The 72089-nt window shown below is 40.6% G+C and overlaps 3 protein-coding genes across 5 annotated transcripts in view; 1 reads left to right on the forward strand and 2 right to left on the reverse strand.

The window, feature by feature from the left end:
* Window positions 1-12884: 12884 nt before the first annotated feature.
* On the reverse strand, window positions 12885-43142 carry LOC121301388 (mediator of RNA polymerase II transcription subunit 26-like). Of its 3 annotated transcripts, none has more exons than XM_041230740.1 (3): window positions 42864-43142; window positions 16002-16076; window positions 12885-14884 (listed from the first exon to the last, which is right to left on the reverse strand). In XM_041230740.1, exons 1-3 carry the CDS (start codon window positions 42933-42935, stop codon window positions 13223-13225), a joined length of 1809 nt encoding a protein of 602 aa, XP_041086674.1. In that variant the 5' UTR covers window positions 42936-43142; the 3' UTR covers window positions 12885-13222. The 3 variants fall into 3 exon arrangements, with proteins under 3 accessions (XP_041086674.1, XP_041086673.1, XP_041086675.1); XM_041230739.1 differs by having other exon boundaries at window positions 16002-16079; XM_041230741.1 differs by lacking the exon at window positions 16002-16076 and having other exon boundaries at window positions 42864-43141.
* A 2599-nt stretch (window positions 43143-45741) lies between these two features.
* smim7 (small integral membrane protein 7) lies at window positions 45742-54387 on the reverse strand. Its single transcript, XM_041231177.1, has 5 exons — window positions 54285-54387; window positions 51265-51306; window positions 49332-49384; window positions 48182-48272; window positions 45742-46042 (listed from the first exon to the last, which is right to left on the reverse strand). Exons 1-5 carry the CDS (start codon window positions 54308-54310, stop codon window positions 46027-46029), a joined length of 228 nt encoding a protein of 75 aa, XP_041087111.1. The 5' UTR covers window positions 54311-54387; the 3' UTR covers window positions 45742-46026.
* A 6187-nt stretch (window positions 54388-60574) lies between these two features.
* Window positions 60575-72089, forward strand: part of tmem38a (transmembrane protein 38A) — a 23022-nt gene continuing 11507 nt past the window's right edge. The window contains exon 1 of the mRNA XM_041231186.1: window positions 60575-60830. Within this exon, the coding sequence (XP_041087120.1) occupies window positions 60707-60830 (124 nt within the window). The 5' untranslated portion in view covers window positions 60575-60706. The remainder of the gene's footprint in view (window positions 60831-72089) is intronic.

Genomic DNA, 72089 nt, shown 5'->3' on the forward strand with positions numbered 1-72089 from the left:
TGTGTTGGAAACGCTGCTCTTCAGTTCTAGTCGAATACCTGCCATAGACCTACAGTATGTAGTGTAGCCAAGACCACCCTAAGTGGCTGAATACAGTCATTGCAACACCAGCGCCATCTAGGCCACTGCAGTGTATTGCAAGAAGAAAACATGAAACTCCTTCCAAAGTGGCAGATAACTGTCTCTTATTCTAAAATCTTGGAGGTACTTCTAGGCTTTTGATGCCATGATATATATATATGGCTGGTAACTAGATAATGAAAAGCAGCTCCTGGATTCAGGTGAAAGCACCTTAACACCAACTTCAATAAAGCACAGTATTTAAATAATGTCAATAACAATGGCAAGCATCATAAAAAGGCAAGGCCTTGGAAATAGTCACTGCTGTAAGTAAAGAGCAGCCGTTCAGGCCATCAGTGTTCCTTGGGCTGCTAGTAGCTAACTGATCTCAAAACTTTGCCAAGTCGAGTCTGTAAGAATGCGAATGATTCGGCCTCAACAACGTGGCCAGGTGTGAACAGGATGGCTTTGCAGGGTGTGATGTCAGACCACAAACAAAGACTCCAAAACAAGGAATAGCGAGTGAAACTGAGGCACAGGGACGCTCAGTGTTTTAGTAAATACTAACAGAAAATAAAAGATTTAAACAAACAAAACACAAACAAAAAGGCGCGTAGGCCAAACAAATAAACAAGTTTCGTGCTGGTTTTTCGCCAGCACGTATAGCAATTGTTTACACTTTTAATACTTCTGCACAGACTTCCGTCTCTGCTCTAAAACCCTCCCCTAATGAGCCTGCAGTGCGTCTTTTTATAGTCTGTGGCTGGAGCCTTAATTACCTAATTTCATATAATAATTACCTTAAGGCTCCAGCCACATTCCCACAAGGGTATTAGGGAAGGGGTTTGAACCCGATCCTCATCGACTACACAATATGAAGACCGTTTATATTTTCGCCGGTCTCAAACAGTAAGTAAGAAGGATGGTGCTCGACCACCCGCACATAAACACAATATAATAACAACAACAAAATAATCAAAGGGGCGGGACACTCCGCCACACCAGGTCACCACGTTTTAAAATAATAATGCAAGTTTACTAGAACGTGTATCTTTCCAAACTGTGATCTCGAGACCTATTTAACAATTGAGCCAGCGTGCAAACCTAGTGGGTGGCCACTGCAAATATTAAAAAGAATATGACTATATGTTGAACATATTAACATATTGTGCCAGAATTATGTGCAAATGCTTTGAAGAACATGAGACTTCAGGCATCTTCCATAGCCACCACAACAAACCTGATTGTCATCACAATCCTCTGCCTGCTGCACCAACTGAAATACAAATAACAGAATGGATCCTTCAAGGCACCTTCCAGCACCTTGTGGAGCCATGTCAGGAAAAAAATAATGGGAGTAGATATGGAGTGTCAATATAGAGCCCTCTATATTTTCTCTCATAAACAATCCACTCTGAAATGTACCGTAGTGAGAAGGCAGATGAGCAGATTCAATCTTAGATAGTAAGTGGTCTGTACAAGACTGTAACAGGGACCCTTTGTTACTGTGTGGGTAACTGCTGAGAAACGAGAGGCACAGAGGGTTTGACCTTGAAACGCTGCTCAGGCATCAAGGTGCAGTTGCAGTGTTGGTTGCCGTCACTAGGGTACTAGCAATGGTAGCTCTAGTACGCAGGATATGTATAAATCTGTACATGAATATCTACTGACATGGAGAGGTGTGCTCACAATACAAAAAGGCAAAAACAAACACTGAACAAAAACAACTTAGAAAACAAAAGTTGGCCAAGCTGGGCCGTACGTTATTCCCACTGAAAGGGACGTCCCGCACCAGGAACATTCTCCCTGCGCATAATAAATAAAACTGGAGTGGGATTTAAATTCTCCTAAATTAATCCCTATCGTACAGTACACCAAGGATCCCAGTCCAACACGCGGTGGTCCTCGGTCTTGGTTCACTCACCCTGGTTCAACACACAGTCGTAAGTCTTTCAGCTTGTAAATACACAGCTTGGTACAGCACAGAACAAAGGAATGGCTTTACAGCTCCTTTTTAAAAGCAGGTTACCAGGTTTAATTGTCAATTCTTCAATGTAGCTACCTAACCAGGCTAGTATGGGAAATGAAACCTCTGGAATCGATGCCTAGACTGACCACCCTTTCTCCAGACAGCTTGCTAAAGGTCTTATTGTGGTCACAGAGAGGGTTATACAGTATTATTCATGACAGCATCCAGTCTAGTCTTGAAGTCTCTGCTTCAACAACTCTGTCCGGGAGCCTGTTCCAGTTGTTCAGCACCCTTTCTGTGAAAAAGCTCCTTCTCCCCTCGGTTCGGAATATGCCCTTCTTCAGCTTCCCCCCGTGGCCCTTGGTTCTGTTCTTTGTGACCTGTGAAATTATTTTCAGCAGTTATCCCATGATCATTTTAAACACCTCTATTAAAAGCACACATTATGTTAAACATGTATTTTATTTTTAATAGCATATTGTGACAGGATGGTCATAGTGGGCAGGTGCGTGCGTCACGGACCAGGAAGAAGCAAGACAACACACAGACGTGGAGTTTTGGTGAAGCTGAACTTGCACTCAGCATTTAATAAATTAACAAACAGAAAATAAAAGGTTGAACAAAACAGCACATGGCACATGACGCCAAAATAACCAGACAAACAACACGAACAGACACACAGGGACGAACATTAAAAAAAACAAGTACCGTGCTGGTCCTCCACCCTCTGCTGGTGGATGGGGACCCAGCAGGCATTCACCCTCTGCTGGTGGAGGTGGCGAAGGCAGAGGCAGCTCCTGCTGCTCTCCTCCTGCTGTTGGAGGTGATGGTGGCAAAGGCAGCTCCTGCTGCTCTGCTCCTGACTGGGCAGGTTCCTCCTCTCCCTCTTGGTAGGAACAGTGCACCACCTTGTGCCCGAATTCCCCACAGGCAAGGCACCAGCCTTGGTCCTCCAGACTACTGAGGAGGTCCTCCGGTTCCTGGCAGCTATCTCTTCAGCCTTCTATTTCTTTATTTATTTATTTTTTTTCTCCAAAAACCAAAACAAAAAAAAAAAACACTTTTCGAAAAACACAAACAAAAAATGCACTTTCCCTGGTCTAACTTGGAGGCTGTGGTTTATCCCACGCAGAACACCATCTATGACAGAATGGTCACAGTGCGCAGGTGCGTGGTGATGTCACGGACCAGGAAGAAGCGAGACAACACACAGAGACGTGTAGTTTTGGTGAAGCTGAACGCTTGCTTGCGCTTAGCATTTAATAAATGAACAAACAGAAAATAAAAGTCGTAACAAAACCGCACACGGCACTTGATGCCAAAATAAACAGACAAACACCATGAACAGATACTAACACTAAACAAATAAGCACCGTGCTGGTCCTCCAGCACAACGTAGCAACTGCTTACTTTTTCTCTCCGTCTCTCTCTTGTTCTTTCGCTCTGAACACACAACCCCAAAGTGAGTGAAAGCATGCAGCTTTTATGCAGCTGTACCAAGACTCGATTGCTAATCAATCATTCAATTGGAGTCTCGGTACAACTGCACGTGAATTAATCTAGTGCAATTTCCCGTGGTCACATATTATTACGTTTTACCTGCACGTGAAGTGCTGTGCAATCCTGGTGCCTCAATACAAATATACATTTTCACTCATGCTCATAACCCATATTATATCCCGTGTACCAACTGCAATACACCAATATTAACACACCACATGCAGCATATACCACAGAAATACACACAGGGGCAGGGCAATATTGCCACACATATATGTTATACCTTTTGGTACACAGCAGTTCCCTTTCAATTCGAAGATGGCCAGTTTTGATTGGAGCTACGCGTCTCCATGCTCACGCAGAGGACTAGCCGCACCGTGGCTGCTTCAGCCGGGCCAGCCATATACTCCTCACTGAGGCTTCCCTCGTTGTTGGGTTGAGATGTACGCGGGTTGCGCGGGCCTTTAGAACATAAGAACATTTACAAACGAGAGGAGGCCATTCGGCCCATCTTGCTCGTTTGGTTGTTAGTAGCTTATTGATCCCAGAATCTCATCAAGCAGCTTCTTGAAGGATCCCAGGGTGTCGGCTTCAACAACATTACTGGGGAGTTGGTTCCAGACCCTCACGACTCTTTGTGTAAAAAGTGCCTCCTTCTGTTCTGAATGCCCCTTTGTCTAATCTCCATTTGTGACCCCTGGTCCTTCTTCCTCTGGTGTAAGTCGCTCAATCTACAGACAGTGTGCTCTCCCCCATCTGTCCTGTAATATTTAACTGTTTTTTGTATTTAAAAACTGTTTTGTATTACTGTGTGTGTAAGTCAATCGCCCGCCAAGGCTTTGGCCCTGTCCCCCGTTGTACACTCCGTGCTGCTCAGGGATGGGACCACGCGGTCAGGGTAGGCACTCGGTGCTACTTAGACCCAGTGCTACACGACACTCGGTGCCCACAGTGCTCAGTGCATACGGTGGTTTTTCTATCCCTTGCTATGACGGGTAGGACTGGTTTCCATGCCTGTGAGGCCTGTGGGACCAATATCCCACAGGAGGACTGGCACAGCATGTGCGTTCGATGCCTAGGTCCTGATCACGCCGCCTCAGCCCTGAAAGGCTCCTGCAACACCTGCGCGGCTTTTCAGCCCCGCGTGCTCGCAAATCGCCTGGAGAGAGTCGCACGGGGACGTTTTTCGTCCCCTGCAGCAGGGTCCTCCCAGCCACTCCTCCCGACGCCATCACAGAGCCCCTCAGGGGAGATGCCCTCTGCGCAGGTGTCCATATCCACCCGCAGCTGCTCCCCGTCGCCTTCAGCTAGACGCTGAAGAATTCCCGACAGGCGCGGGACATCATGGACAAGAAAACCCAGATTGGTCGGATCATGGAGCTTTTGGAGAGGCAGGCCCCACCGGCCCCCCGTGTGGCTTCCCCCCTACCCCCTGTTCTGGTCACAGTCTCTGTACCGCCCCCCGACCCCTCCAAGGGAGAGCAGGGCAAGGGGATTGACCAAGCTCTCTGTTCGGACGAGGACGCGCTCTCTATTGCCACCTTATGGGGAGAGTCTGCTTTCCCACCGGATATTGAGGTTGAGACGGAGCCCGAATTCCCGGCTGATACGGCCCCTAGTTCTGAGGCTGCCTCGGGCATTTGGGAATGGTTTGAAAAGGCGCAGGTTGATCTCTTCATGTCGGCAGAGACGATACTGCCCCCTATGGTACTCCCTCCACCACTGTGGCGTTCCACTCGGCGTCGACGTCCTAGCCCACATATGGCCCAGAGCGCTCCTTCACGCGTTCCCACCGCTGCCATTGCTCCTGGCCTCTCTCGAAAAGGTCTGGTCAGAGAAGGCGTCAGTTCTCATAGTGGCCCCAGGTGACCCAGGAGAATCTGGTTTTTATCTTTGTGCCAGCTAGAGATCTTCTCAGTCAGGCATCTGGAGCCGGGCAGGCTCCAGTTGTGGGTCTGGCCCCTGAAAGGGACCGCTGGTCAGCCTTAGGGCTCTCGGATGTGGTCATGGGTACGCTGCAGAATACTAGGACACATTCCACTAGGTCACTGTATGTCTATAAGTGGAAATATTTTCAAGATTGGTGCCGTGCTAACGGTCATGATCCAATCTCCTGTCCCATGCCTGTCATCTTGTAGTTTCTGCAAGATCTGCTTGAGGCTGGTAGATCACCTTCCACACCGAAGGTTTACCTAGTGGCTATTTCTGCTTGCCATGCCCCCATTGATTCAGTGTCCCCGGGCACGCATTTTCTGACTACCCGGTTTCTCCAAGGCACTTGGCAATTGCACCCTCCTAGGAGGGTACTCTCCCCGAATGAGATTGTACTGCATAACTCCTGCATGTGTATTTGGAATGATGGTAGCAGAGTGTCACTGCATGCAAACCCTGTTTTTCTCCCCAAGGTGGTTTCAGCCTTCCACTTGAATCAGTCTGTGGAACTGGAGTCCTTTCATCCTTCATCGTTTGCTACGGAGGAGGAGGATAAGAAGTTGAACCTTCTCTGCCTGGTACTGGCATTGAGATGTTATGTGGATAGAACGAGAGCTCTGCGTCAATCTGACCAGCTCTTCATCTGCCAAGGATCATGGACCCTGGGACAAACCCTTTCGAAGCAGCGACTGTCGCATTGGATTGCGGACACAGTCTTGACTGCATATAATGGTGCTGGCTTACTCCCACATTACATGAACATAGTAAACGTAAAATAAGATTAAATATACCGTACAGTCACAGGCAGAAGTGTCTGGGCAGTTAACATTTTTTTTCATTTTATGCATTTTATGTTTTAATTTGCTGTTTTATTATAGAGCTGAATCTCTACCAAATTTGGGGATCTGCTATCTATATTGACAAACAAATGTGATACGATTATTTTTGACACTGATTCTGATTCTAACTCCTTGGAATTTTTGAGGCTACTGGATTCCTTAGATTATATCTTGCATGTCAGAGGTCCTACTTTAGATCTGGTAATTGCCCGTGATTTAGCTGTTAAGAACGTCATAACCCTAGATCTTACTATTTCTGATCATCTTGCCATTCTTTTTGAGGTGAATCTGCCAGTATCTACAAAGACTGTGGACTGTACATTTAAAACACTGGTATTGAGCTCATTACCACTCTGTGAATCCTCCTCAGTAGATGAGTTGGTTAATACCTACAACACCACCTTGACTGGTATCTTAGATACTGTAGCGCCAATCAAAACTCAGAGAGTGTCTTTTAAAAAAAGCTCCCCGTGGTTTAATGATACAACTCGTAAGACAAAATATGAGGGTCGTAAAATAGAATGGAGAAGGCGGGAATCTAAACTACACGTTCATCACATCACATGGAAGGGCCACCTGGTTAAATATTGTATAGGAAGGCTTTGGCATTGGTTAGATCATCATATTATTCTAATTTAATTGAAACAAATAAAAAGAATACCACCGCTAGAATTCTGACTAAAACCAGGAAAAGTGATACCCCTGTTTTGGCCTCTTTGCACTGGCTCCCTGTGCAGTATATAATTGATTTTAACTAAAATTGATTTTAATGTTAACTTACAAGGGCCTGAATGGATTAGCGCCTAGTTATTTGTAGGAGTTACAGACCCCATATCTTTCAAACCGCACTGTGAGATCACAGGATGCGGGGCTGCTGGTTATTCCGAGGGTCAACAAAAGCAACACAGGAGGTAGGGCTTTTCTTGTAGAGCTCCGAAATTATGGAATGCTTTGCCTTCATTTGTCAGGGAAGCTGGGACCGTTACAGTTTTCAAGTCAAGACTAAAAAAGCACTTTTATAAAATGGCTTTCTTATCTTAGTGGGTTTTAATGTGACTTTAAAATTGCTGTTTTTGCATTAATATGTTTATTCCAGTGGCCTCCAAACTTTTTATTATGAAGAGCTACGTCTGAGTTGCAAAAACATCTGTGAGCCACTCCTCTGAGAACTCCAAGCTAAAAATAAAGAAAAATGTTATTCTTACCTGGATTTCACTGTGAGACTTGACACTGTCTACCAACCAAGCAAAATCTGGCTTGTAATTAGAAAGTGCAGCCCTGAAGGAGTCATTCAGATGCTTGTCACTCAGGCGGGTTTGACATTTTGATTTGATAAAATTCATATCTGAAAAGGCAGATTCACATAGATAAGTGGAACCAAACAAGGACAGCACTTTCATTGCTGCTGTGCAGATTGCTGTACTTGTCCACTAAATTCCAAAAGTCAGACACTAAGTATCTTGCTTTCAACTGATGTAACTTATGTAACTGCTGTATAGTGTTTTGTCATATTATTTTATAAAAAGAGCTTTATAAATGCAATAAATAAATGAACTCTGCTAGATACAGAGCTGGATTGCAGTAACCAGACCGTACATGACGTGGTACCCATGATTTTAACACCTGAAAAGTCAGCGAGAAATTGACTTTTTGCAGAAATTAAGGGATCACAAAGTACAGATGCAGTCCTTTTTAAAGAGCCAGTGTTCCATCAGATCTTGTTTCTTTTTGTACTGTGCATGCTCGCCACGGTTTTATTTTACTACTTCCGCTTACTGTGGTAGAAAAATCTCCCTACTCGAATCTTTTAATGCATTGATATTATGTATAAATGGATACAATTATTACTGTTAGCTGTTTTCCAACATGGGTAACACTACATTCCTAAGATTATTTAACTTAAATGACAGTATATAGTATGAACAGTGTTGGTTGACTATTCAATGAAGATGTGGAGTATGAATGGTGTTGGTTGGCTATTCAATGAAGATGTGGAGTATGAATGGTGTTGGTTGACTATTCAATGAAGATGTGGAGTATGAACGGTGTTGGTTGGCTATTCAATGAAGATGTGGAGTATGAATGGTGTTGGTGTGGCAGAGCAAAGCTCTGCCCTATTCAGGGAACTTCCCCTGCCTGAAGATGTGGAGTATGATTAACGATCAATCAGCGCCCAGCCACCTGATATAAAAGGAGGCCTGTTGGGAGAGGGAGCTGAGGAAGGTTGTTTGTTTTGCTATTCAATGAAGATGTGGAGTATGAACGGTGTTGGTTAGAGGCCCAGAGACAGACTGCTAAACAAAAATAAAGTTCAATAAAGCAAAAACAAAACTCACAAAAATAAAGGTTTCCAGGCTGGGCAATGCCTTCACTGGGAAAATTCAAAAACCACAAAACAAACACCAAGCTCCCTCTCCCAAATGAGGCCTCCTTTTATATCAGGTGGCTGGGCGCTGATTGTGCCACCTGAACATAATAAACCCAGGCAGGCAGGGGGTTAACCCCATCCCTGCCAATTTAAAAAGGGCAGAGCTTTGCTCTGAAGATGTGGAGTATGAACGGTGTTGGTTGGCTATTCAATGAAGATGTGGAGTATGAATGGTGTTGGTTGACTATTCAATGAAGATGTGGAGTATGAACGGTGTTGGTTGACTATTCAATGAAGATGTGGAGTATGAATGGTGTTGGTTGACTATTCAATGAAGATGTGGAGTATGAATGGTGTTGGTTGACTATTCAATGAAGATATCTAGTATGAACGGTGTTTGTTGACTATTCAATAACAGTATGTATACAGAGCATCAAAAGAAAAATCACTTATATTTGGATAATATTCACTAGATGTGATCAAAAAATGACAAACTCTGTTTTGGAGCAGGTGCAGTGACTTTTTATTGTGCTGATTAACAACTGACATCACGAAGATGCTGCAAATGATCTGCCGATCTTGGGCAGGTGTTGTGACTCTTGGTCTCCCAGTTCCTGGCCTGTCATTGACAGAGTGTGTCTGGTTATACCATCTCGCCAGGTTTGAAATTGCTGGCTGTGAGCACCCAAGACTGCGAGCCACAGTACGCTGCCCTAGTCCAGCTTCCAACATGCTCATTGTACGAAGGCACTGCTCTCGATAGACGTGGCATATTGTTTTTTTTCTGTGATTTGCTTTACTGCTTTTATTCAAGCTTACAATTCAACAGCGAAATCACTCCATATCCATTGTTCAATAAACTGTCTCACTAATTAGGCGATTAAGTACATATGCTTCAGTCACAGTCACTCAAGCACGGCATGGTCAAGAATGAATGATCGAGTGATTAAAAAGAAACCAAAAACATTTAATTTCCATTATTTACATACCTTATTCCTTGTTGAAAATAAATGTGTTAATAGTAATACGTTTGTTTTGATGCTCAGTATAGTAGAAAACAGTGTTAGTTGACTATTCAATGAAGATGTGGAGTATGAACGGTGTTGGTTGACTATTCAATGAAGATGTGGAGTATGAACGGTGTTGGTTGACTATTCAATGAAGATGTGGAGTATGAACGGTGTTGGTTGACTATTCAATGAAGATGTGGAGTATGAACGGTGTTGGTTGACTATTCAATGAAGATGTGGAGTATGAACGGTGTTTGTTGACTATTTGACAAACACAGGTAAGTCAACTCTAAAACAATGGCAATGTGTATAATGACTGATCATTTTCTGATTGTTAACTGATATGGTAATTAAATGATCAATAATTCAATTAGCTGATTGAGTTAAAAAACCAAGGGGAGTTGGAAGTAACAGAGAGGCGGTACTGAGAGGTGTGTGGAGGACGCAGCATATGCCAGTGCGCAGCTTGAGATGAGATCAAGCAACAGAGTGGAGCGAGAGGGTTCAGAGAAACAAGGCTGTGAGACTGCAACACTGATTTAGCCGGTAGCTGACACTCGAAGTGGGACAGAGAGCGTCCCAGCCCGCGGAACTGGGCAAACCTGTAAAGTATAACTTTCCTCATTTTTCCCCTATTAGACAGTATTCCCCTTTCCTGCTGCCTTAGCGATAGACAGGGATTGTGCCAGGCAGGGTTTACCTCGTGTTTCTGCTTTACCATATGCGTGGTGTGGTTTGTTTATTTATATGATTTTGCACAGTTTATTTTTGTACTTTGATTATGGGTGGTATTTAGTGTCAATAGATTTCCAGTTGTGTGATTTGTATTGCAGTAGATTGTAAATGTGAAACCTGTTGTTACAATCCTTGTGCTGACAATTATTAAGTTGCCTGCTGCAATTAACTTCTATGACATTAGAACTTGTGGTTGTTTTAATATATATAAAAATTCTCTGTTTTTGTACGAGAACCTGGTTCTGTTAGTTCAACTGCCAACCTCTCCATTTCTTGCCTAGCCAGACCTGCCTGGTACAAGGTGGTGGCAGTGGCTCATGCTCCTTGCTTGGTTGCATTGCAGGAAGGGCAGAGCGCCCAGGTACGAGCCCCTTGTAGAAGAAGCATGGTTGTTACACATGTACTCCTAAATCCTAAAATAATGTGGTGATGGCCTTTCTTCTACTTTTACATTTTTGTAAAATAGCTATTTAAAATGACTAGTAACTGATACTGTATTCTGTCATTGCATAAACAAGGGTAGCAGTTTGTGGCATCACAATATGACCTGTCAGAATGTATTACCACACCCATTGTAAAAAAAAAAAAAAAAGGTAGCAATTTCTGACAGGGAGGCATATTGTAACAGTCATATTTTGCTACTGGTAGCAAATTCTGATGGGGAGGCATATTGTGATGGCACACTGGCATAATTAATAAAACTCATTACACTTGTGTTTTTTTTGTTTTTTTTTAATAATCAATTGTTTTCAAATCGTATCAAAAGAAATTGGCATCAACTGAACCCTGTGTGACAGCCATGTGAATAGATAGTAGACCCTGATATTGATATGAGATAGAAGCTGATTTTCACTCACATCACCAGTCAGCCCATGCATGAGTAGCCGCTCTGACTCAAAGCACCCTAGATGATGTATGGGAAGGTGGGGCTTGCGAATCTCCTAACAGTGATAGGATGATTTCTGTAAACTTAAATATGACACCAAACTATATTTCTATTACATAAAGAATAAAAAATATTGAAACAGCATGATGGAATATGTGTTATATTAAATGCAGTGTAAAGGCTGTACTAGCTTGTACAGGGCCCTAGAGGGCAGCACAGACTAGGTTTGGAAGGTGCAGTTTAGCACAGCATTCCATTCACAATACAAGCTACCAGCTGAAATAGACACTGAAGAGGCTACAGGGTTTAAACACGCCAATTTACTTTCCCTAGCTTACTGCGTTGTTGTATGTATTCCTACAGTATCCTTTTCAACATAATCGCGATTGTTTTTACATTTGTATTAACATTACTGCTCAGTTTTCACAATGCCGATGTAGTGAATTCAGAAGACCTGATGATTAACTGAAGTGAAACGAAGAGATAACTGCAACGAGCACGGACAACAAGTTAATACAAATACCAAAACAATCACAATTATGTAGAAAAAGATATTGCAGGAATATGAACAGCAACGTAGTTAAAAACGTTGTGTTTGAACCCTCCAGTTAAGCACAAGGAGAGCATTAAGAATTTACAGCAGATGTATTGTGGGAAATGACATGGAACTACACAGACTGCATTACTGTGATCACATTCCATTTTCCAGCAGTCTGTAATTGTAAGATATTTTTTCAGACAGAACACAGTGTGGTTACATATTAAAAAAAAAAAACTGCAGAATGAATGGATGGACATGGTGAACTGTTTTGTTATCTTCAATTACTTTAGTGTGATTCTGAAATACAGAATCTTGAGATCAATGAGATACCAGCCCTTTAGAAAACATGCTTTACTCAGTAAAAGCAGACAGCCATTTTGTGCAACTTTTTTTTTTTATTATTAATTTCCACATTTATATCACAACGCGTCCACTTAAAAGGACCAAATAGCAAAGTCGCTTGCTTCTGTATCATGATTCTCAGAAGTCGAAATGTCTGTACATTCACTAAGGCTCTTTGTCTTTGTAAATTGTGTAATGATGGGTTCCTTTTTCATAAGGCAAACAATATCTAAAGGAATGGTAACAAGTATATTCCAGCATACAAACAGATTTATTTTTTTCATTTTACATTTTTTTTTTTTTTCTGTCATGTTTCAACGTTAAATCATCACCCTCTGACAAAACGGCTTTTTGGGCTTTTGGGGGGGGGGGGGGGGGGGGGGGGGAGTTATTATGGTTTGTCTTTTTTGCACTGTGACAAGAATAGATATATATATATATAATATATATATATATATATATATATATATATTGACGGAAAAAAACATGTGTTGTTAACCCGTGAAGTGTTTGTGTGTGTATGGAGCTGTATGGAATGTTGGGGCCCTTCATATTGCAGACTGTCAAACAGAGGATTTGTGATGCAAACAGCTCTACAGTTTTTTTGCACATTTCTTGTATAAACTCTGCCAAATAATAATAATAATAATAATAATAATAATAATAATAATAATAATAATAAATCAATAAATAGATGCATTCTTGTTAAGGTAACTTCTTTATTCATTTTGACATAAAGCTTTACCTGCCACACTACTGATTTCACAATTCTAGTTTTCACCCCCACCTAGCTTGCAGGCTAGATTATTCCTTTTTTTCAGAACTGGCTGGACCAACTTCTATTTCCAAAGCTATTGTAACCCTGCTTGTAGTTTAGTAAGTTGGTAGCAGCAGAGGGGTTTGTATCGGAGTTGTACAGAGCAGCCCCTCCATTCCCTTTGCTGTCGGCCTTGGCGTGCCAGGCTCACCTCCTCTTGGGCATGCAGCCTGTAAGGGCTTTATTTCTGAAGTGTTACAAAAAAACATAAACGAGATTGTGTTCAGTCTAAGCAGACGTACGGCAATACATTTAGTTTACTCTCGTCACCGTGTGGATCTAAAGATATGCACTGTGTCCAATCATACCAGTTACCTTTCGTATCAGAACAGCCATTGACGCCAGGCCAGTTCTGCTGGTGTATTCTATGGAGGTCCTCCTGCGTGACCTCCCGACTAGCCCCAGGGAAGTCATGGGAGCTGTTTGGTACTAAAACGTGAGTCTTTCGAGATTCTTTAATGTTATTTTCCTCCTGTTTCAAATATTCTGTCATGAAAAAATGAGCGCCTGGAGTCTGCGTCCCGGACGAAGAGAGCAGACTGCTTTGTCTGTTCAGGTATGACTGAATGATTTCGTTTCTGGACAGCTCTTTCCAGTTTGTCTGTTGAAAGGGACTGGGCAGGGGGGCGTTGGGTTCCTGCTTAGTCGGTTCTGTCCTGGGCGGCTCCGGCTGTGGGGCTGGTGGTGGCGGTGGGAGTGATTCTTCCACCTGGAAAGAATCTTTTTGCGTCGAATGCTTGATCTGGCCTGTAACCGGGTCAAAGGTAAGCTTTCGTTCTTTTAACCTGACTGGTTTTGTGCTCTCTTCTACGACCTGCTGTCCGTCCAAGTTTACAGTGTAGTCTCTGGATCTGTATTTCTTCTTCCTTTTCCCGTCGGAGCCTGAAGCTGCGTTATCGCTGTCTATTCTTTCAGAGGAGAGACTTTGAGGAATTGTACATTCCAGGATATGGGATATTCGGGAGCCGTGTGGGGATTCGTGTGGGGTGTTGTACAGAGGATGGGCATCCAGATCCATCTTCCCAGGCCAATGCTCCGGTGCAGGAGTCTTGTTTATCTCATTCACTGGAATAGGGGGAGTTGAAGTCTGAGAAGGTAAAGGCTGTGGGGATGGCACATGTGAGGTGTCCAGGAATTTAGATCCTCGAGATGGGCTTGAAACAGTACCTTTAGGTGCATACGTGGTCGGCCGCTTAGCCAGAGTCTCTTGCTTAATACTTCTAGGACTGAAAGAGGGGCATCGTGGGCTTTTAGGCTGGTATTGCCCTCCTCCTTCATCCTTTTTTGCATGCTGCTGCAATACTGCAGTCTTGAGCAAAGAGGAAGTGCTTGGCAGTTTCACAAGTCCTGGGGAGCTGGTGTGAGGTTTCACAGCATTGACTGGGATTTTATTGTGTTTGTCGTTCTCCTGATGTTCCAACCTGGTCCTCTCAGAAAGCGTGTTGGCATCCAGAGGACTGGGGAAAGGTTCCGGACTGCCGCTGATACCGTTGGTAGGGGGAGGGGTAGAATTCTGGATCTGTTCATAGTTTGACTTGGACATTTTCAGCGGAAGGGGACTGTCTCTTTGCTCTCCCTTTCGTTTGCGGTTCCCCAATTTCTCCACTTTGGAAGAGCATGTGTTTTGAATGTCATTTCTGTTTCTCAGTTCCTGCACTGGTTTAGACACAGTCGTGGCACTGGGAGGTGGGATATCCTGCCTGCATGGGTGAGCTCCCCCGTTAGCAGAGCCCGGCGTGCCAGACGCCCCTTTTGGCACGGTTTCGCTCTGACCGGGCTCAATAAGTTTCTGCCAGTTCCGCAGCAGCTTCTTGGCACGCTTGGCAAGATCATCATTGCTGGTCTTTTTCCTTACATCGTTGATGAGCTTCCCTAGTCGAGTTTCCTATAGTAAACCAAAAATAGTTAGTACCTTGAAACAGAATCATGAAAATGCTTTCAATTTCCACTTACTTTAAAGACCTGGTCATATCTAATAAAACAGCATCAAATATTTTACCACCAGTACCTTGATTAAACACAGCAAAAAAAACGAAATCTCTTAACCTTAAATATAACAAGCACACAAGTCCCACCTATGAACAAGTGTAAATGAAAAGGAAAAATAAAAAACTGCATAAAACTAGCAAAATACTACTTGGGACAATAATTTGTTTAATTCCTTTCAGAAATTGCATGTGCACTTGGTTTTTATGAGTGCTCACAGGACCATCACTGCTCCACCTCTTTTCAAAGAGCTCAATAGCTCTTGGTTCCTTCTTGGTTTATGTGATTTTAAATAGTGCTGGGAGAAATCTTTCAATATTCAAACACTGCTTGAAATGGATTCGGTGGAAAAATGACCACATAAGATAATTGATAAATGACTAACAAAGATATCATGCAAAAGAAAACCAAAGCACACTGTCATGTGAATTAAACATTATGCTGCAGGGTATCTTCTTTTCACTAAAGTCAAAACTTAAGATGAACATTATTTTTGTTTGAAGATTATTAAAAAAAAAAAAAAAAAAAAAAACAACAACAACCCACACACTTAACACCCAGCACTAATTAACATACACACTTTAGTTTTCAATAAAACAAGAGATTCCAAGCTACTGTTGCATCCAGGAGAATTCCGTGCTCTGCAGGCCCAACTCACGCAGCTGCAGCAACTGTAACCAGACCATGTAATCCACAGCACCAATCAATGGTTCTCATTCCAATTGAATGGACATTCCAGCTTTGTGCGCCTTTAAAATGCACTTTGTCTGAAGATTAATCCTTGTATCAATGCACTAGCGAATTCCTTTTTACTTTCTAGTTTTGACAGTCTTTTATATTTGGAGAATCGTATGAACAGATTGACTGATGGATGCTCACCAAAAGAAAATACTGAAATTGAAAAATGTTGAGATATTTATCTTACAAAAATAAAAATGCACAAAATAAATTACTTTGTTTCTCCAACCCCATGTTCTGGCCTGGTTTTTGTTTGGTATCTTCACACAGTATCTTACCTCAAGTGCTTCTTTGGTGATGGGATATTTCTCCAAACTGGAGATTACTTCCATTACTGCCACCATGTTACAGATCTGCTGGAATAATAAAACAGTGTGTGTGTGTGTATAATAAACATAAAAAGTTGCAATGTTAATATATTCATACATCTCACGCTGGGATACAGCCACTCAAGAACACAACCTATTGAATATCTGGGACAAGTCAGAAATTGAATAAAATCAATGATCTTATGTGTGAAACCAACTCCCAAAACTTAGATGTGGTTAAAATACGATCTATTTCACCAATCCGTCTACTGCCAAAGCCCTCAACTCCTCTGGGTCTTCGGGCTTCAGCTGTCCAACGGGAGTTACTTTCAGTATTTTGTTGCCAGACAGCCTGCACCTAGTGTTGGATTAGAGTATCAGAGTAGATCCATCACAGAATTCAAGCAGCCTGAAAGAGAGCACCAGCTGAGCAACCTGGGGCTTCAAAATCTTAGACCAACAGAACCATTTAGAATGACTGCAAAAAGAAAAACGCAAGGGAAAGATTGGAAAATAAACAAACAAGTCAGCTGTGCAGTATGTGTGTTTAAAAAAAAAAAAAAAAAAAAAAAGCGTGAAGCAGACCAGTGTGAGTCATGAAGCTTCTCTGGAGAGCTTGCCAGCGGTAGTGTGCGACTCAGGCTTCATGAAGCTTCAACCTGCTGACTGGAGATGCTTGATGATGCTGCAATTACTGTAATGTGTTGTTTTCAAACATTCATGCTTGTGAATTGCTGTTGCTAAATGTGCCACACATACTGGAAAATTATCTGAAGCAATTTTAAGATTGTGCCTGTTTGCAGGAAACATGTTTCAGAATCTGCTATAATTGGAATAGCACATGTCATACATACATACATACATAGTACCAGTCAAAAGTTTGAGTACACTTTCTGGAAACTAGGCTTTTTTCATAATTGACATTGATGTTTTACGTAGTATACGTTTCTGTAAATACTTGAAAATGAAAACACATGTTACAATATACAAAACATAAGGATTATCAAAGCAATGTTCAAGAAAATTGAAAATTGTCTCCAAATCTTGGATTCCTCAAAATAGCCACCCTTTGCCTCACAAAACAAGGCATTCGGTTAGTAAGTTTCAGCAGGAAATCACCCGACATGTCTTCCCAGCTCTTCTGCAGCAATTCCCAGAGAGGTAGGGCACTTGTGGGTAGCTTTGCTTTGACTCTTCTGTCCAGTTCGTCCCATACAAGTTCTATGGGATTGGGCAGGCCAGTTCATTAGACCGAGTTGTCCTTCACTTTCCTTCTTCGCAAGATAGTTCTTGCACAACTTTGAGGTGTGTTTCAGGTCATTATCTTGCATTATAGGACTGCCCAACTAGCCGTAATCCTGATGGAATGGCATGCCTCTGAAGTATGCTATGATAGCCATGCTGGTTGAGCTTGCCATGGACTTGGTAAAGATCACCAACTCTGTCATCAGCAAAGCAACCTCAGACCATGACACTGCCTCCTCCATGCTTGACAGTGGGAACCAGACATGCAGAACTCATGCGCTCTCCCTCTCTGCGTCTTACAAATACTCGGCGGTTGGACCCAAATATTTCAAATTTTGACTCATCTGTCCATAAGACCGACTTCCACCTCAAACATCCGGTTTCTGTGTTTTCTGGCCCAGGCAAGACTCTTCCTCTTATCCTGCACTCTTAACAATGGTTTCTTTGCAGCAATTCTTCCAGTTAGGCCAGCTTCATGCAATCTCCTCTGAACAGTTGATATTGAAACATCTGTACTTCTAGTAGCATTCAGCTGAGCTTGTATTTCAGGGGCAGTTAATCACCGGTTTTGCAGACTTGTGACTCGAATGAACTTGTTCTCTGATTCTGAGGTCACCCTTGGCCTGCCTGACTTTGTTCAGTCCTCATGAGTGCCAGTTTCTTCAAATCATTTGATGGTCTTGGCCACAGCAGTTACAGACACTTGCAAAGTTCTTGCGATTTGTCTTAAAGATTGACCTTCATTTCTAAAGTAATTACAGACTGTCTTTTTTCTTTGCTTAACTGAGCGTATTTTGCCATTTTCTGCTCCCTTATATTCAGGAATGACAAACATTTTTGAATGCAATTCACTTATGATTATCCGCTTATTTAAGTACATGTAAATCATATAACGAAATATTAAGTGTTTATAGACAAGTTTATACAGTTACGCATAGATAATCATGAAAAAACTGGTTTCAAGCAGGTGTACTCAAACTTCTGGCTGGTACTCAATCTCTCTATCTATGCATGCACGCACATAACACTTTAGATGTAGCCATACCTCCTATTTAGGAGATTAGAAAATGCAATATCATTGGCTTAACACACACAGGCACATAGAAAAATGGTCAACTAATTTGTTGAAAAGAGCGCAGTGGTCTATTCTAGGAACTTGATTGCCAAACAAATTGTCAATTAGTAACACAGTCGATTTATTGTCAATTTGAGTTGCCAAGAAAAATTTGCTCATGTATCTCTGGCCTAACAAACAAACACACAGTGTAGCACAGAATGGGGTTTTTTCCTGTACCTGCACACTAAAGTAGAGCTGTGATTACAGGATGCGGGGCTGCTAGTTATTCCTAGGGTCAACAAAAGCAACATGGGAGGTAGGGCTTTTTCATGTAGAGCTCCTAAATTATGGAATGCTCTGCCTTCCTCTGTCAGGGAAACTGGGACCATTGCAGTTTAAGTCAAGACACTTTTACACAATGGCTTTATCTTAGGCCCCATTCACACCTGGCTGATATTCATTCACTCTTCTCTCATGCACTGGTTTCATTTGAATGGTAGTTTTACTTCAATTTGTAAATTCTGTCACGGGATTACATTTTAATTAAGATGCGTATTTGTCCCAGTGCTATAAAGAAAACAATTACGTTGTGTTCAGTTTTGCCAAGATGGTAATATTGCTACTGCATCATATAGATCAGCTGCATGAGGACCTTTCAACCACAGAAAAGAATGTTAAAAAAAATGCTTAAGTGGCTTATGAACAGTCAGTGCAAAACGTTATTATATTAAATTATATTAAATTAAGGATGCTAAATGTTAAATTCATATGTTTTTACGTATTATGTATCAAACTGTATAGAGTTTTGTTTTATTTGCTGTTTATTAGCTATTAGCTGTTTTTTTTTGTGTTCTCAGTACAATTGCAGATGTGTAATGTGAAAGGGAAGTGTTCTCGGTACCCTTGAAAAGATGGAAGTGTACTCGGCACACATCCAGTGTGAAAGAGAAATGATCCGAGGAGGTTTCCACTGAAAAGTGCAGAGCACACTTGGTAAGTGTACCATACTCAGTACACTTACAAGTGTTCCCGGTGTGAAAAGGGGGTTTTAGTGTGTTTCTATGTAACTTGAAAATTGCTGCTTTTGTATTGTGTATACTGTTATTTAAATGGTCTGACTGTGGCAGTTGTATGTGTGACATGCTATAAAAATGCATTGTGGTTTGTTTTTTTCCTGCTATGTACTGTACAGTGCTTTGCGATACTTGTGTATAAAGAAAGCACTATATAAATGCAATAAATAAATAAAGACGCATTGATCTCTGAATGTTTACAGAACATTTCCAAACTGATGAAATGAAAACAGGATTTCTCTACACATGCTAATTTTCTTTAAACCGATTCTACTTCACTTTCCTTGGCACCTGAGCGACCTGATCTGTGCTTTTACCTCCATGAGGGGCACAGCACGCTTCAAATGCAGCAAAGGAATCATTATTTCAGTGCAAATAAATGTGTGATTTAAAACGACTTTGATATGCTTGCAAAGGAGATTTGTGAATTTGAATCAAATTCAAACCATTAAATATTTGAATGTAGCCCTAATATTCGTGTAAAGCAATTGGCAGGGGAAATCAGATCCCGCCCACTGACCTTCAGTTCTGCTGTCGTGGGGAATGGGTAAGAATCTAGGAAAAAAATAACATGACACTCTAAACTTAAATAAAAAAATACAGCTGGACAAGTTTAGATATGAAGTTTATATTCTTGAAAATCCAAGTAAACAAGTCAAGAGTTGTGGCTAAAGTTTAACATGACCATGCCACAGAGCTCTAGCACAACATAGGACATACAGCATGAAGGAGAGTGGTGGTTTTGTAGTCCAGCTTTTTGTCAGGAGTGAATAATTTGGTCCTCATGGAACTAAAAATAACAGCACGTGTCTGCCCAGGGAGCAAGCCTGTCTGACTTCATGGCTATGCATCCGTCAGCTGGAGAAATCAAAGAGGAGGACTAGCACCATACTGAAGGCGTGGACCAGCAGGGGCCACCCACAGTGCATTGTGTTTATTTAGGGGGGGTTGAATTCCTGTTGCTTTGATAAGTCATGTGGAGGGCAAGGTAGCAGAATGTCAAAAATAAACCTGGGAATGTGTATCCTTGGTATGACTAGCAAGCTCATCCTGTGTATTCTACAGTTAAGTTCACTGTGTTTGTAAGCACACACACCAATCTCACATCTCTCTGGCTCTGGAGAGAAACACTGATCTAGTTTTATCAAGCAAAGGTCCCGGTGCTTTATGTTCTTATTTACTCAAATACTCCCCAAACACTCCTGCGAGTCTTTCATCTCCTTGGCAGAACAGAGAAGGTAAAGTCTGGCTTAAATCAAAAGGTAAACATCAGCAACCGCTTTGTTAATGAAAGCTGTATATATTTCGTTAAGTTCATAGGATCAAATAGTCATTAAATTGACTATTTTGTGAAGACTAATTAAAATGAGATGAGGAAGAGTATATATTCATACTAACTACTAAATACTCATTCTTCATGCAAGAACTATTTGGTGAACTGGAATGAGGTAGGTTGTGTCTTTGGTCTTCTATCACAATACAAACAATACATACTATACCTCTATTACAAGACAATGCATCATGTAAAGAAATGCACACCAAATAATTGTGTATCTTATTTCAGCAATTTATTTTTTTTAAAACTCCTAAATAGTTTCATAAAGTCTGTTTCATTATTATCATTATGTACTGCCATTTTTCCCCAGGGCAGTAAGCCGAAACAGAGCACACTTAAAGGTTTAACTTGTGCTTTATCTTTGCAGCAAACCAACCATTAGAAGGGTGGCCCTCCTGTATTGAGTTTCCTCATCTTCAGTTTTGATTTTAATCCCAAAAATTTTCCACTTGTTTAATACTCCCTGTTTAAAGCTCATTTTGGATCATTTAACCATAACCAATACTTTAAGTGCAGCACAGAAACCAGGACAGTTGGAAAACAAATGGAAGACGACTTGGGACAGAAAGTGTTGAGCGTATGGAGTGGATTACCTAGTCATGCTTTTAATGCCAAATTATTTGGATCTTTAAGTCTTGAGATCAATCACGTACTAGGAGCGGGACGAGCATAGATGGGCTAAATGGCCTCCTCTTGTTGGTAAATCACCTTCTTACCCAAGGTAATATTAGGTACTGTAGACAATCAGTGCTAATTGGGGGTTATCGCAGGAAAATCAATAGTGTTTGTACAAAAACCACATAAATAATGCTCCTGTTTCAATTAATGGTAAATCAAAACTGTCATTTAACAGTACAGTAGTAAATACAATGATTAATTGATGAATTATAGTACAGAACATAAAACGTCACCACAGTTTAGAATTACTAAAATAAATGTAACTGAGTGAGAAACATTTCAAATAGAAGTCTTTTCCAATGTCTTCAAAGAAATAACACTAGTAGAGACGTGTGTCATTGAATTAGTTTTTTTTTTATTATTATTTCTAAATCCAGCACTGTTGAGGGTCACTAGAGTACAAAGAAACACGTTCGCTTACAGAGAGTAAAAAATGCCAGTAACTGTGCTGGCCAGGAAAGAATAAACCGAGAAGTGCAAAGTACCACTATTTCAGGCTCCAGTTGTTAGTTACCAAAACGTGACACGGTATGCAAAGTGAGTGCAAAATTGAGACTGAAACCTGACTGCAAAGTTGCAGGTGTGAAGGAGATGCCTGGTTACCCAACAAAACCACCTGCCACAGTTCTAAAGATTTAGAAAATCATCTAGTACTGCATAAAAGTCTCTAGTGAAGAGCAGTGTTACATAATGTTTTCATTCCATCAATCAGGTATATTAGTACATATGCATTTGAAAGTGTTGAACAAGGAGGCAGCTATTTGTCTCATTGATGCTTGTCTGGTTGCTAGTAGTGGATTGATCTCAAAACTTAAGATCTCAGTGTTACTGAACAGGCTGTAGGGTTGAAGACACAGCCCATTACTTTCCTTAGCTTTCTGCCTTGTTGTACATATTCCGGCAATATCTTTTTCAACATAACTGATATTTTATTAACATGTCCGTTATCTTCACATGACATCGGTTATGTATCCGCTCTTCCCATCAAAACGTCTTCTGCATTCACTGCATTGGCAGCTTCAATCCAACCGGTTCAATCAGAAACATTTCATTGGTTTCTGACGTGCCTGCCAAATTTCAGTATTTTGATTGGTTCATCTGTCCTACCTGCTTGTGTGAACAGGTTTATGAATATGCATGACAAGCCCCATATGGCAATAAACAAATACATTGATGAATAAATACATTATTTTGGTGAGTTATGGTGGAATAATAACCAGCAATAAAACCTAAAAGAAGAACTCTACACATTAGACAACACAGCAGCATTTAGACGGACAGAGGAATTCACTGCTTAGGTTATAGAGTTGTGCGACATTGTCTTGTGCACATCAAGTACAAACAGAAATATTCATATCTTGAACATGTTGCATCTTGGCTCTACCCAGGCGGGGGTCTGGAGAGCAGATGTTGAGTACACAGGCTTGTGTACCCGGGCGGGGGTCTGGAGAGCGGATGTTGATTATACAGGCTTGTCTACCCGGGCGGGGGTCTGGAGAGGGGATGTTGATTATACAGGCTTGTCTACCCGGGCGGGGGTCTGGAGAGGGGATGTTGATTATACAGGCTTGTGTACCCGGGCGGGGGTCTGGAGAGGGGATGTTGATTATACAGGCTTGTGTACCCGGGCGGGGGTCTGGAGAGCGGATGTTGATTATACAGGCTTGTGTACCCGGGCGGGGGTCTGGAGAGCGGATGTTGATTATACAGGCTTGTGTACCCGGGCGGGGGTCTGGAGAGCGGATGTTGATTATACAGGCTTGTGTACCCGGGCGGGGGTCTGGAGAGCGGATGTTGATTATACAGGCTTGTGTACCCGGGCGGGGGTCTGGAGAGCGGATGTTGATTATACAGGCTTGTGTACCCGGGCGGGGGTCTGGAGAGCGGATGTTGATTATACAGGCTTGTCTACCCGGGCGGGGGTCTGGGGAGCACATGTTGATTAGTGCTGATTATAGAGGCTTGTCTACCTGGGCGGGGGTCTAGAGAGCGGATGTTGATTCAGGCTTGTCTTGCACATTCGTAACCCTGTTCCTGCCCCTGGGAACCCGTTTCAGAGGAGCCAGCGACATGCTTTGACCCCGGTGCACCCTGCTAAGGTGAAATGACCTAGGAAGTGCACAAGTCATGAATGGATTTATTGAATTTGCTAGAATCCCTTTAGAAAGTTAAAAAAGTTAATAAACCAAATCACACAAAAATGGAATGGCTTAAAAGGAGAACCATAGTTGTCACTTTACAAACTCAAGCCAAACAAAAAGCTTCTGAATTACAGGGCTCCCACAATATAGGACAGTGAGAACCGATTCTCACTAATGGTTGTATTAACCCATTTACAGACCAGAACTCTCAAAGAGGTCACCCCACAGCCAAGCACTTTCACCATTTTTACCACACTGTCTTTAGACCTATACAAAACTTTGAGTGAAACTTGAAACATGCTATTGTTTCCAGATCATACTACTACATTTCCATCCAAAAACTTGTTTTTATAATATCACAAAAAATACTCAAAATGAACACGTTTATTTCTATTAATTTCTACATTTAGGAGGCATGGTCTCAACAGAACAATTTAAATATATTACCTTTGGTACCCTGGGATTTCCATTTCATATTTTAACATGAATTATTGAACTTGGTTATTATACTCAACAACCAACTCCACCACATGGTACCTCAGTAAAGAACTGCAATTTTTATTTTATATATATATATATATATATATATATATATATATATATATATATATATATATATATATATATATATATATATATATATATATATATATATATATATATATATATATATATACACACACACACACATATATACATATACACACACAAAGCTCATGTGTATATATAAAAAAATAACTTAACCTACCGGTACTTCCTAATCATTCAGCAAATGCACTGACTTTGAGAACACAGATCTAGATGTATCACATATGCATATGTCCCAATAACAATGAAAATAATTATTAACTTTCACAAATTATGCAAAAAAAACTTGAATACAGGAAGACAGACATTACTGTACCCAGTATGTTACAGCTTATACATGCACTGTAAAAATGCGACTTTGTCTTACAACACCTGCCATAAATCTCTGGTTAACTTAGAATTCGTTGGCCACTAGTATAGGGCCACAAACAAGTTTATTTTGCAGAGAACGTCCGAGAAACAGCAGAGACTTCTAAAAATAGCCGAGACCAAACAACATGAGACACCTGTTTCTGGATCTGAACTGATACTGACAGCACGCACACTGCCACCCCCCAGTTCAACAACATCCTCACACAGTCACTTCTAGTTGCTTTCTAATATGCCACATGCAAGATTACCATTTGTAATTTTTCTCAGTCAATTTCAAAACATTGAACTTTGATCTGAACTACATCAAAAACCTTCATATACTTTCTTGCATTTGTAGGACCCAATTCATTCAATATTAAAACAGAAAGAGCTATAGATTTACAGCAATTTAACAGAAATATAAATACATAAACTAGTACAGTAAAATGCATCCCTCGGGCTGTAAATTCAAAATTAGTGTGATCAGTATGGTTGTCAGCTTTCATCATGACACACAGAACAGTATGTACAGTATAGAAAAAGTAGCAATGCAATGACATCCCTCATTGAAAGCATCCCTCACACTGGTTTCTCTGTTTACTGCGTATTCCTTCAGATGAGACGTAAAACCAAGGTCCTATTGTAAGTGACTCTGCAGCAGCAATTGTGATGCATAGTTCACCCCCTGGTCTCAAAATTGATTTGGATAAAAGTGTCTGCTAAATGACCAATTCATCATCATAATAATAATAATATTCCAGTTTCACAAAAGTTTGAGACCTCTACTAACATCTTATTTCATTAGTTTTGCATTTGTTTGTTTTATTCAGTTTGCGTCATTATTATTTTTATTACTTTTTCCAGGCAGCTTTTCACTTTGTCAGATGCATTTTTTATTTTTATTTATTAATTTTAACAGGTTTCGGTTCGGGTACACAGGCGGAGTGCTTGTGAATGCCTGCCAGTACTGGCATAGCACCTTTCAGCAACAAGCCTAAAGAAAACTGCCCTCCCCACTGAACACCCACACGAAGTATGAAGCCACAGTTATCCCTACTGAGGGCAATCAGGTAAGTTATCATAACTTTTGATTTGTTACCCGATTGATTATTGCTGTGACTGCCAATAATTTTTCATTGTACAAACATTGGTTTCAGTTCAGTTTGGAATTTTATGCAAATGCCAGTTTCTGAAAATCCTAACACATTAGTGTGGAATCACGACCTTCCAGCAATCTAGTGAGAGTCTACATGCAAGCCATTTGGTGTTAAAGCCAACAGTGTTAAAGCATATTCTAATATTCATTTAATTAATATTCACATTAATACTCAGAGTAGGGGTGGGCACGTTATCAACACACTTGTTTTAAATACCAGAAGCAAGTTGATTTGCATTAAACTCTACACCTGATTAACTGTTTCAGGTAAAACTGTTGCATTACTGAACACAGCATAAACTAGTCCAGAACTGGACAATATTACTGCAACGTTGACCTTCAGACTGGCCTCAAATTCATTCTACTACCTTACAATAAACTCATCCAGAAATCTTATTTAAAAGAAAGCAAATGAAAACAAAAACACATTTTTACAGCCAAAACATCCGAGTTTAATCATTGTACCAGTCGAATATTGCAAATCCTGGGGTCCTCTCACTCTTCTTATACTGCTGGATCCCCCATGAATACGAAAAGCCACAGTAAGTCAGTCCCACACAGCGTTAATTCTTTGGTTTGAAACAACGTACTTATATTTACAGTCTGCAGAAGACAAGGAACACAGTCCATCAAACCTCAGACAGGAACTAAATAAAAACTGCATACAGAAACAGTAGTTCTGTAAAATTACAAAAGGGTTTCTCTTATACCTACAGTCAACCCTGACTAGCAGAATCACATTTGTATATGAAATCATTCCAGATCCCGAAACAAAGTTACACAAATATGAAAACTATTTTAAGTCATAGGTCAAAGCGTAGGACAGTCACATTTGATTTTCTAAAATACTGAAAATATGATCCTGACATTTCAAATTGTTCATGGCAAGTTGAGGGTTTACAAAAATATAAGCTCTCCACAAAGGATTGTTAACGAATAAAGACAACATTCATGAAGCCATGCTGCCAAGCACATCCGCCTCCAGGGAAACCCTGCCCCCTGTCCACTGACACTCAACCCTGCCCCCTGTGTAATTATTTCCATTGTAATACCCAGTAGTATTTCTTTAGAACTGTACTAACGTAACACTGTACACAATACACAAATAAAGGGCAAGGCCAAAATGGCCTTCAGTTCAGTACATTCGTACAGGGCTCCAAGGCCACTAAACTAAAGTCAAGACCAAAGGGTAGGCTGATGTGTTATTTTGCTTAGGGTCCATATATATGAGCTACAGAAAGAAACACTAACTTTTTTTGCAAAAGCTAAACCATAAAATTGTATGAACTATCCTCTGTGGCTACTGCCATGAGGGTGACTTTTGTGCCCACAGGGTCAGAAAAGTCGTTTTTTGGCAAACAACTGCTTGTTTAGTGGACTCTGTTGTGGCTGCTGGTAAAATGAATTCTAAGAGCAGTGATTCGCAAAGAACAAGCTATCCTAGCATAAGAAACTAGTTCTGTATTTGTTCCCATCCTGATAAAAACACAAGGATCAAGACTTTAGACATACATGGTTTAAAGAGTGTTAATTGTTTAGCGTGTAAGCGTTAGTAAAGTGTTAAAGATTTAAATTTTGCTTAATCATTTAAACTGTCAAATATTAACAAGAGGGTGCCTGCAAATAACAGCTACTCAAGTTTTTTTTTCGTTGTCTACTTCCTACCACGTGGCATCATTGTCACTGGATAGTCATCTCCCAATGGCCAGTGTGCTTTTGCTCACATGACTACCAATGTCATCTTGGGACCTCGAAACAACCAAAGTCCTGTCTGGGCATATTTCTATAAAATGGGAGACTAGACAGTAAAATGTAGGCTGTGCTCTAATGGCTCAGCTTCTACTACTGGTGCTGGATCTAGCGAGGAGGTGGGGCCCAGAGAAGCAACAATGCAAGTGCTAACAAATGCTATAAAACATAACCGTTGATTATTGATCATTGCAACGGACATACAACCAAATTTCAATTGTGGAGGATACCAGATTCAAAAAGTTAATGTCTTCGGTTGAACCACGTTACAGAATGCTGTGTTAAATCTTTTTTTTTTTTTTTTCCTAGTTTGCACCTTACTAAGGGAGATGCCGGTTTAGTTTGCAACTGCTATTCTGGAACCGAGACCCCCCCACACACACTGCTGCCAGTCAGACAAGTACAAACTATTGTTATTAGTAAAGGACTTTATTTTATTTAATACTGATCCTGCAAATTCCACGAGTCTTTCTTTGAATTAACAGGATACTGTCCTTAATTTCCAATTGAATAATAATTGGACAATCCAAAATTGGGAAAAAATAAAGAGACACAGACAGAGAGAGAGAGAGAGAGAGAGAAACCACTAGTACTGTACTGTTATGTAGTGCAAAAAGGTATTCACCCAGTCCGAAGTATTTTGTTGAGCTATGTTTTGTTTGAGAAAAAGAGCATTTATTTTCAACAGACTAGGGTGGGACCAGGGAATACATGCTATAAAGATACATTGCATAGGGGAACCCTGCACTGTGCAAAAAAAAAAAAAGTTGGAAGTGTAAGTTAATTATTATTTTATAAAAAGGCTGCAACCCTGCTTTTTGGGTTCAAAAATAAAATTAGCAAGAGCCGTATATGAAGATCTCAAGCAGGGCTTACAGTAGCATCCAACCTACGTTTGGAATGTGAAACTTTAAAAATTGCAATTTTGAACTTGTGTGAACTGGAAAGCATTTTTCTAAACACCTTTCTTTTTTAATTTGAAAACAAGACACGTTGCAAGATAGGTTATATATTTTATTTATCCAGCTGGTAACAGAAACCGGTTTAACAACGTGCGACTACTATAAATCACACATTAAAATGTCACTCGCATGCAAAATTCAATTCCTTAATTTGTATAATGCATATTACATAAACAAAAGTTGTATTAAAATCTGCTACCAAATCGTTGTATGTATCAATTCTATATGGTGCGGCTCCAGTGTATGTAGTGCTTCAGTAAAATATGTACTGAATACCTCATGTACAAGACAGTGTAAGAGAAGTGCTATGGTAGAATATGTTTGAAACATATAAAATATATGCTAACACTAATAATTTCTAAAACTGAGCACCGCCCACCCCTCAAGCTTGTGTTATCCAGGAGGCAGAACTTTCTTCATTCACCATCTCAACAGCAAAGTGTTGTATACCATAAGCTGTACTGAAAGACATGTCTCAAACCCTCTGCTGTTTGGGATTTTTTTATTAAATGCACAGACGACCAAAAAACAAAAAAAGTTGAATGCAAACTGTGCAAGCAACTGCTGATGTATCATGGAGGCACAATCAATCTCCGGGGTCACTTGACAAACTATGTTCATATTGCAGCCCTATAAGTGACTAATCTTTATTAAAGCTATAATGAAAAATATGTATGTTATGCTGGACACACAATCATTACAGGTAACTGTACTTACATTAAGATGAGTCACTTCTGCTTTTAAATGAAAAAGACTTGACTTAAAAGCCCATTTAGTTCACAGAAAAATGTAAATCAATTTTACTATTAACTGTTTAAGGACCAGGATCGTGTTAACACGATCATACCGAAATGGGCTTCTAGGACCACGATTGTGTAAATGCGATTTAAAAAAAACGCACTTCATTTTGATGACTTACAGGACCATCGTAATTTGCCGTACAGCCTTAAAACACATCTCATTGGACAGGGGAGGGAGTGACGTTCACTTCCTGATGGGCTTTTTCGTGTACCGTCACTAAGAGGGGCATTTAGTGTCTAAAGGATGGAGACATTTTGGCAGCGCAGAGAGAAGACATCACAGCCTGCTTCAGAGAAACTGACATGGAAAAGCACTGTAAATCCGATGTAATTGACAGTTATAGCAGAACATTTATTCTGTCTCATATGTTTATATATTAGGGCTGTCATTTAGTTGCAGTTAGTTTCTGCGATTAACACTTTCATTTTTTTTTTAGATAAATTTGTAATGCTCATGTTAATCTCATTGCTGTGTCTCAAGCCTTTCTGCACAGCATACTTCGATCACGGCCATGGCAGCATTGTACTGAGTGTCCGAGTGCAGTTATTGTTTAAACAGAAAGTTAGTCAATGATTTGTGTTACATACCTAAATTGCACATTAAAAAAAATGAGGGGGGGGGGGGGGGGAAATCGGGGTACAGCTCATTGGACAGAAAAACACTTACTTGTATACTGTGAAAGTCAGTTCCACTATCAAACAGTATCACACATGAGTACATATATTGTGCTGCATGCTGAACAGACCTTGACTTCTCAAAATGCACTAGCAGCTCTTCTGCTACACACAATATAACAACAAATTAAACCCACCAGTTTCGACAGAAATTCAGGATTGGTGCAAGCCCACTTAAGCCAAGTGTGATGACCTTTTTTTTTTTTTTTTTTTTTTTTTTTTTTTTTAAGTAGGCCAGGGGCAGTACGCACTTCCTCGCTAGATCCAGCACCAGTAGTAGAAGCAGAGCTGTTAGAGCAGTCTACATTTTACTGTCTAGGCATATTTCTATAAAACGGGAGACCAGTCAGGGCTTCGGTTGTTTTGAGCTCCCAAGATGACACTGCTAGTCACGCGAGCAAAACCACGCTGGCCACTGGGAGGTGAATATCCAGTGAGAATGATGCCACATGACAAAGGTAGGAAGTTGACAACAAAAAAAGAAAACGTGAGTAGCTGTTATTTGCAGACACCCTCTTGTTAATATTTGACCTGCACACTTGACAATTTAAACAATTAAGCAAAATTTAAAACGTTTGACACTTTACCCTTACACGCTAAATGATTAACCCTACTAACACCTACTTTAAACCATGTATAAGTCTTGATCCTTGTGTTCTCTGAAGCAGGCTGTGATGTCTTATTTTAAATGTTCTAATATAACTATGTCAATTACATAGGATTTGAAAGCGCTTTTCCATGACTGTCTCTTCTTACAAGTTTCTCTGAAGCAGGCTGTGATGTCTTCTCTCGGCACTGCCAAAATTTAGCACACAGGCCCACCCAAATCTGCACCCAAATGTTTTTTTTTTTTTTAAATGTGCATCCCAAAAGCAGGAGCTCAATTTAGGACAAAAAGGCTATTTTTAAAAATGTCGCTTTAGCCAATCAAAGCAAAGTAGTCAATGTGATGCAATGTTTGGGTGGGATCTTCCTCTCACACAACAAAGCATGTGCAAGCTGCACTTGACCGACAACTTCGGAGGCAGCTGGCGCAGATCTTTTGAAAGTCCCAGGCATTTTCATTCCAGATTGGGGTCAGTCTTGATGGGTACATTTCCTGGTTAAATAAATACATTTTAAACGATTTTATTTACAGTTAAGGATAATAATAATAATAATAATAATAATAATAATAATAATAAAAACAACATCAGTAATAACTAATTTAAATTAGATGGATGTAGTAATTGTATCAATTTAATATGCGATTAAAACCGGATTCAACTAAGATTACAATTTTCGATCGCGAAAGTAATTTTTTTGACTGCCCTAATTATTTTTACATTTACAAAGCAGCAAGTGGCTATAAGCAGATACTATTTCATGAACTAAAGTTATCAGGCATGTTTTTTTTTCCTTATTACTGATAAAAATTGAATGAACAACATTTATAAATATTTATTTTGAGAAAATAAAATTAAAAAAAATTATTGCTTCTAAAGACCCCGTGAGTAAACATGTCATTGCAATCAGACTCTGGTGAAACAATGTCTTGTAATTTGCCCAAACATCAATATTTTAAGAAAAGACTTTCATAAAGTATTGTAAGGTCTCTCAGGTCATAGTATAACACATTTTTATACATACATCTCTAAGTAGAATACATAAATACTTTGCATTTTTAAATAAATAAATAAAAACAGTGTGTTGGGGGAGCAAAAAGCTTGTATGGTTTGTGAAGTACTTTATAAGAGTGTTCTGAGAATAAGGCCACCATTTCCAAGATGCTACTGTAAAAAATGTATTTTGTGAATTTACAGGAAAAGTCAAATACAGCCAAAAAACACCTGGTCCTGGCAGAGAATCCCACTGAAAATTGCTCGGTCCTGAAAGGGTTAACGCGTTTCTCAGTGTGATTGAGATACAAGAATGGCTTAAGAGGGATCAATTGCATTTCTAAAATTACAGTAGAAAAAGTTAGGGTAACCCACCAAGCCCTATTTAGACAGATATGCGGTAATTTATAAAAAGCTATTTGTTTCAAAATAAGTAATAGCACTTTCTCAATGTTTTTAATTTTAACGTTTAAAACCGTTTAAAAAAAAGTTTGTTTAATAAATTAAACTGAATCTAGCACCTCTCGTTTAAAGCTACAGATCCTGCACAAATGAGTAGTAAAAGAGCTTTATTTTAACCACTAATGTTACAAAAAGTAAAATTAAATTGTAAAATTCGAATAGCATATATTTACTTATTATAACAACTCAGCTCAGCTTTATGGATGATCAAAAAACATAAAACGTAAACTTAGTAATTAGCAATGGGCACCAAAAACCTATTTTGATATGAACGACAGCTGATCGTGAGATTTAAAAATAAATAATCATGTACACCGACATACTTTGTATTGCTAATACTGCAAAAAAATACAAAAACGCAATATAATCAAGATATCATATCAAGATACAAACCCTATACATACCATTCAATATCAGTCTTGCAGGCAAACACCACACACTCAAGTATTACTCAACCATTTGATTCCATTGATTGGTGTTTAGGTATCAGACACTATTTGTATGCTGCATTAAGCACTACTAGCCATCCATTTTGCATTGTTTTGAGACATGCACGTGTCAGCAGTTCATTGCATTTTGTCTGTGATTGCGTACGCTATTAAGGCATTTTTAAAATGTGAACTTTCACTTTTATAAATATGTACTTTTAAAACATCAAAAACACATCTTAAAATAATGCAAAATTCAGCACGACACCGTACTTAACACTGACGTGTCGTGAGCCAGCATTTACACACAGAGCAGCTGAAGATTTCATTACTTCTGGATTGAGTAGAAAGTCTGCACGCAGAAGTACAGAAATATTTCATTTTTGAGGTGGCTGATGAAGGAATAGTAAAATAATGTAACAAGATATTGTTTTTCTCCATGTATACTGTGAAGCAGTATTGATATTGCAATTGTGTTATTACATTTGTGTTTTGGAAGACTTTAATATTATTGATATCGAATTACGTGCCGATATCTACGTATATGCCGATATCTTCAGATCGCTGCGCCCCACCGACCCCCAGACTGTGTAAGGCCATATACTCTTCAAAAATAATAAAACACATTTAAAATTAAGACAAAACCAGAAACTTGTGTATACATCCGCAGTGTAATATAGTAATATGTTCATTTATGGTGAATTTCAGCAGTGCCATCTCACTAGAAACTAGAAGGCTGAGCACAAACTGACGATCGGCAGAGTTTCAAATGACACTAAGGAAGTAAGACGAGCAGCTGCAATGGAGACTGATTCTGTGTCTTGAAGAGAGTTTGTTAACTAGTTATATGTGAGGCATGCATACTCTAGTACGTTGTCATCCTTTTGGATCTCAAAATATGTTTTTGCATGCATGTAATATGGAATAGCAAAACGAGCATGCTGCAAAACAAACATTAACATGCAATCATAAGAGCTGTCTGTGTTACAGTACATATTACAACTGTACACAATTAAAAGGTGCAGTAACCAGGGGCTACAGAGTGGCACATTCAGTGACGGCGCAGATTCAAATCCAGGCTATGTCATTGCCGACCGTGACCGGAGGTTCCTAGGGGGTGGCACACAATTGGCCGAGTGCCACCCCCAAAATTACAAACAAGTAAAACAAAGATCATGTTTCATATCATAGTCAATGCATGCGTGTAAGTAATATTCTCTATTTTCTTAAACTGATAACTAACTGCCAGTCCTTCATTAGGTCTTCAACTTGGATAGTCCCTAAAATTCAGAGAGACACATGATCACAAGCTAAATTTAAGAGTACGGTGAGCTGAATAAACAGGTCACCCAAGGGACAGCACATTTGTAGCTGCTGAAACCAGTTCCACAGAGATATTGGTCTAAAATCTTAAACTGGGCACAAGACGAGTCTTTCCGATTCCACCACCATTGCCTCTTTACACCGAAGACATGTCAGTGAGACAAAGACCCCTGGAGGACAAAGGCCAGCCGTGCTAGTGTCTACATGAGCTTACCAGGTGTCTGGTCATTAGGGGGCACTGTAGCATGGAGAGGTCACTCAATCTTGGATGATGTTTGTCTCCTTAACCTCACAGCAGTGACAGAGACAATGCAATGATTGCTCTAGAATTTACAACCATAGAGTTCCAATTATAAGTAAAGCTATACATGTAGCCTTAAAGTCCTAGTGTACACCACAAGACGGAGGAAGGAAATAAAATGAACTCGCTTGTGCAGCTCGAAGTTCAGTTTCAGAACAGAGTTTAAATGCATTTTCCATTGTACTTTTTATAAACTGACAAAACATAGGGGTATCAATAATCACTTTATTATTGTTTTGTAAAAGTTTTAAAAGGTGCTTTTATTCTCCAATTTCAGTTCTTAGTAAAAAACTGATCTAATAGATAAGACACTCAGGAATCAGTTGTCTTTGGTGAGAGAGGGAAGCACACCAACCCAAACACCTTCGAAGAGTCATAATATTCATCTAGCCACAACATGGAATACAAATTATAACCCTTCACCGCATTCTGAGAGTCAAAGTTCCACATGACTGGGAATACACACAGAACATAAGCTGGACAACACGTTCACTGTTATAAAACAAGACATCGATTTGTGGAGATTTTCTTCGCGGTTAAATTGTTTAATAAAGACATACTAATAGAGCAAAGTACCATGTCAGCTAGTGCTTGGTCTGACATGTGTTTTTCATGTTAAGCTATTCCTTCAAAATACGAGTATTCCATTAACTTCAATTTAATTAGTATACAAAAGTGTTGTCACCATAAAGGTAAACCCTGGTTTAATATAGCCAACTAAATGTACTTGTTTGTGTGCACATACCCAAAATCATATTGACAGCATCAAATTGCAATACAAGTTTCACATTGCACAAAAGGACAAGGTTTGTAAGATGGGAATTTTACCTATGACATATTTCCTGTTTGCAGTAATTAACTTGTCAACGGCTTTATTCTTATTTTATCATGTGTATCAAGTCCTATGTAGAACTACAACTTGCTACCTCGAAGGCAGGGGTGTACAATTAAAAAAATAAGAATAATTTTGTCCAAGGACAAAATGCTAGAAAAATTTAATTGTCCTTAAATCTACTTGCCTCCTCACTATCCCACAAAACACTCACAAATAGAACATCGCTTTTAGGATATTGCTTTTATTAAAGAATTAACACAATCAATTAATGATTAATAATTTCAATCAGAATGTCAAATAAAAATGTAATTCAGTCCAAACAAACCCGAGCCCATCTAAATTTGTGTATGACGCAAACAAAAACAATAATTTAACTAAAAAGATTCAACCTATGTCAGACTTTTACATAGGAGATCACTAAATTACACTTATGGAGACATTTCCAAAATGAATTGGAGTACATTTTAAAATGTATTTTTTACATTTTAAGCTATGCAATCATAGGGTATATTTCATCATAGAATGAAAATGTTATTTTTTAATAAGCTTCAGGTTCTCAGCTGTTTAGAAAGTTGCAATACATATACTGTCAGTGGATACCTGTCCTGAGGCACAAGCTGAAAGTCATGTTATGTCAGTCAGACCTCAGGTAGAATGTTCTCCGGAGCAGAAGAGTTAAAGGATTGGTTTCTAAACTACATTACCCAGAAGAACGGCAATGACGTTTGTTTAATACATTTTGGTTTCCTGTGCAGCCATTGGATAAACAGAAATCTTGTTTTGTGGGCAGTTTAGTGGGAGACTGAGGTACTCACAGAAGAGTCGAGTCTGAATCGAAGGAGGTCGCAGTTTAGTACGACTGCAATGCTATGGAGTCATTTCAAAGCTGACAAAAATAACAAAGTCAATCTATAGCTTTACAAACCTACAGCCGACCACCCGATTTAAGTAACTTTCTAAATAAATGCGCTGCTAAACTGTTACATATAAAATAGTTTTTGTAATTGTATTCTGTTAAATATTCTTCCTAGAGCTGGCGGTCAAACTTTACTGGGCTCCTTCTACAGGTACTTTAACAGTATTGCTGCATTAATTTAAATATGTTTGTTACCATGTGTAACAGGGTTTGTGAATTAAAAGGATGTGTGCTCTCTATATTTTTGCTTTGTGGTTTAGTTAGCCTTTTTTTTTTTTTCATTTGTATGAATACTTGTCCGATGGGCAAAGAACGGTAAAACTGGTTGTCCCAGACGGCGGGCGATATGAATTGCACAGCCCTGGAAGGTCACTTTTACTATTTGACATTTATTTTAAATGACAGTGTCACGTCTCCACCAATTATTCTTAATTCTAGACTCAATAGATCCATTTCTTTGACTGGGGTGAACTTACAGTATGAAACAGAACTAACCAGTAGCCTACAAAGACAACAAAGTCAAACAAAAAAAGCACAGGTTGAGCTGTCCTACATTACCAGTTGATCTATACTGGCTTTCAGTCAATGTGCACACAATATAGAATTCCATTGTTAACTTCCACTGTCACAAATTACACCAACTGAAACAAAAGCAGTGCTTGAATGACAAGAATGCATTGTTTTCCACAATCTACATTGTCCTTGCTATAGAAACAGAATACTCAACGAAGGAGTGTTGTGGTTCCTTCACTCATGAGGTTGCTTGCAATCCTCACTCGTGGAATAACTAGCAGCATCTATAAACAATAGTAGTGTCTTTATAAAAACTTCTTAAAAAATCCAAAGAAATGTTCATAAAGCAGGGCTCAATGGGGCGCCCCGTTTAGTCCTATATGCAACTGTAGAAGTTGCTGGTGTGACCATCAGTTTTCAGGGCAAGGAAACATTGCCTTCGTTGGGCGTGAAGATTCAGGGGCACCAAGGCAGTTCTAGGGGCCAAAAAGGCAAAACACAAATCCAACCCAAGGGGCACCAAGGCGACTTCATACTCATTCACAAAACAAGAAAACAGAAACAGAGAGCCCATTATGTTGATAATTGTAATTCAAACAAACGCAAATCAATGTTTTCTGAGTGATTCACACACTAATTGTCACAAAAATAAAATAGGCCACTTTTCCATTGTGAAAAATAAAATGTTATAAAAATCCAAATGAAAAACAAACTTTTCGCAATGAAATAGTACAAAAGGTAGTTTGGCAAAAAATAAATATTCAGGGTATCGTTACTAAACTCGGGCGAGTCGGGTCACACACCACTGAATAGATTAGACTAGAGATTTAGATACAGCCTTAGTGATACAACAGCACAGACAAGATGTCAGTGAAGTTAAAAAATAGAAAAATAAACAAACTTCATCAGGCAATGGAGAAGAATGCTCTGCATCACAATGATGAACAGATGGATGGACATAATGTTAGATGTTTACGTTTGAGAAACTTTGTGTAGTTTCAGTTCTTAATTTAGTCGCAAAGGATTTGCAGTTTTGTTATGAGAACATAAAGTTTACAAAACGAGAGGAGGCCATTCGCCCTGTCTTGCTCGTTTGGTTGTTAGTAGCTTATTGATCCCAGAATCTCATCAAGCAGCTTCTTGAAGGACCCCAGGGCGTCAACAATATTACTGGGGAGTTGGTACCAGACCCTCACGATTCTGTGTAAAAAAAGTGCCTACTATTTCCTGTTCTGAATACCCCTTGTATGGTGCACTGCTGGACACTTGATTCAGGGGAAAAAAAAATATGCTGTTTTTAAGCATACACACTCAAACCCTTCATGAAAGTACACCGTTTACTAGTTCAAAAGAACTAAGTGAGGTTGTGTTTTGTTCACTATTATCTCTCTTACTCGTTACTTGCTCTTTTTTTTCTGGTGTAAGAACTTTAGCAAAACTAATAATTATCTACCTATTGTGTGTTCATTTTTAGATTTGGTGTTTTGGGGGAATACACTGAATTACAAAACAGCAACGGTCATTGAAATATCGATATGAATTAGAAATGTACACTGAAGACATGAAAGGAGTTGAAATGTGTATTGCACCGTTGCATTTTAAAGTATTATAATTAAGCCTGTCACAACTAAATTTAACTGTCTAATCTCGTCCTTTCTGCAGAACTGCACTTGACAATTAAGTTCACATTAATATTGTTATCGGGGTCAAACTGTTGTGCACCCATTCCTTACCTGAGCAGGTCACTCCTAGAACACTTCACTCCCGCTTTAGAAAGTAGCTCTTTTTAAATGTTTTGGAGTTGGCACAGGGACACTGTCAGTGAACACGTGCAATTGAAGAGTCCTGGAATCTCGGTCATATTGAGCTCAGTCTAACTGCGCCCCTTCCTCTGTTTGCCTGCCATTAACCAAAGATACCGTATGTTTTTCTCATGGCTTAGCGCTGGGAGGTGCACAGTAAAAGAACGGCAACAATAATACATTATGATAAGGAGTCATTTTCTCGCAGGATGAGATTAGACAGAATTCAACTGAATTGTGACAGAACGGGCCAGCTGACACTGAGCAAGTTTGTGAACGGGTTGTGGATCCGATGTGCCGGATGAGGGACACTGGCAGCAATGACGGACGGGCTTATACGCAACTTTTGCCGTACATTTTTTTTTTTTTTTTTTTTTTTTTATTTGAAAGGGATTGTGTATTGCTCAGATCCGCCTCTTTTTCAGCTTCTATTCGGTCTCACTCAGCCATTGAAAGGTTTTAAAAATTGTAATGTCGGACCTTAAATGGATTATGTTTTGGTAAACACCAGCTGAAAATAAAGTTGGGAGAAAAAAAAAAAAAAGCCTTTAACATGTGAGCCTAAGAAAATTAGCAAAGAACATAAATTCAAGAACGACAAAGTGCCACTTGGCCCACCTAGGCTTGCTTTGGTGCCAGTGTGGTCCATTAGCGCTCCGGAGAGCCTTGTAACGTGATTTTAAATCAGCAACATTCAGGACGTTTCAGACAATTCCTTCAACTGCAGGCAGTGCCTCAGGTGTTGATTTTTTTTAAATTTTATGAATCATGATATTAGGGAATGTTCTGGTTACTGCAGTTTGATAGAGAAATACACACGGAACTTTGAGGACTAACAATGGACGAGACAATGTAATAAGCAGTTATGAATTACATCATGCCAATGTTATTACAATATAGTAAATAGTCGCTGGTCTCCAATAGGCATCGAGGGTACTGGCAAATATTGTAAATAAAAGCTGTTATTTCAGGAATAAACTAAACAACGTTTAACTTGAACTTATTCTGCACCCTTTGTTTTGTAGTTAATTCACTGGAGTAAAGTAAACCTTGGTTGTAAATCCCCCTCCCGACCTGTGAGGGCGCTAAGCAGCGAGGACAGAGTTCTTTGGACCGGCTGGCCTGACAGTTCTTTCCCCGGGTCAGGAAGTCGGTCAGTCTGGAAGGCAGCGAGACTCCATTGCAAGAAAGTATTGACCTGGAAGGGAAATAATGTAGCCGCCGCAGACTGTAAAGGCAGCTGCATTCATTTACCAAGGGGGGTCATGCATGACAGCATATAAGGGGGACGGATAATCGTAATCTGTTCCTTCGCATTGGTTTGTAGTGAGCAAGAGCCAGAAGGGCAGTACACAGTATATAGAAAACTGAAATCTTGAGTGCTGTGTTTTTGTTTGTTTGTAATTGTCTCGTCTTGTCTTGTATGTTACCAGACATTTAACACAGTTCCAGCATGAAACCGGACAACACTGAACCTTTGTCACAAATATAAACCTGTATCACCCGCCACGAGCAGTGCTGCTCGCACCCACAACTGGTGGCCTGGTTGGTACTATTGTGGGACGGATATTGTTTATTATTTGGGGACCGTCTGTTCTTATTATATACCCGGGCTGTACACCTTGGTGTGTACTGCCAAAGAACTTATTTGGTTACCAGACCTGGAAATAAAACAAAAACATTTGTGAAACTGGATTACAATTGTGTCTGCTTCTTTCACGCACTGCATCACCCCTGCACCTGTCTACAATAAACCACTTTGCCACAAAGCCTTACACAATTTATTCTTTACTCCTCAGGTATTTTTCTATTTTAACATGTTACATGTTGTGAGGTCTTGGTGTGAAATAGAGGCGCACACACACACAGGGGCCACGGTCATGCCCCCTGCCCCTAATGCTATGCTGTCTCTGCCTGCGTTCAGAGCAATACAGCGGCTTTTACTATTTAAAAACGAACCAATAGCCGAGCGAGTATATAAATTATGAGCGAATATCCGGACATGAAAATCCTGTGTTTGTCCCAGCACTAGTTTAAAACAAGAATAAAATGGAAGTAACTTACTAACAGCGATGATGCCACATGACAAAGGTAGGAAGTAAATGAAAAAAAACTCAGAGTAGCCATCACTTGCAGACACCCTCTTGTTCTTAACATTTAACAAAGTTTAAACGATTAAGCAAAATTAAACATGTTTGACCCTTTTCTAACATTTAAACTCTAAACGATTAACATCCCTGGTTTTGACCACGAGAACTTGCTTCATTTGCAAGTCCCTTAACTAGATTCAAACCCAGAGGTGAAGGGCAGCTTCCTTCAATGACTCTCCACTGCACCCAAAAACAGGAAAGACTGTGCAAACAATGTCATGCAAATATTATATTTAAACCAGGTATTTGTCAGCATCCAGTCTTCAACTCCTTTCATCTGATACTAGGCCCTCCTCTCAACTGATGCCAACACTGACTACTACTATAGAGCTAAAAATTCCAGCAAGGATTTATTTTTACGTGTCTTTACGACACACACTGCTAAACTAAAAACACATAAGAACAATGCAATGACAAACGTTTCTAACAGAAGTCTTTCAATGTCAATAGACTTACTAAAAGAAACAATAAATTTCAATGTTTTCAAAATCTTTGAAAGTCTTTAAAAACACTGAAAAAGACTTTCAAAACATTGGTCCTTGAATTCTTTACATTCTCTCTAAATCAGAAGTTAACAGTGATGTATCTGTAACGTTTAAGTACTCTGTACCTAGCAAACACTTTCATTTTTTTAAATAGGATTTACTTAACAAATTTGTTGAATGGCATAAAATACAAAAATGTAAGTGCTCAATAAACCATTTTCAGATCAAAATAAAACGTCAACATCAGACTGCAAATAGTATTCCGTTTCAGCAAAGAACCGCAACAAAATTGTTCCTCCCCACCCAACACAACTGAAACGATAAGTGAATGATTTCTCTGTTCCATCATTGCACTGAATTCAGTTAACACAGACAAGTTGCCTTTTGAAATTTGCACCTAAACTTTTGTTAGTAGACACTTTGGAACCCAATGTTGAATGACAATAGGCATACTATTTGTCAAAGATATGCAGGTGAATATTAGGTGTTAGCCTTAGAATTTACATGGCTAGTGCACAGTGTAAACCCATTTCAAATTTCCAGTCTATTCCATGTACAATCAAATGCTGCACACACAGTATTATATACTGCAGTACTGTTATGGAAGGGTTGTTATGACAACTTTGATTCTTTAAAACAGAAACCAAAAACAAGATTCCAGATTCCCCAAAAACATGATTTGATTTGTAAAGCAACTAGCTAGTTACAGAGGGTTAAACCGTGGAGCAGCTGTGCCCATACTTCATTACAGGAACCCTTACATATACTCGAAACAAAGAGTTCATTTAAAAAGGCATGGGCTCTGTCTAGCTGACTATTAGCTATTTAGTTGTATTCATATTTTAGGACTGAGCGGTTGAAGTTATAGTCTAGATGCAAGGGTGGAAATAAGACTCACACTGCATAGCAGTTTGATCCATTCCAGGTTTTATTAGAAGTTTAAAGCACACCTGATCTTCATACCAATACACTGTGGCTAATCAACCTTGTAGTAAAACCTGGAATGGATCAAACTGCTATGCAACAGGAGTCTCATTTCCATCCCTGAGATGTCTGGTATACATTAGTAGATACAGAAAGCATTAAAACACACAACAGGTAGTCAGGGCAATTCATACCAGCTCCATGCCGTCACAAAACACTCATCACACAGCCATTTCAAACCCGTTTAAATACCCATCCACTAATCAGAGTGCCAGAATAACAAATACATTACATAGTTATTCGAAATCAATACTGTGTGTAGTCAATAATGATAACTGAAACCAAAGTAGCTTGACTAAACTACTTTTAAACTCTACATAAGGCAGAGTCATTCGTTAGAAAAGCAGTGCCAAGTATAACAAAATGTAAAACTCAGCGTTTTAAAGTCGATTAGGCCGAGAACATTAAGTTACGCTACGATCCTCTCATAGGCCGCTAGCCTAAGAGCGAAGCCTCGGTCTCGAGTAGCAGCAGAAGCCAGGATCATGTGTTCTGAAACCACACATCTACTTAGTTTCCAATATGTTTAGACAGCGTCAACCTTTTGGCTTTTAAAGCTAACAGGGTACGGCTTGACGTCTGGTACTTGGCTGTCAAGTTTGGAATACACTTAAAATAGCTATTAAACTACTTTAGATGATAATTTACCTCATTTAATGCACTTTAAAAAGTATTTATGAATAGACACCTCCGTGAGTAACTCGCACAGCAGACTCTTCGGTTACTGCTACTTAACTAAATCAGAAGTTCAAATACCAACAACAATAAATAATACTGATAATACTTTCCAGTAACTGGGACCATTTTTGGGTAAACGGTGGGGCTTGATCGATCTGAAAGAAACAAAACACTTTCAACTTCAAGTATTTATTTTATTTCTTAACCCCAACAAAATGTCTCCAGTCAGTACTCAGCGTTATTAACGCGAATTTCAGTGACAAAGCGCCGAGTCGTGTCCTCGCCCCAGCGGTACCTCTAGCGAGGCTATGAGATTACTGTACTTGTCCGGGGAACGCATCGCTGCTGGCTTGGTGTAATGCTGGTTTAAACGTGCTCCTGTTCCCCAGTCCACAAAATATATCGGACCCTATACTGCTGGATCATTTGCCCCAAGCGGTTGTGACTTTAAACCAGTAGACATGTATCGACCCCCACTCTGTATGTGGCGGTCTATAGCCCCGAATAGACCCGGCTCGTATTAGTGGAGAGAGCGCCGGTACTCACGTTGCTCTGGCCATCAACGGCCTGCAGCAGCCGGTCTCTCAACTGCTGCGGTGTTGCCGAGGCCGCTGTCATTGCCTGGCCGGAGCGGGTCGGCGGCGGGGGATTCTTCCGAAGAGACGGTGGGTGGCTTTCAGACACTCACAGGCCTTTCGGGAGATGGAGTAGGGAGCGGAACGGCATGTTCCTGCGAGCTTTTATCCCGGCGATGGAGCTCCTGTCGCACTTCTTTCTCCACTCGCCTCGCCTGGCAGCTCACTGAAATAAACTGGAGCACAGCGCTCGCCGGTGCATCATGGGACAGCTCGACTGCACTTAGCCCCCGCTTCCACTGGGCATGCTCAGTCACTACGAGCGAAGAGCGTTGCCAAGGCAAAGCGTACGGCGTGGGGTGCTGCTACAGTCTTTATTGTTACATTTTTATAATTAAATAAACCATATATATATATATATATATATATATATATATATATATATATATATAGCAAGCAACTGTTTCATTTTATAATATATTTTTTATACCGTTTTATTAAAGATGGAACGTCGTTATTTACCCGCTTGCCGGCGAACCAGTTATTGCAGTGGCTTAAGAACATAAGAAAAAAAACATGAGAGTTTACAAACGAGAGGAGGCCATTCGCCCCGTCTTGCTCGTTTGATTGTTAGTAGCTTATTGTTCCCAGAATCTCATCAAGCAGCTTCTTGAAGGATCCCAGGGTGTCAGCTTCAATAACATTACTGGGGAGTTGGTTCCAGACCCTCACGATTCTGTGTGTAAAAAAAGTGCCTCCTATTTTCTGTTCTGAATGCCCATTTGTCTAATCTCCATTTGTGACCTCTGGTCCTTCTTTCTTTTTTCAGGTCGAAAAAGTCCCTCGGTCGACATTGTCAGTACCTTTTAGAATTTTGAATGCTTGAATTAGGTCGCAGCATAGTCTTCTTTCTTCAAGACTGAACAGATTCAATTCTTTTAGCCTATCTGCATATGAGATGCCTTTTAAACCTGGAATAATTCTGGTCGCTCTTCTTTGCACTCTTTCTAGAGCAGCAATATCTTTTTTGTAGCGAGGTGACCAGAACTGAACACAATATTCAAGATGAGGTCTTACTAGTGCATTGTACAGTTTTAACATTACTTCACTTGATTTAAATTCAACACTTGTCACAATGTATCCGAGCATCTTGTTGGCCTTTTTTATAGCTTCCCCACATTGTCTAGATGAAGACATTTCCGAGTCAACAAAAACTCCTACGTCTTTTTCATAAATTCCTTCTTCAATTTCAGTATCTCTCATATGATATTTATAATGCACATTTTTATTGCCTGCGTGCAGTAACTTACACTTTTCTCTATTAAATGTCATTTGCCATGTGTCTGCCCAGTTCTGAATCTTGTCTAGATCATTTTGAATGACCTTTGCTACTGCAACTTCTCCTATTTTTGTGTCGTCTGCGAATTTAAGAAGTTTCCTTACTGTACCAGAATCTAAATCATTAATGTAGATTAGAAATAGCAGAGGACCTAATACTGATCCCTGTGGTACTCCACTGGTTACCTGATCTGGTTAGCAGTTTGTAAATAACTTCTTTCATTTCTTTGAGTATTATTGGGAGGATCTCATCAGGCCCAGGGGATTTGTTTATTTTAAGAGCTCCTAGTCCCTTTAACACTTCTGCCTTGGTTATGCTAGTTGTTTAAAACTGGATAGGAACAGGTTGACATGTGGGGCATGTTGTCCGTATCCTCCTTTGCAAAAACTTGTGAAAAGTAATCATTTAATATATTTGCTTTTTTTTCATCTATGAATTTGTCATTTGTATCTCTTAGACATTTAACCTTCTCTTTGAATGTTCTCTTGCTGTTGTAATATTGGAAAAACATTTTGGAATTGGTTTTAGCCCCCTTAGCAATATTAATTTCTATTATTCTCTTGGCATTTTTAACTTCCTTTAGTGGAACCACTCTCCTGTAACCACTCCTGCATTTATTTGCTACATTATTAATTTTTCACTGTGTATCGAATGCCGCGCAGTCCTTCGATTTGAAGTTAACGTTTCTGCATCCATCCAAGCTTGAGGAGGCCACTTATAGGAAACAGATACTTTCTGTTTAAAGTCAGTCTGGGATGTTGTCAATGACATCGATCCACCACCACGGCAAAAATGTACAAACAAAAGTGTGACAGACAGACAGACGGGTGTACAGGCAGACGCCCCCTGTGTAGCAGGTACAGGACCCCACCACACTGCAGATTCACTCTCCTGTGCAGCAGGTATTAGGGACCCCACATCTTGACCCCCCACACTGCAGATTCACTCTCCTGTGTAGCAGGTATTATGGACCCCTCATCCTGACACCCCCACACTGCAGAGTCACTCTCCTGTGCAGCAGGTATTAGGGACCCCTCATCCTGACACCACCTCACACAGTTTTCCATATACCGGTATTCAGAGAAGCACTTATGTTACGTCATGTCATGAAACTGTCACGTTACGGTTTTTGTTTCTGTTTTTTAAAAGTGCTAATGGATCACGCTGGCAACAAAGCGTGCGCGCATAGGTGGGCCGAATGGCTTTTTCTCGTTCTGGAATTTCTTATGAAACCTGTCCGTCCATCCATCCATATGTCACACTTACACGTGTGCACATATCTGGAGAATTGCTTATGAAATTAGAATTGCATTGCTAACATCAGCAGTTTATTCTCTCACAGTTACAAATATGACACAGAATGCAGGGTTAGATATGAAACATTTTTAATATCGGCTTTCCATAATCAATCTGAATGCCTGCTTTAATTTGTGGGTAATTTGAGATTTCTATGTATGGAATCTATATGTACCATTGTGAAGAAACATGAATCCACTGCTTTAGACACAAGTGTTGGTAGATGTGTTTTAATGAAAACTATACACTGGTCCCATACACGTTGCTTTTCAAAGTCCATGATCATACATTCAATAGCTTTTGAAGTAGATTCAACATTAACCAGAAAATTTAAAGAATTTTCTACAACAGATCCCAAGTGAAAATGATATAAATCCCAGCAAATGCTGGTAAAACCTTAACTAGCCCCATCTCCATAAATACCCAAGAATAAAAAAAACATTTCTAGCTTAAAGAATGATCTACATGGTTAGTTTGATGTTTTCTGCTCCTCTGCTTCTTATGATCCAAACAACCTGCAAATATAAAAATAAATGTATTATTGTGCATTATTACTCTGATACAACTGAACATGTATTTACAGGTTAGGAGCGATGCCTGTATTATTATTTATTTCTTAGCAGACGCCCTTACCCAGGGTGACTTACAGTTGTTCACAAAAAATACACAGCAATAATTACAGTATTGATTTGTAAAGCAACTAGCTAGTTACAGAGGGTTAAACCGTGGAGCAGCTGTGCCCATACTTCATTACAGGAACCCTTACATATACTCGAAACAAAGAGTTCATTTAAAAAGGCATGGGCTCTGTCTAGCTGACTATTAGCTATTTAGTTGTATTCATATTTTAGGACTGAGCGGTTGAAGTTATAGTCTAGATGCAAGGGTGGAAATAAGACTCACACTGCATAGCAGTTTGATCCATTCCAGGTTTTATTAGAAGTTTAAAGCACACCTGATCTTCATACCAATACACTGTGGCTAATCAACCTTGTAGTAAAACCTGGAATGGATCAAACTGCTATGCAACAGGAGTCTCATTTCCATCCCTGAGATGTCTGGTATACATTAGTAGATACAGAAAGCATTAAAACACACAACAGGTAGTCAGGGCAATTCATACCAGCTCCATGCCGTCACAAAACACTCATCACACAGCCATTTCAAACCCGTTTAAATACCCATCCACTAATCAGAGTGCCAGAATAACAAATACATTACATAGTTATTCAAAATCAATACTGTGTGTAGTCAATAATGATAACTGAAACCAAAGTAGCTTGACTAAACTACTTTTAAACTCTACACACAACGCAGTCATTCGTTAGAAAAGCAGTGCCAAGTACAACACAGTGTAAAATTCAGATTCAAACAGAGTACCAGATGTTTCAAATTGAAAACATACTGTATGATTGCTTGCTGGAACATGTTTCTTCCAGAACTGCACATCTGAAATCCATGTAGCTTTTTAAAATGTACAAAACAATTCTCGTTTCTATTTAGTCTAATTGAGGTCACCCTAAGCCTTGAAAAACTGCAGTTCTTTGTTAAGGAAGTCAAAACGTCTTTGACCTACTTTTCCAAGCAGCCTCTACTCCTCAGTGGCAGGAGTTTCACTTCAACGCCACAACCAGCAGCTTTAATCATCAGTTACTAAAACATAAGAGAAGAGGCCGTTCGGCTCATCCCGTCCGAGCACACTATTCACCCTCACTTGTGAATCTAATTTCTTAGGACAGAATTTAGTTGCTTTTTAAATGTTTCCAGTGTTCCTGAAGATTTAGTTACTGCAAGTATTATTGTTTCCCTGATATTGATGTGATACAGCCATCTAAAATGCATCAGATGGAAATGACTTCATATTAAAAGTGGCTATACTGTTTAGTTATTCTTCTGTAGGTGTATATGATAAGAATTCTAGTCCAAGGTGCTGTGTGGAATACGGGCTGATCTGCACCCTCTCAAGGTCAGCGCCAGCAAGCCCACTCATGGGCAGCCGCTCAGACCTCTCAATTGTGTGATGGACAGCAGCTTGTATTGTACAACACCCTAATTCTGGTTACATCAAACTCAGACAAACCAGTGCTCTGCCCCAGTCTACTCCTGGGTCAGAGTGTGGAAGACTGGGCTGCAGAAGCAGTGCTGAATGAGTCTGCACAGATCTGTCCTGATAAAACACACAGGCATGGTGGCTTCAAGTGTAGGATCAGGATCCTGTGTAAATCAATCACAACTTGGGATGCCCATCACCAAAAGCTGAACATTTTACAAATTCAAATATAAAACTGTTTCACTATCGTTAAATATTGTGTTCAACATATGAAGTCTTGTCTAAATCGCTAAGTTGTTTTTGGTCCTGCAACATTTTCAGAACCATTATGATGTAAACAGCTTTCAGATACGGATAGAAGTAGAAACTGCTGCCCTCTGACTTAGACAGCATGCCACATAATTAAACTGGGCAGCAATGCTAAAGAGACAGCATGCCACGTAATTAAACTGGGCTGCAATGTGAAGCCTGTAAACGCATGGATGAGTTACAATTAAAAAAATTAGTTGAAGTCCAGTAACCTTAACTATACTCAGCTGTACGCAGTGCACCATTACCTGTTACCTGAATGCAGAACACAGTGATGCATTTTGAAGTTACTTACAGTATCATGCAAAACATCATGAAGATGTTCCACAAGGCGATGAAGATTCGGAAATATCGGAGACTCAATAAAAACTCCCGGATGTTGTCACCTGAAAATACAAGAGAGAAATCCCAGATATCACACAGCTTAGCGTTACCCTGTAAAGCTTACAAGAAACAGATTACATTACCTGTGCTCTGAGTTTTTCAGCATTATGTTTTTAAACACTGGAGACTCTCTTCAAATTTTTATTATATAAAAAATCATAAATCAACTGGGCAATCCATTTCTCAACTTGGGAGTGTTCGCCAGGAGAAAAAAAACCTCTTCGGTATGTACAGTAAAAGTGTCTTCTGTGTATGTAGATACCACTCCCTCCTGCAGCGACGCCAGCTTTCTGTGTCCACAATGCAACACTCACTTCAATCAAAGCACCAGCACTGCTGCCGGGGGAGTGTGATCTGGATTCACTGCCGTGTTTACAAGAGACAATCTCTCCTGGCCAGCGTTTTTGAGTAAAGGTTTAAAAAAAAAAATGTAATTCACTATTTTATTTACCTATGATATGTGAATACAAAAGGTAAAGTCATATATTTATTGTGCGAGATTCTGTATCCAGGACTCATTATTGCTTAAATTAGCCTAACAAGGAAAGTGGAATTTGGGGTAATTTACCTTCTTATTCACAGTCCCATCCAAATACAATTGGTAAAAACTCAGATTCCTAATGTTAAAATTAAGTTTGGAAGGTTGCTGGGACAAATATTCAAACACCCACTGCTTGAAACTAACCCAGAAATAACTGTTTGTATTCCTTCCTGTTACAGAATTTATAAAGATTTACAAAGACACAAGGTCTGAATCAACCATTCTACTGTACAGACAGCGCTTCTCCCTTTGTTTAAAGATAATCTGATTCTCATTTTTTAAAAACAGCTTTGAGTACATTCTATGTTTACATGCGCAGGACTCAATACTTTACTGGACTATTTTAATTACAAAGACACTCCATAAAGAAATGTGCAGTTTCCACGAGGCTGGAAGGAATCCATGCTTGTGAACCAGTGTGCACTTCAATCCCACTGAAACCCCAATCCTGATTCCAGCTCCACACTGCTTCACCAGCAACCGACTGTTCAGATTAGTGAATAGAAACAAGACAACACACCTGTAGTGGGGCCTCGGCTTTCATCACCAAACCCTTGTGTGTCTTTCTTCTTCCTGTTGCATGGGGGGTAAAAAAGCAGCTTTATCACAAGACATGTTATTAGTACTGTAGTAAGACGTGTTAGTACTGTAGTAAGACATGTTATTAGTACTGCAGTAAGACACATTATTAGCACTGTAGTAAGACGTGTTAGTACTGTAGAAAGTAGCACGGTAGTAAAGGTAATACCTGTATTGATGAGGCCTGTTCATTCACACTGTACACCTGTATTGATGAGGCCTGTTCATTCACACTCTGTAGTGTGATGAGGCCTGTTCATTCACACTCTATACCTGTATTGATGAGGCCTGTTCATTCACACTCTATACCTGTATTGATGAGGCCTGTTCATTCACACTCTATACCTGTATTGATGAGGCCTGTTCATTCACACTCTATACCTGTATTGATGAGGCCTGTTCATTCACACTCTATACCTGTATTGATGAGGCCTGTTCATTCACACTCTATACCTGTATTGATGAGGCCTGTTCATTCACACTCTATACCTGTATTGATGAGGCCTGTTCATTCACACTCTATACCTGTCTTGATGAGGCCTGTTCATTCACACTCTATACCTGTCTTGATGAGGCCTGTTCATTCACACTCTATACCTGTATTGATGAGGCCTGTTCATTCACACTCTATACCTGTATTGATGAGGCCTGTTCATTCACACTCTATACCTGTCTTGATGAGGCCTGTTCATTCACACTCTATACCTGTCTTGATGAGGCCTGTTCATTCACACTCTATACCTGTATTGATGAGGCCTGTTCATTCATACTGTACACCTGTATTGATGAGGCCTGTTCATTCACACTCTATACCTGTCTTGATGAGGCCTGTTCATTCACACTCTATACCTGTATTGATGAGGCCTGTTCATTCACACTCTATACCTGTATTGATGAGGCCTGTTCATTCACACTCTATACCTGTATTGATGAGGCCTGTTCATTCACACTCTATACCTGTATTGATGAGGCCTGTTCATTCACACTCTATACCTGTCTTGGTGAGGCCTGTTCATTCACACTCTATACCTGTCTTGATGAGGCCTGTTCATTCACACTCTATACCTGTCTTGATGAGGCCTGTTCATTCACACTCTATACCTGTCTTGATGAGGCCTGTTCATTCACACTCTATACCTGTATTGATGAGGCCTGTTCATTCACACTCTATGAGGCCTGTTCATTCACACTCTTGATGAGGCCTGTTCATTCACACTCTATACCTGTCTTGATGAGGCCTGTTCATTCACACTCTATACCTGTATTGATGAGGCCTGTTCATTCATACTGTACACCTGTATTGATGAGGCCTGTTCATTCACACTCTATACCTGTCTTGATGAGGCCTGTTCATTCACACTCTATACCTGTATTGATGAGGCCTGTTCATTCACACTCTGTACCTGTATTGATGAGGCCTGTTCATTCACACTCTATACCTGTATTGATGAGGCCTGTTCATTCACACTCTATACCTGTATTGATGAGGCCTGTTCATTCACACTGTACACCTGTATTGATGAGGCCTGTTCATTCACACTCTATGCCTGTATTGATGAGGCCTGTTCATTCACACTCTATGCCTGTATTGATGAGGCCTGTTCATTCACACTCTATGCCTGTATTGATGAGGCCTGTTCATTCACACTCTATACCTGTATTGATGAGGCCTGTTCATTCACACTCTATACCTCATACCCATCACTGCAAGGCCTGTCCTCCATCCAGGACTGGGTCACATGGTACAGTACTGCATATTATTCTCCTTCATACGACACAAGTCTGCACAGGTCTGTGGCCCTTATTGCAAGCCATCCTTTTCACATATGATTGTATCTAACTAGTAATACAGGGAATGAGAAAATCATACTTACAGTTTAAAATTAAGGACTGCACCTGCATTCATGAGCAAGGTCCTACAAGATAAAAAAAAAAAAATAATAATAATAATACAAACCCACGCCCAGTGAGAAAAAAACTACTGCACAGTACAGTAATAAAAGAATGAATTACAATACACGTGTAGTACATCACAACACCTGGCCTAATACACGTGTAGTACATCACAACACCTGGCCTAATACACGTGTAGTACATCACAACACCTGGCCTAATACATGTGTAGTACATCACAACACCTGGCCTAATACAACAAAGTGCTCATGCAATGTGCTGTGTAGGGGGCTTGCAGATTATGAAATGATTATTCTACTGTGCAGTGCTGGTCGTGTGGCCAATACCAAAAAATACCTAGAGCACCAAGATGAACTCCAAGTGCCTGATTGTAAAACACTGCAAGATGAACTCCAAGTGCCTGATTGTAAAACACTGCAAGATGAACTCCAAGTGCCTGATTGTAAAACACTGCAAGATGAACTCCAAGTGCCTGATTGCAAAACACTGCAAGATGAACTCCAAGTGCCTGATTGTAAAACACTGCAAGATGAACTCCAAGTGCCCGATTGTAAAACACTGCAAGTATATGTAGCTCTTGATGATGGTATTTGTATCAATTGAAACTACGGTATTGCAATAAGGTCAGTTTGCCAAGATTGGAAATCATTGCTAAGTATGTTTAAGTGATTTATCTTTCATCAAAAGGACAAGCTATGGCACCTACTTTATAACAAGAAAAAAAGCCTCTAAATTCAGTAAGTCCATCATAAAAAAATAAATAAACTAAACTATTCAACAGTGCGGTATTGCAGCTGTATTCATTACACTGCACATGTGTGGCAGATCAATAACACCCATCGGTAACATTTCATTGTCAACTATCCTATTTTAAATGAACACACTATTCTGTACATAAATACATGTTATCAACCAATCTGCACTTCTAAAGCAATGTTGATGCTGAAATTGTAATAAATTTATTTGTGTCTTTTAGACTTTCTTGCAGAATACTGTGTGAGTCTGGGATCAGGTAACTACAGACTTGCTGAACGGGTCACTACATGCAAAGGTCTCTGCGTATGGAACTTTCTTGATCTTTGTTTTTTCTTTGGCAAAGCAAGCTGTTATTAGTTGAAGGGCTGGTTTTCCGGGCGTCACCGTCTTTTTGTGATCTGTGCTCACCACAAACAGCACTCTTGCCCCCACTCCTGAACCCGGCCATGAGGAGAGCAATAAACAAAAAACAAAACGCCCCCTCTTCCACTTTTATTTATTGAAGAGTTTATTTACAATTAATTCAGTGGAGCAAAATAAAGCCTTCACAACCTATTCTGGAATTTTACAGTTTTACATCTAGGTTTAGGATAAATAGTATTGGAAATCGCTTTCATTTTGCTAGATTTAGCTGGGAATTGTGAAGCATATGACTGGAACAGGAAAGTGAAAGTAGTTTTTGTATTCATTTAACTTAAATACGATAGCAATGTACTTTAGCTTAGGTATTGTATTGAGTTATATGATTGATTCATCTGGTGTCAGAACTTATGTCTATGTTTTCTCTACTTTTAAGAAATAATAGCAGTGCAGCCACCAACAGGCACAGGGAATTGGCAGAAGAAACCGAGCCTGTCAAAGATCTCTGTTTGGCACCAGTAAGAAGTGCACGGTGGATATGCAATTCAGTTTATTTTCCCTCTGTTTACTGTCATGCTATGTATTTAATTTAAAACTTTTAATTTTCATTTAAACACAATGGAGTTAGAACATGCACATTTAGGCACAGCGCTGCACTTTTAATCAGGCGCTCAATAAGATGTTACATAACATAAATAAAGCAATCACTAATTGAGGTGCTTTCATTAGTTAACTTGAATGCTTGCTGTGCAGTCATTCGGAACACTTTCTAGTTTTAATACAATGAAAATGAATAACATGCTGTTTTAATAGCATTACAGAGGGATTTGTATAATTGTTTGCAAGATGCCGTTTGAGTATTGTCAGAAAAATATCAGGAACAAATATATTTGCTTTCTTTTTTTATTATTCAGTGGTGATCAGACATTGTGTCATTGTAAATGGTGATTTCTGACCTGTGTTAGTTGATTGGTGCAAGTGTAGTGTTGCAAAGTTCTGTGACTGTATGTAACGTGTGATTGGACCGGCAGACTTTCATAACCATTTCAAACAACGCCCCACCAGTACTCACATCTTGAGCGCCCTGTGGCCCCCCCAAGGTTGGGACATTGCTTATCTGTCCAGCCAGAGAATGGAATTGAGTAGCCCTGATTTAGAGACAGTCCCTAAAATTGGACCTCTGTCCCGCTAAAATAAGAAATTATTTATGATTATACACTATTTTAATAGTTTATCTCAGTGTCCCGCAAAAGTGATCATGATGTCCTGAAATTGACCCATGTCGGTTGGTCACTCTACCACAGACTGTAGATGACACGGACGGTAATTAAAGGTTTGTTGCCCTAAACCAGGTTTAACAGTAGAGTTATGTGCAAAATACGGGAGAAAATCTGTCACGGGAAATGTCCAGAAAAGGTGTTAAAAACAGGACAGTTAATAATGAATAAGGGAGAATGGACAGGTCGGAAATATTTGCAATTCGTGAAAGGTTTCGGAAGAAACACAAAGCAATCACAAACAGTATATCCTGTTCAAATATGGGAGCCTGAACTGAGGCGTGTAACCAACCGGCCCGTATGCACCCCAGAACAAAAACAACGCTGTGGATGAGTTAGCGTCGATCGAGACTTCTACAATGAGTGCTTTACAGGAAAAATAACCACCAATAACAACAACACTGATTCTGTTAATACCAGGATTACAAAAACATTACACGTCACAATTTTAAAAAATAAATAAATAAATAAAACTATTTTAGTCACACAGCGTATACTGGCTGCTATAGATGTAATACTTCTGTAATACCCACTTTTGCCAAAGCCAACAACATATTAATCTGACGAATAAATATCGTTATATTTACCCAAAAAGAAGGATATCTCCGATCATTTTCTGTCCAGCTCAACACATACTAGCCTAACCTAACTGGCAAACTATGATTGGCGTCTTCTGCTAGAATCACGTCGGAACTAGCATAGTCTCTGTCCAATCATAATAAGGAAGGCGGGTTTAGTCTAAAGTTTGGTTGACAAGCAAAGGCTTCCTAGGTTTTTGCAAGCAAAAAGCAGGACAGGACAATCAATCCCATGGCTCAATGCGTGTAATCACTACAGGCGCCATTATTGGAGCCCGCGCAAGCGGTGGAGGGTAATACAAAGCACTGGACAGACAGCAGAAGAAACTGACTTCTGCAATTTCTAATTTTGTAACAGAATTTAAGAACCAATCTATTATCATGTGACAGTTGTAATTGATTTTGTAATTCTTTCATGCTACGTATGTGCTTTTAGTTTTTTTAAAATGTTGTTTACTTCTTTATATATCTAATCAATCGATTTCTAGATAACAATAAATCGATTCTACAGTATAAACCCAGTAAAACCACTGCTCGGCGGTAGCAGTTGTATGCATTACAAAATTACCAAAAGAAAACCAAAAAAACAATAACTACATTACAATCCCGTTCTAACGAATATGCGATATAACGAGTTTGCATAAAACTACAACCCATCTGATACTCTTTTATAACGATTATTGAAGAATGTATAGGAATGAATTCTGTAGGTATTTTGCACTGAATATCGAGAGTCACAGCAGTGTTACTCCAAGCTTTCTTCAAACTTGGCTGGACTCCAGTAGTCTTTGCAAAATACCTGCACAATGCATTCCTTGCCACTCTATTCCCCTATGCAATCTGAACAAGAAGAATATCCTTTCTGTGCTCCAGACACTCGCCCCTGTTTTAGCTCCGCCCGTTTGTGACATCTTCTATCCTTTTTACTATCCTTCGGTTTTCGGCAAATGAATTAATCTCATGATTCAACGCGTATAATCGCTACATGTGCCATTATTGGAGCCCGCTCAAGAAGTGGAGGGTACACAAACAGATATAAACTAGGGTGACCGCACATCCTTGATCCGGATTAGTCCCTGGATTAGATACTGTGTCCCCGGTCAAACAATCTCTCCGAAAGCGTTCCAGGTTAACAAACCTCGTCCCGAATGCCCTTACTTTTCATTTCTCATGTTGGTTAATATGGCAGATGAATAAATGCGTTAGCTAGAAATATCCGGACCGTTTCTATTATTGTTGTTATTGTTAGCTACACTGGAGAGCCCCGATCCTACAGGTTTTATAAGTGTATTTACATCATCAGTGGCTAAAGATCTGGAACACCTGTTAATCTGGACTAATTAGTCAGGGAAGGATGCGATCTGTTGTCCAGGGACCTTCTCAGAGGACCTCTAGAACCCCTCCTACTACAGTGGCTGGGGAGCGCCCCCATACCCCTGGTTCACCCTCCCCTACCCCACCACCAGTGCGGAGATGTAAGCGCCCCTCTGTGAAATCGGTGGTTTTGTACAGGAGGGAAAGGGGAATCGATTCCTCAAACAGAAAGGGCACCCACAACATGCCCTTCCTCTCAGTGAGGACTTTTTGGAGTTGGTTCGTACTTCCTGGAACCACACGGCGTCTGCTCCTTCTGGCTCCAGAACAGCAGAGTCCCTGCTTTACAACACTGGAGCCCAAGAAGCTGGCCTGGGTACGTTCCCTCCCATCGGGGACACGGTCACTGTGCTGGTGCAAGGGTCCACCTTCACCAGAGGGGATAAAGATCTTACCTGCCAATCCAGGCCATACAGGACAACCGATGCTATGCTAAAGAAAGCTTATGCTTCAGTGGCGCTGTCGGTCAGAGTGGTGAACACTATGTCCATTTTAGTGCTCTACCAGTCAAGACTGCAGGAGCGGACAACGGAGACAGACACAAGGGAGCTTCCGGCGGTGACTGGAGTGATGACTGACCTGATGGGGGAGCTAGGTCAGACATCAGGGAGGTCAAACAAGCCAAACAAGCAGGCAGAGGAAAAGCTGGCGGTGGTCACTTGCCGGTTGGAGACCAAGGCCAGGTCCTAAAAAAGATGTGCCCCCTCCCAAGCCCAAGGGAGACCGCTGCTGAGGGGCTCCGGCTGCCACCTTCCCTCCTCACAACCGGACTTACCAACGAACACGACCCATGGCAAAGCTGCACCCAGGACTCCTGAGTGCTAACGACTATGAGACACATCCTTCAGGGTGTGCTCTTTACCACCGTCAGGCCAGCCTGCGCGATTCTCCTCCAACAGGAGATGGCTAATCTTCAACAAAAACATGCTGTGCGCTTAGTAAACCCAAGCGATGCCCTCAGCAGGTTCTACTCCAGGGACGACGGTTTATGACCTATTCTGGACCTCAGGGTCCTCAACATGTTCCTCAAACAAAGGAAGTTCAACATGTTGACAGCACAGCCTGTCGTCCAGTCCGTCCAGCCGGGTGAGTGGTTCATATTGATCGACTTGCAAGACACCTACTTCCATGTCCAAATCCGTCCCATGCACAGAAAATATCTACGCTTCCCCTTTCAAGGCAGCATGTACGAATTCTGCCGTTTGGTCTCTCGCTGGCGCCCCGCACATTTTCCAAGTGTGTGGATTCAGCACTGGCTCCACTCAGGCTGAGGGGTATTCAGATTTTGAACTGGAATCCTGGACTATTGGCTAGTTTGCGCGCTTACCAAAGCACATGCCGAGGCGCACACCAGACAAGTCATAGAGCGTGTGGTGAAGTTAGGGCTCTCCATACACCAACAGAAGAGCAACTTCATACCATCTCAGTCCACAGTGTTCCTGGGGATCAAATTGAACTCTGTGAGCATGCTTACCTCACTGTCGGAAGACAGGATTCAGTCGTTGGAAGTTACTCTCTCCCAATTCAGGGAGTATGCTCTTCTACAGGTCAGAACTTTTCAAAGGTTGTTGGGGCTGAATCCTTCCTCCAGGGCTGCTGAGAATGCGCCCGCTTCAAGCTTGGGTGAATACATTCAAGGTGCACCCAGTCCACGATCGATGGGGCCAATCGATCGATCTGCTCCACAAGGACCTCCTGAGCCAAGCAGGGGGGGGGGGGGTTATTATGGCACCCGAACCCAGCCCAGCTCCAACTCTGGGTTTGGCCGTTGAACAGAGCCGTCTATCCAGACAAGGTTTGCCAGCCGCAGTGGTAGAGACACTATAGTCTGCTAGGGCGCCTTGCATTAGAACACAGTATTTGTATAAATGTAAGGTTTTCCAAAACTGGTGCATTGCTGGGGGTCACGACCCTGTGACCTGCCCTATTGAGACAATTCTAACCTTCTTACAACACTTGTTTGATGCGGGAAAATCTGCATCTACTTTGAAGGTCTACTTGGCAGCAGTATCGGTGTGCCATGATAAAATTGACTCTATGTCCACTGGGGCACACTTCCTGGCAGTGCAATTTCTTAAAGGGGCCCGGAGGCTCCGTCCTCCGACGGAGCCCATGGCCTCAGCAGAGCTGCGCCCTATGTCCCTCAAAGTGGCCTTTTTATTAGCCATCACGTCTGCCAGAAGAGTAAATGAGCTTCATGCACTGTCCATCGATGACACATGTATGGCTTTCACTGGTAATGACTCACTGGTAACATTAAAAACTAACCCAGCCTTTTTGCTAAAGGTGGTCTCTTCATTCTGTATTAACTAACCAGTGGTTTTGGAAGCTTTCAGACCTCAGCACACACTTTGCCTGGTCCAGGCTCTGCGTTGTTACCTGGATAGGACAGCATCCTGGAGACAGTCCAACCAACTGTTTGTCTGCTATGGGTCCCGCCGGGGGACATTATGGCCCATTCTACCAGGGGCCAAGCGACTTCGTGGGCTCTCTTTCTGGCACCTCCTTGGATGAGCTTTGCAATGTTGCTACATGGACAGGTAGTCAGACATTTGCACGTTTTTACTGCTTTGATGTTGCAAACCGAGCAAGACCCTTTCTGGGCTCTAGGGTGTTGCAGTCAGCATGCCCTTAGGTGTTGCCGTGGAGCTGTACTGTCAGTAATCTGGAGCCACGACAGCTTTGGTACAGCTTCCCATTCGGTAATGGTTGTCATTCCACTTGAAAGCGAACATTAGATTATTACCATAACCCTGGTTCCGCAAAAAGAATGACAACCATTACCCTTTGAGGTCGTGTCCCCAGCTGACCTTCCATTTCGAAAATGGCCATATGCTACTGTGAGGATGTCCCTCTTCAGCAGGAGGTGGGAGGGACTTCCCCCTCACAGCAGAGCTCTGATAGGGCAGCTTTTTCATATAGGCTCAGTGATTGACGGGTCAGAGAGGCTCTTCCCATTCGGTAATGGTTGTCATTCTTTTCAGGGAACCAGGGTAATGGTAATAACATAACGTTTTAATTCCTGTAACCCAGCAATAGGAAAAAGACATTCCAATTCACACAAGTATCAAATTCTGACTGTGCAACAACTTTCATCACGCTGCTCGTGACTCATCACTGCCACCTTTTGGAAAAGACTGCAACTGACAACCAAACAACAGCACGATATATCCCTTTTGCACCGAGTCCCGTTACAGCGCTTTTCTCGTTCATTGTGGCACTGTGTGAACTTTGAAAGTTAGAATACAAGAGCACTGCGGGGACCCCACACAGGACCGAGCTTCATGTCAAAACCAGTCATTCTGCCATTCTAGACCCAGGGCTCTATTCATCAAGGGGTCCGAGTCACGTACTAGTGGAAACTGGAGTTAAGACTGGAGGTGTGTTTGCTCCTTGCTTCTGTTGTCATTCACAAACGTCCAAATGGCGTTTGATCAGCTCTGGTTAATAATGAATTTGCGATAATACCGCCCTTTATACCATGATTGTGGGGCTTCTCTTCTTACATACCAGTGCAGCTAGTTAGGCTCTTCGGGACGCTATAGCATATTGTAACATTCGTGTTCTAATACAGGTTTTACATGACTGGCTTCTTAACTATTTCTGTTACTTTCAAGCAACTGCAATATGGAGTGTATTACACATGCGGTGTGTGAAGCACAGAGGAAATGTTTCAAAGCATTCTGATTTAGTTACAAATTACAATTTCACACTACAGCGCACAGTGAGTGAAAGACAAGACCAAGACACCCCCCCCCCCCCCCCCCCCCCCCCCCGATGGAGGCTAATGCGAACCGTCTTGGCAGAACTTTTCACACGTATCACACATTACACCGTCTCTATCTTAAAATAACTGTCGTTATACACATTTGCTTTTTTTTTGTCTTTTTTTCTAAATTAAAATGTTTCAGAATTCCAGACAAAGAAAAAAAACGCGCACATATTTTACTATACAGACAGGCTAATCGTGTGGTATAGCTTTCAAAACTCCTCACATTGTTTTAGTGCCCTAGCAGTCCACACAATTTCGCCTTTGTCCGGCTTAAGCACTAACATACGAGCTGCTACAGCTTTTAGTGGAAGAGATTATTGATAACTATGCATGATATTTTTAAATCAAGGTACAACACACCAATCTAGGAGAATACATCATTTAGCAAGCACTGTGGCAGTAAATAGTGTTCGTGTCAGGGCATGGGTTTCTTTTGTGCGATGATGCTAGCGCCGTGTGCTCATGTATAAGGATCACGGAACAGAACCGATGAGACAAGGCGATTTGGACACAGGATGACTGTTCTTTTGTTCTTACTCGTCAGCATTCAGCGTTTGGACAGCTGTACCACTCACTGCACACGCACTGCTTACAGTTACACACTGTCTGATAGGAGCTCGCAGGCTCCCGTAAGTAAACCACTGGGACCCCAACAACATTGCAACATGCAACACATGTAACCGGTCCCAGCCCCGCCTCCCTAAACGGAGCACGCAGGAGCTGAGGTGGCAGGACAGGAGGACCACAGCGGCGCAGACCGGGCATCTTGGACTGCACGCACCGTTACAGTATATTTATACCAATACGATTCGCAATACATAGCCTGCTTCTGCAATGTAAACCCGTACGTTAAGAACTATTGCACTCAGTAGTAATGCATGAGTAGTAACTATTATGCTTATGTTACAGTACAGCTGCACTTCACAGCCCTCCAGGCTGCACTGCAATATATTTCTAAACAGTCCAAAATGAAAGGCAATCACTACGAGTTCTACACAGCTGTCGTGTGTCTATTCACAACGATCCTGCTTTTAAGTCAGAGTGTGGTTTGTATAACAGGCTGCTATAAGCTGCGTGTGGGAGTGAGTGTGTGTACTGCGAGTGACGTCATTGATAGAGAGGCCTGCCAAGTTAACACTTGACGCCGCTTGGCAAAGCCTAGTAGGGCAATTTAAACAGCTGTATATTAATAGAAGCGGCCGGGTCAGTGGAGACTGGAGGTCTGGACAGGAGGACAGGACAGGGAGAGAACCACAGAGAAGGAATTACCGTATTTTGTTAAAAAATGGAAGTCCTCGCGGCCCTGAATCTGGGCGATTTTGCTCAATATTTTTCAAAAATGTCAATGTTCCCCCTGTTTGACCTGGCATATTACATCGTATCCATCCTGTACCTGAAATACGAACCAGGTGAGCGTGGCTTTTTTACTTCGCTCACGGTTTCATTTGTAAACGGAGCACTGTATGGATAGTATACACGTCTTTACCGTCAAGTTGTCTTTGCATTGCTAGACGCATTAACCGGAAACAGGAATAATTTACAGAGGCAACTGTCAAAACGGGGTTCAGCGTATTAGGTTTCATACAGATGATAAATAACGCTTTTAAAACCACGTAACAAAGTAAAACAATAATGTTACAGTATCAAATGTTTTAAAATAAATGTTATTGAAGTAAATTATTTAAACAAATACATAAATAACATATTTGGTTTTGAAATTGGTATCTTTAAGTATTGTATATGTTGTGTTATGGTAGTTTAATGATCAGGTATTGCTAGTTGTGTAGATTCTATGTATATTTTCTTTACCAAACCATAGTGTGCTGATCTTAATGCCTTGCCATGGTTCATGGATACTCTTTTAGCCCAAGCAAATCAAGTGATCAATTCATTTTTTTTTTTTTTTTTTTTCTGAAATTAGATCGAGGTGCTTTGCGTGCAGCTCGGGTGACCAACAGGGCAAAAATAGAACTTCCCTAAATAGTGGCTAGTCAGGATCAGGTTCACTCGACTGGATCTGCGAACACACTTCTGTGAAGATTAGTTTCCTGAACGAGTTAAAACTTTGTTTAACTAGTTTCACGCCCAAGCTTAGAGCTGGCTCCTCAAACAGACCAAGGGTTGGTCAACAAAAGACTTGTCCTTCTGGGAATTCCAGCAGTGCTTGATACTGCAGAGCTGGTAACCAGCTTTTAATTGGTCATATTGGTTCAACAGGCTGCGACTGTGAACTCATCCATCTCTCATTTACTAGTTCTTGCTGTTATTTTCAGCAGGAATGCTTCCTATGGTAATATAATCTGATATGGGTTCGGTATCAGTGTTCAAAGTTGAACGCTATAGCTTCCAATAATATCATCCTTTATTTGGACAGTTTTGAGGTCAGTTAGATATTTGGAAATGGACAAGCATTCAAAATTTATTCAAAAATGTAATTCCCTAGTTAATCTCTAGTCCACGTTTTCATGAAGACTTGGTTTCATGTACTGTATGTTTTGCTGTTTGAGAGCCTATTTTTTTCTAATAACACAATTTTATGCAGCTGAAATATTTGGGACACCCTATTTTCCCCTGAACTTCAGTCCTGTATAGTTTCACAGTAGTTGCTATGGCCATTATTTTATTTTAACGAACATGATTTGTGCAAGATTTGAGACAAATTCCATTACTAAGTTCATATTCATTAGTATGCAAATATTGATGAAAATTCTCCTTCACTTGCTTTTTCAACACAGAAAATGAGAAATATTTCCCAAGCGTTTTAACTTCATGAACTCTGTATGCGATTGTGGCCTCTAGTTCTGGTTTCTGTACTGCTCTTAAAATGTGTGTACCGGTCTTTTTCAAGCTCTCACTATGCTTTAATACGCTAATATGCTTTATATTTAACATATGTGCTGGCAGGCGTTGTAGAAGCAAACGCTGCTGTCTGCAGTGCACATGGCAGCATACACATCCTCTTACTACCAACCCAACTGCTGTTTCAGCCGTGCGCAGTATCAGTGAATACAGAATCTATCAACTGCTGTTTCAGCCGTGCGCAGTATCAATGAATACAGAATCTATCAACTGCTGTTTCAGCCGTGCGCAGTATCAGTGAATACAGAATCTATCAACTGCTGTTTCAGCCGTGCGCAGTATCAGTGAATACAGAATCTATCAACTGCTGTTTTGGCTTCATGGAAATATTTATAAGGGTGTCCAAGCCTAAAGTTTTGAAACCAAAAAATCTTAAAAAAATAAATAAAATACACAAAAAAATCCCAACACTCAGAGGAAACCCTGCGTGTGAACACTGCAGGACTTCTCAGCATGGGTTACAATGCTATACATGTCATTGTGTGAACACTGCAGGACTTCTCAGCATGGGTTACAATGCTATACATGTCATTGTGTGAACACTGCAGGACTGCTCAGCATGGGTTATCATGCTATACATGTCATTGACACTGGATACAAAATACCAGTGAAGCTTTTTTTTTTTTTTTTTTTTTAGCTTTGTAATAAGCAGTTACAGAATTGGAGATTAAATATAGCCTGACAACACCACCGGGGAATTACACCTCAGAATATGAATAAAATAATTTAGGTTAGGATGATTTGATATATATATGGTTTGCAGAAGTATTCACCCCACTGCAAAGTTTTCACATTTTGTTGGCACCTAAACGTACTCCAAGACGCTTTCAAATTAGACTTTACATGTAACATCTACGCAAACTACTCCAGATTGATAAAGTTAAAAAAATGTATATAGAATATAAATAAGATTTGCAGAGAAAAACAGATTAATCTCAGTTACATAAGTATTCAACCCCTTTGCTACTGCAGCCCTAAATCAGCTCAGGTGCAAATGATTTGTTTGAAAGATCACAAAATTAGTAACACAGTTTGAGCCTGTGTGTACGCAAAGTGGTTTAACTTGTAGATAATTTGCCTCAGGTATATAAAGACTTTCAAGCTGCAATTCACATAGTGATCCAACAAAGCAACATTGACGACCAAGGATCTTTCGAAACAAGTCATGGATAAAGTGGTAGAGAGGCACAGAGCAGGAGAAGGGTACAAGGTGCTGATTATCCCTCTCAGCACGGTGAAGTCCATCATTAAGAAGTGGAAGATGCATCATACCACCCAGACACTACCCAGATCAGGTCACCCTCCCAAACTGAGCAGCCGAGCAAGCAGGAAACTGGTTCGAGATGTAACTCAGAAGCCAACAATGACCTTGAGAGATCTGCAAAGTTCTGTGTCTGAGATGGGAGTCAGTGTTCACACATCAACAATAAGCCGGTCCCTACACAAAGCTGGCCTGTATGGACAGGTGGCAAGAAAGAAGCCATTACTCAAAAAGCCTCATCTTAAAGCATGTGTGGAGCTTGCAAAAAAGCATGTAGATGATACTGCAGACATGTGGAAAAAGTTTTTTTGTCAGGCGAGACAAAAATTGAACTTTTCGGTCAAAATTCCGAGCGTTACATCTGGCGCAAGCCCAGCACTGCACATCATCCAGTCAACACCATCCCAGTTGTCAAGCATGGTGGTGGCAGCACCATGTTATGGGAATGCTTCTCTTCAGCAGGAACTGGGAAGCTTGTCAGGGTAGAGGGGAGAATGGATGGTGCAAAGTACAGGCGAATCCTTGAGGAAAACTTGTTTGAGTCAGCCAAAATTCTGAAACTGGGGAGGAAATTCACAATTCAGCAGGACAATGACCCGAAGCACAAAGCCAAAGCAACACTGGAGTGGTCTTGAGTTGTCCAGTCAAAGTCCTGATTTGAATCCAATTGAAAATTTATGGCAAGACTTGAAGATTGCAGTCCATCGACGATCCCCAACAAACTTATCAGAACTGGAGCAATTTTCCCCTGAAGAATGGCCAAAAATGTCACCATCCTTCTGTGCAAAGCTAGTAGAGACCTATCCAAAAAGACTCATAGCAGTAATTGCTGCAAAAGTTGCTTCTACCAAGTATGGACTTAAGGGGCTGAATACTTCTGAACCAGTAAATTTCATTTTGTACATTTTCTTTGCAAGTTTTGCTGACATTTAACATCCTCCTCATATAACAGGGTTCAGTGTAACCACTACAGCTTTGAATAAAAAAAAGTTTGAAAAACTGTGCATAAATTATTTGTAATTCAACAAAATCTCACATTATTATACTTTTTCAACTGTCAGCTAATAAAGGTAGTGGGCTGGGGTACACAGGGGTCCTCCTGTATTTTGTAAAGCAGATAACGAATAACGAATGTACGAGAGCCTCCACGTTACAGTAGCCCACGACTGCACATTCACACCGCTACGGTGCACTGCAGTTTATTTGTAAGGGAGTGCCTACATAAATACCCAGAGTTGTAAACAACTGAAAGGATGGAGTTAAACAACTGTCAGAAATACTTGTGTGCATAAAAAAGTATTCCACGTTGTCGTCAAATAAATGTGTAAGTTACTAAAAAAAAAAAAAAAAAAAAAGAAGTTTCACGCTCAGAAAAAAGACTTGTTGGCGAAGCTCCGGCAGCCACAGCCGAATGATGATGCGATCAACAAGTATTTTAAACGCGTGTTCGGGTTCCACTTGCAGTCTAGTGTAAATATAGGCAGAGCTGTGTTTTAGTTGCGTTGCGCGCATTCTCAGCTAGACATGCCTTCCTTTAACCCTCCTGGAGAGTCAGTTCGAAGCCCATGTATCCATTTCTCTTGTTCTTGTAACAGTATTTTATCATGCTCACCCCCCTTGGATTCTTAACCAATCAAGTACACAAGAATGAATTGGGTGTCGCAGTGCTGAACAAACTGAATAATTGCCCCAAAACGCCACTTGGTGCAAATAGGTTAATCTTTATTGAACAGGGAGTCCATAGAGTACAGTTTACAATCCACAAGTATGTGCCGCGAGGTCCAACACACTGGTTTGCCAGGTTATTCTGCAGCCTGTATAACTCTCAACGGTGTGCTAGTATGAGGGTGATCCCAGGTTATTCTGCAGCCTGTATAACTCTCAACGGTGTGCCAGTATGAGGGTGATCCCAGGTTATTCTGCAGCCTGTATAACTCTCAACGGTGTGCCAGTATGAGGGTGATCCCAGGTTATTCTGCAGCCTGTATAACTCACAACAGTGTGCCAGTATGTGGGTGATCCCCGGTTATTCTGCAGCCTGTATAACTCTCAACGGTGTGCCAGTATAAGGGTGATCCCAGGTTATTCTGCAGCCTGTATAACTCTCAACGGTGTGCCAGTATGACGGTGATCCCAGGTTATTCTGCAGCCTGTATAACTCTCAACGGTGTGCCAGTATGAGGGTGATCCCAGGTTATTCTGCAGCCTGTATAACTCTCAACGGTGTGCCAGTATGACGGTGATCCCAGGTTATTCTGCAGCCTGTATAACTCTCAACGGTGTGCCAGTATGAGGGTGATCCCAGGTTATTCTGCAGCCTGTATAACTCTCAACGGTGTGCCAGTATGAGGGTGATCCCAGGTTATTCTGCAGCCTGTATAACTCACAACGGTGTGCCAGTATGTGGGTGATCCCAGGTTATTCTGCAGCCTGTATAACTCTCAACGGTGTGCCAGTATGAGGGTGATCCCAGGTTATTCTGCAGCCTGTATAACTCTCAACGGTGTGCCAGTATGAGGGTGATCCCAGGTTATTCTGCAGCCTGTATAACTCTCAACGGTGTGCCAGTATGAGGGTGATCCTAGGTTATTCTGCAGCCTGTATAACTCTCAACGGTGTGCCAGTATGAGGGTGATCCCAGGTTATTCTGCAGCCTGTATAACTCTCAACAGTGTGCCAGTATGAGGGTGATCCCAGGTTATTCTACAGCCTGTATAACTTTCAATGGTGTGCCAGTATGAGGGTGATCCCAAGTGGTGTATGAAAAGGAAATGGTTTAAATGTTTGAAAGACATTTGCTCTGATGAACTGCTACGCTAGATTCGTAGCCCTCCTATTGGCAAACCTGGGAGAACGTTTAATACGTTGCCCAGTCTTAAATCTATGAATAAAATGTGCCAAATAAGATTTAACAATCGATTTCATCCTCATACTGGCAAACGATTGAAGGTTCTATAGAATAGCCTGTCAAACAAGTGTAATTTAAGGCAATTTAAATAGCTGTATACTAGTATTGACTGGGTTGGAGACTTTACAGTGGAGACAGGAGGTCTTTTATTAAATGTAGGTACTTGCAGACATGAATTTGAGCGATGTTCCTGAATATTTTTCATACATGGCCATGTTCCCCCTGTTTGACTTGGCTTATTACATTGTATCCATCCTCTACCTGAAATACGAACCAGGTGAGCGTGGCCTTTTTACTTTCTCTTTGCGCACGGTTTCATTTGTATAGTGGGTCACTATGGACATTATACATGTATTTAACTTTAAAGGCGTAATTTTGTGAGACCGAACAGAACTGTACAATTTGATTTGGCGAAACCGTTCTGCCTTCCCGCCGTGGAGCGACTGGCCTGCAGCTCCACACTGTGTAACATGGCGGCGTCCTGCAGGTACTGCTGATTGTGTATTATAATTAGTGACAAACTGTACTTACTGGCAAAATACAATAAACGTAGCCTTGATTTACGATGGTCTGTACTGTATGCAAGATTTTGTGTATATTTGACCCATAATAATATTATTATTATTATAATTTTTAACATATGATATCTGAAGAGCCGCGAGGCCAGTCAAGAAAAATAGAAAATTAATTTGCAACTGGGAATTTCTATTTTTGAAATGGGAGATTTTGTCCTTAAAACTAAAATCGAACAAACTTATTTTGCGAAAAGGCTAAAACCTTTTCCTGTTCCATGTTAAAAAAGCTGAACCAGGGACACTACTATAGAATCTTTGGCTAAACGTGCCAAGAGGGGTATTGCTGCAGAACGAAAGCTCAAACAGCGTAGCTCACACAGGGTAGCTCACACAGCATAGCTCACACAGGGTAACTCACACAGCGTAGCTCACACAGCGTAGCTCACACAGGGTAGCTCACACAGCGTAGCTCACACAGGGTAGTGCTGTGTGCTCAACTCTTAATAGACGTCATCATTATATGCTACAGCCCGATCACACAAGGGTGATAAATGCAGGTACTAAACAAAGTATTATGGTCACGTGGTAGGGGTGTTGAGGTTCAAAACTTAGGTAACAGAGTAATAAAAAAAAAAAAATCCACGTCTTATATATATATATATATATATATATATATATATATATATATACGTGTGTGTGTGTGTGTGTGTGTGTGTGGGAGCTACACTGTGGGAGCCTTCGTTCTGCCGCTGTATACTCTCATGCATGTGCGAAGTCTGTTCAGTGTACACCTCTCAAAGTTCCGTCTGTTGTCCGTTGCATTACTGGATGTACATAGCAAAAATTATTTACAGAGGCAACTGTCAAAACAGGGTTCAACGTATTAATTTTCATACTGATAACAGGGGTGTGCAGTTTTTGAAAAAAAGTTCTTGTCCGAGGGACAGAATACTAGAAAAATCTGCATCTTATAAGTCTAGTTTGGCCCTTCCAGTCACACAAAACAGTAATTTTGCAGTTTTCACATGGTTATACCGTGCTTTTTTTTTACACTTTGACCACTTTTTTAAACTTTTAAATTGCATTTCCTGCCTCAAGATGGCTTCCCGTGTACCCACACGGACCTCTCAGAACTACATTTCCCATCACCCTCCTATCACATATGTAATTGTGATGGATTTACCAGTAAGCAGGAGTGGCATTGCAGGGGAGATGAAGGGTTGTTTCAGTTCCAAGTGACTGTTTTCTAAGCATTATTTGTGAATGCTTATTCACCATGGCTACACCCTGTTAGAAAATTGACTTGACTGCATGTTTCTAATGCTGAACGTGAGAGTACATGTGTACATTTGTTTTAAGCACTCGCCCAGAGGACTACTGAAACACAGACATCAACTAGTCCTCATCAGATTGAATTCACCTCGGGCGAGCAAGAGTTTCTAACCCTGCTGCACAAGCAGGCCTAAATAAGATTTGATACCCTGTGACCAGGATGACTTGTGTTGGCGTCAGACCAGGAAGAGACAGACTCAGTACTACAAGTATGAACTCTGATGTGCGTCTTTATTATAAATAAATAAAAGATTTAAACAAAACAAAATGCTTTTCAAAATAAAACACTTTTCACAACAAAACGGCACAATGGCCAAAACAGTAATTTTGCAATTTTCACATGGTTATACTATGCATTTACCACGGATTGCCATAATTTTTTATGTGCTTTATCATACCTCTAGGCTTTTATAATGCTTTCACTGCTTAACCCTTTGCGGTCCAATGTCGGTCCAGGTCCAACATTACAATTTTCCCTTTCCAGTCCGATCTCGGACCCTGTCCCACATCACCGAAAAGACGTAAAGCACAGGTCTCTAGTTAGTTTTTTCTCTGGATAAAGTAGAGAAAACCTTTCAATGGCCGAGTGAGACCAACAGGAGCCGAATGAAACCTGAAAAAAAGGGCGTATCTCATAGCCCATGCACCACAGAGATAACATGGATATAACAAAGGAGACAGCTGCTTCTGCACCCAGCACTCAAAGAATACCACAGACATTTGCAGAGCTTTTTGAGATGTTATAGTAATAAAATAATGACTTGGATCGCATTATTGAGGAGTTTGGTGATAAAACGAGTGATCAGGAGAGGATTTGTCAGTATGCACGTCTATAAAGAGGTATGTGAAAAATACAGTGAACAAGGCATGGGGCTTTGCTGGATGTACAGAGTGTGCTTTTAAACTTGTTTTACTCTGAAAAAGCATGTGTAGGATAAGCAGCGAGTGTGAAAATAAATTGGATCTGACCTGCCTGACAAGCTCTGAATAAATGGACTGCAAAGGGTTAATACACTATGCTTTGGTAAACTTTCAACATGGTGACACCTGTTAATTACTATGATTTACTAAAGTGATTTTGATACCTTACTATTGCATGTTAAATGTTCTCTTAATTCTTCAAAAAGGATTGAATTACATTGTGTACTGCGTTGTTCTACTGGCAGGGGCCTTTTACAGTTAACTTGACAAGTGCTTAAATATGTTCCTGGCTCTGATGAAAGAAGTAGACAAGGTCAGTGTCCAAGGGTCAGGGTTTGAAGGCTATCCTGTGCCATAGTGCTTATTTATATCCTAAGTCTTAAAGTATCGCTTTCAGAGAAACTGCGGGCTAATCATTCCTCACAGAGCCAGCATGGGAGCAGCTGTCTGTAGAGATCCATGTGCATCTCAGTCTCATTATTTCATTTAGACTAAATCAGGACTCAGCATTGCTGGCTGTGGTGCAAGCTGGCACAGCAGCCACTAGGACTCAGCATTGCTGGCTGTGGTGCAAGCTGGCACATCAGCCATTATGACTGAGTGGAAGGGGAGGTGGGGGGTGTTCAGATCAGGATTGAGGTGCTCCCTCTCGCTCTCTCTCTCTCTCTCTCTCTCTTGCAAAGGCCATAGCTAGTGCCATTGTTCTTCTTAAATAAAGAAACCTTTGAATTCCAGTAAGTCATCCTACTGGATGTTAAGGATGTCAGTCACAAGGGGAAGCAGCTGGTTAATATGTCACTAATATTGGTGGTGCAGAGAGAGAGATAGGCAGAGGATTATGATGATGTTCATCCTAGACATGCTGATTTCAATTGAGGTCAGGGGATTGTGGTGGCCACCTAGAGAGTAGCCATCAGGGTTCAGCATTGCCTGGTGGACTTGATGCTAAGCAAACGATTTGTTTGGCCTTTCAGAGTAATGGAGGGACCCAGGCTATACCAGCAGAGCACACCTCTCACCAGGGCCATACCTGATCCAACTGGCTTGACAGGTCCTTGTAAACTGGCCAGGCAGTGCATATGAAATATGAAATCTCTATTTTTCTTCCCTGTTGTTCTGTAAGAGATGCAATGGCAGTGTTGCAGGTGCAAGATATATGCATGACCCAAGCTATTCAGTGTTTGACTTCTCCATTTGGCCATTTATAAGTTAAAAGTGACAAATTATAATATTTAACTAAAAAGCTTCTAAAAGATTAATCCTGCTTCACTTTTTAATTCTTTCAAGTCTTAAACTCAGGCTAGCCCTTCACCCAGTTGTGGGTTTCAGGTATACAGGGGCTCTCAAAAGTATTCCCTTCCCTTGGACTTTTCCACATTTTATTGTGTTACAACATGGAATCAAAATGGATTTAACAAAATGGAACACAAAAAAGTCCATAATTTCAAAGTGAAAAATAAAATCTACAAATTGTTATTGTTATTGTTCTAAATTAATTACAAATATAAAACAGAAAATAATTGATTGCATAAGTATTCACCCCCTTTGCAATGACACACCTACATAAGCTCTGGTACAACCAGTTGTCTTTAGAAGTCACATAGAGTCCACGTGTGTGCAGTTAAGGTGTTCCACATGATTTCAGGTTAAATACACCTGTCTCTGGGAGGTCCCACAGTTGGTTAGTACATTTCCTAACAAAACCTGCATCATGAAGACGAAGGAACATTCAAAGCAAATCCGGAATAAGGTTCTTCAGAAGCACCAATCAGGGGTAGGCTATAAGAACATTTCCAAGGCACTGAATATCCCCCGGAGCACAGTAAAGTCCATTATTAAGAAGTGGAGAGAATTTGGCACAACTGTGAATATGTCTAGAACAGGCCGTCCTCAAAACTGAGTATCCGGGCGAGAAGGGCAGACTCCCACAATTCTCTGTGTAAAAAAGTGGCTCATATTTTCTGTTCTGAATGCCCCCTTTATCTAATCTCCAGTTGTGACCCTTGGTCCTTGTTTGTTTTTTCAGGTCGAAAAAGTCTCATTGACATTGTCAATACCTTTTTAGGATTTTGAATGTTTGAATCAGATCACTGCATTATCTTCTTTGTTCAAGACTGAATAGATTCAATTCTTTTAGCCTGTCTGCATATGACATGCTTTTCAAACCCGGGGTAATTCTGGTCGCTCTTCTTTGCTCTCTTTCTACAGCAGCAATATCCTTTTTGTGCCGAGGTGACCAAAACTGAACACAATATTCAAGATGAGGTCTTACTAATGCACTGTACAGTTTTAACTTTACTTCCCTCGATTTAAATTCAACACTTTTCACTATATATCCGAGCATTTTGAATGACCTTTGCTGCTGCAAATGTTTGCCGCCACTCCTATTTTTGTGTTGCCTGCAAATTTAACAAGTTTGCTTACTATACCAGAATCTAAATCATTAGTGTAGATTAGGAATAGCAGAGGACCTAATACTGATCCCTGTGGTACTCTACTGGTTACCTCACTCCATTCTGAGGTTTCTCCTCTAATCAGTACTTTCTGTTTTCTACATGTTAACCACTCCCTAATCTATGTGCATGCATTTCCTTGAATCCCTATTGCGTTCAAGAATTAATCTTTTATGCGGGACTTTGTCAGAAGTTTTCTGGAAATCTAAATAAACCATGTCATATGAAGTAGAGATAGAGGGTCGGAGACACTTCTTCACACAGAGAGTGGGGACGATGCAATAGGTTATCAGGGGTTTCTCATTGGGAACCTTTAAGACCCGACTTGACAAAGTTCTGGAACTGGAGGATCACTGATGGTCCGAATGGTTTTCTGAGTTCATGTATTTTCTTATGTTCTCAAGCTCTTAGTACAGCTG

This window comes from Polyodon spathula, chromosome 27, assembly GCF_017654505.1.
Source record: "Polyodon spathula isolate WHYD16114869_AA chromosome 27, ASM1765450v1, whole genome shotgun sequence".
Classification (NCBI taxonomy): domain Eukaryota; kingdom Metazoa; phylum Chordata; class Actinopteri; order Acipenseriformes; family Polyodontidae; genus Polyodon; species Polyodon spathula.

What these genes read in the sequence shown, in the direction of transcription:
- LOC121301388 (XM_041230739.1), bottom strand. Translation starts at nt 42,935, where the DNA reads ATGACAGCGGCCTCGGCAACACCGCAGCAGTTGAGAGACCGGCTGCTG. An exon ending in CCGTTGATGGCCAGAGCAAC is followed by an intron (nt 16,080 to 42,863) that starts GTGAGTACCGGC and finishes TTATTATTCCAG; the next exon opens with CAGATCTGTAACATGGTGGC. An exon ending in TCACCAAAGAAGCACTTGAG is followed by an intron (nt 14,885 to 16,001) that starts GTAAGATACTGT and finishes GGTTTACTATAG; the next exon opens with GAAACTCGACTAGGGAAGCT.
- smim7 (XM_041231177.1), bottom strand. Translation starts at nt 54,310, where the DNA reads ATGATCGGAGATATCCTTCTTTTTGG. An exon ending in GCAGTCCTTAATTTTAAACT is followed by an intron (nt 49,385 to 51,264) that starts GTAAGTATGATT and finishes CCCATGCAACAG; the next exon opens with GAAGAAGAAAGACACACAAG. An exon ending in AAGCCGAGGCCCCACTACAG is followed by an intron (nt 48,273 to 49,331) that starts GTGTGTTGTCTT and finishes TTGTATTTTCAG; the next exon opens with GTGACAACATCCGGGAGTTT.